The following is a 70544-nucleotide window of genomic DNA, read 5'->3' on the forward strand; positions in this document are numbered from 1 at the left end:
CAACAGTGGAAGACAGAAAGTGCCATTACTTTTGTTTTCTGTTGGACAGTGCTGGATAGCACACACCCCACACAGGCAACCTGTGTGGGTGCTTTTTCCTTCAGAGCACACCCAACACACAACTGGCACCGCTTCATTTGGCAGGCAGCCTCTCTCCAGGCTCACGGGGCCACCTTGGGCAGCAACAGATACTTTTCAGACTGGTTTAGTCCTTGCAGGCTCTGCTGGCATTGCCAGGAAAGCCCAAGCGTGCCAGCGGCAGCAGCAACACTCCAGCAAGAACCGCGCTTCACACAAAGACTGGCACCGAAGGGAACAGCTCTGCACACTCATTACAGCCTCTGTCAGCTATTCCCTCTGCCCTTATACGGGAACATCCCGTGGCCCCGCTGGGAACACCATGCTGTTGGTGGACATGAAAGGTAAGGCAATACCTGAGCTGTCAGCAGGCAAGGGCAGAATTTTTCTGTTCTGAAAAGCAAGCAGAGTCTTGGAGGCTGAACTCTTTACAGCACTCACATGGGAGAAAGTAGAGATTAAAAGTGTCAACTGCTGACAGTCTGCACCCACCTTTCTCAAGAGTTATGCTGGTGATTTTAATCTTATTAAATATTGTTAATCGTATTACTAACCTAACTCTTTTCACATGTTAGGAAGAAATTTAAAGAGAAAATTCCATATATGACCACGCTATAGTAAATGCTTTCTGGCCAAATCTCAGTTCAGGGCAAGTCCCTGGCTTGCAGATTCTGGTTCAGCTGCACACAGGTGTGGATGTGCATAGAAATAATCTGCTCAGCACCAAGCTACCTACAAGTCACCTTCCCTGCCAAATTCTTCTCAATCCATAACTTGTTTGCTCTCTTCTCTTGTGATTCTGCTAGGCTTTGCTGGCCTCTCAAAGTGACCCTATTAAAACCTGTGAAATTCCATGCCCCATTTGTAGCAAGGGGAAACACCAATTTCCCCATTACAATGCAAAACCACGTAGCAAAACAGCTCAGTGCATCAGCTTCCCCCTGAATCAGGGTGAATGCTTCCATCACTGGCTTAGCCCCCGACGTCACACAGACACATCGTTAATAAAGTCATTGATTTCTGCATCCATGCACAAGGTAGAACATTTCTGTGATCCCTGTTCAAAAAGTGAGCTCACAAATGAGCAGATCACATTCAGCCTCACACAGAATAGAGCACTTGTTTAAGTAAAATACTGACCCCGCTGTTTTACAACACTCAGGGCTGTAAGCCCCTTCCTCTTTGTAACTAGAGCAGCACTCCAGATACTCTCCCAGGACTACTCCTGTTCCAGACTGCTGCCCTGACATAAAGCAGCAGTCACAGAAAGTTTAGATTTAAGAAAATCAAGATCTCAAATTGCAACTCGTGGAACACAAAACACACCTGCTCAGAGGGGCCCAAACACTTGCCGAAACTCCTTCGAAAGGAACGTGTTCAAGGTGGAAAACGAGATCCCCAGAGCAGCGGAATCCCCCAGGCAGTGCGCCCCGAGGAGCGCGGCCAGGGCCGGGCAGCTCCCCCGGCGCGGTGCCGCCTCCCACCGAGCCCTGCCCAGGTCGCGGGGCTCGCCCGGCCCCGCCGCTGCCGCGGGGCTCCCGCCGCCGGACGGGCTCGCCAGCCCCGCCGCCCGCTCCTGCTGTCCCTCCGGGGCGCGGAGCCGCGGGACCCCCGCCCTCCTCCCCGCAGAGCCAGCCGCGGGGGCGGCTCGGAGCGGGGCTTTCCCGGCCCACCGGAGCCCCCTCGCCCCGCCCGGGAGGCGCCGCCGCTCCGGAGGGGCCGCGCCCATCCCCCCACGCGGAGACAAAGCGCGGCCCCCGGGCGGCACCTGCCGCCGGCCGCCCCGCCCCCCGGCCGCGCTCCTCCAATAGCAGCCGTCCTCTCCTCCCGAGGCCCCGCCCCCAAGGCGGCCCCGCCCCGCAGGATCCGGCAGCCCCCCTCCGGCACGCGGCCGGAGGCGAGACCCCATTGGCTGGCGCAAGGAGGGGGCGTGGCCAGCGGCCCCTCCGCGCCCCGGGCCGTGCCCGGGATCCCGTCCCGGGGGCCGGCAGCGGGCCGGGGCTCTGCCGCTCCGCACGGCGGGCCTCCGCCTCCACCGGCCGAGGCCCGGCCAGCGACACCGTTCTGGATGTTGCCGCCAAAACCAGCGGTTGCTGCCGGCCGGTCCGAGTGCACAGCGCTGCGCCAGAGGGGGTCCGCGGCGCCGCTGATGAGAGCTGGGCTTAAAGCTGTGCATTTTGGAAGAAATCGCAGCATTTCTCTCGCCTCTGCGTTTGTAGCAATGTAACCTCGCAGTTGGGCTCGACAAGCCTTTGTGCTCGGCGCTCCGCTGCCGAGAGGTGCGGTGAGCGTGAGGCTGCAGCGGGCACGGGGCACCGGGAGCGAAACCGGAGAGAAAAGCTGAGAGCAAAGCCGGTGTGTCCCCCTGCACACACAGCACCGGCAGGCGCAGGCACAGCCCGGTCCGCTTGCAGCGTGTGCGGGAACCAGCACACGAGCGAGATGGGAGAATGTGACAAAAGCGTGGTTTTATCTCCAGTTGCAAAACAGCGAAGGACACGGCATTCCAGCTGGAAGTCGGTGGAGACAAAAGCACCATAAAGCAGGAGCGCCTGAAGTGATATGTGTAATATAAACTGACTGCTGGTTTTGTGATTTTTGTTCCTGTGAAGCTGGAAGCTCCAGTTATGGGCAGAGCAGAGGCTGGTGCTCTGTGTGAGAGACAAAGGCATTTCTTGCCCCTGAGAACTGGCTGCATAAAATCCTCTCTCTGAATTAGGGGTGAGTTCTGTCAGTGACAGTTCTACGGAGGGACAGAATTAATGCTCCCATTTTTCTCGCTCACACTGTAACTTCTGTGTTTCCCAGATGTGCTGTGCTCTGCTGTGTTGTTGATCAGCGAATATACAGTTAGTCTAACAACTGACTTGCTATACATGCAGTGACCGACTGTAAGTACTGGTCATTCGCCTGCTGAGCTGACTGCCAGATGTTTGGCAATCCCAGACAAAAGATGGACTTATGCCTTAAGCACCCGGCCACAAAATCTGTGTGGAGGATAGAAAACATCTCTGAGGATGTGAAGAAGTGATTCAGGAGCTGTAGGTAAAAGCAAACTGAGGAAGACTGCACTGGCCTGGGTTGTGCAAAGTACAGAATTTGCCTTAAGCTGGGGTGCCCATCACTTCTCCTTTTTGGCTACAGATGAAGCTAAGATCTCCATTGAAGGCATAATGCTGCTCTGCAAGTCTGAATCGGGCTTTCCTCCCACGTTCATTTCTGGCATTTCAGAGGGACATAGTTGGTACAAATCCCACGTTCAGAAGTGTCATTAAACATCTACTGTGTTTTTTACAATACATCAGTCTCTCTTACTCCCAGCCCCCAAGTTTTATGAAGGAAAGAAAAATGTCTGGAAGTGTAGAGATGCTGAACAGTCCCCAGGATCTGGCAGCATGATCATGGTCTCCCAAAGGAAGGATTATTTCAGAGGCAACTGCTGGCTGCCTCTCTGGACCTCTGCTCCTTGGCCCTTCCTTATGCTGAAGAGTCCTTGGAGCCTGCTGGATGCAGAGCCCATGAGGACTCCCCTGGGGAGATGATCCCTTACTCGTTCTTCTCCCAACACAGAAAAAGCCATCCCATTACCACACCCCACTCACTGAATCGCTCTTTTGCTTAGGGCTCACTGAATTATCATCTCACTAATCAGAGACATTTTAACTGCACTCAAACTGCATCTGCCAAAATCCAGTTTTGGTGACTAAGAGCATTGAAAAAAAAAAAATAAAAATCCCCTAACTCCCTAACTTTTCTTTGCTTCAACCCATTCCTGACTCAAAACACTAATCCGCTTTTTGCCTTTCCTCCAGAGCCAGTCCCAGCCTGCAGCCCCTTCTGTCTGGTAAAAAACATCTGCAAGATTCACATAAAAAGCAGCAAAACCCCCTGTGAGAGCACATTTGAAAGGAGAAGCTTTCCCTTCAGCGCCATGGCAGGGCTGGTGCAGGGAACTGGATGTAGGGCCTGCCTTGGGAGCAGGGCAAGCAGAGTTCTGTGCACTTTAGGGATGTTACAGTGCCCCCCTCCCACCCCTCTTACAGCCCTTCTGAGTGACAAGGGTGTTGTAAAACCACTGTGGGATTAACCATTCTCCCTTCTGGGAAGAGTTTTTATCAGTCAGCACAAAAATTTTGCAGTTCTTAAAAAAACCCAAACAAACCAATCAAACCCTAGAGAAAAAGCTAATTCTCAAACGTTATACTGAAAATGGTGTCACACAAAAAAACAAACAATTTGAGGAACAAATGAAAACAACTTTTGATTTCCATTTGTTCAGAAGGTTTGTTTGGTTGTGTTGCTTTTAGTATATTTAAATTCCTAAAGGATCCTTTTCTGTAAAAACCCTTGTTAGTGTCTGGTTCTAAGCAGGTTAGCTAAGTTTCTTACGTAACTATTATGATAATCACAAGGCAAGCAGCTGCTTATGCTCCTTTTGATTTCCTTCTTACTCTTCCTCCCCTCCAAGCAGGGGATGAGACGAGTTAAGAAAGTCACAAGGGGTATGTGAATACTGTCTATAGCTTCTGGGAATAAAGTGTATTTAGAGCAGTGATTCAGGGACCAGCTGAAGGTTAACTACATCTGCCCTACTTCATATCTGACTCCATTCCTTTCAAGCTTTCAGTTGTCAGACTATTCAGAAACAGCATTAAGGTATTTGCTATGGACATTTGGGCAACTACAGATCTGCTGGCAGCAGTCTGTTGATGTTTAAGGATCTGATTTTGAGTACAAAAAAATAGGCAACACCCCAGAACCTGCAGGGGTAGAGCAAGAGACTCTGAGCACACACCTATTTGCATAGGTTTGCCTTTCTCCCTGCAGAACACAGCAAAACAAGCCTGGGACGTTTGTGGCAATCCCTTTATCTTGGAGCTCTGCTGCTGTGTTTAAGCCCAGACCTTCTCAGATTATCCAGCTGCCAAGCACCAGAAATCTCACTTCTCTATGCTTTATGAGTGAGGTCATGAATGTAACTTGCTAGTAAAAATCTGGCAATAAAATACAGTTCTAATATAGACATATTTGTCTATATAATATAGACAAATCCAGCATTGTCTGCTTTTTCCTAGCTCACAAACCTCATTCCTACAGCAAATCTCAAATCTTTTTCCGAGGTAAACAGGCCACCTCTACCACTCCTATGCTCCACAAAGAGGGAAGTATTTTTTTTAGAAGGTATGTTGTGAAAGGAACTGTCTTTTGCAAACAACAGATACAAAGAAATCAACAGGAGCACCTGCAACTTCCGACCAGGATCCTAGAATGCTGGAACATTCAAAACCCAAGTATTAATAAATAAATACATATCCTGATTGTTACACTACATCTAACTGCTTTTGTCCTGTCTTCGTAAGCAACATTTTCTAGTTCTCTCATGAATGGAAGGAAGGGCAACTTTTCTCTTGAGAATGCACCTACTGTTAGAAGTCTGCAGTGACCTCATTCAAAGTTATTTCCATAGCCACAAGCTGTTTGCTTTTGAGTTACTGGTGGTTTCTCAAGGAGCAGTAAGAACCCAAAATAGCTTAGCATGGGCCAAGCTCAGGCCACTGCCACCCATTTTTCTGTAGTTAATATCTATCAAAGGGCTTCCTGTTGCTCTTCCCAGGTTCTCCCTAACTCAGCTACTGTGTCGTGCCAGACAGAGGAGCCAATCTGAATTGAACAGCCTCCCTCTGCCCTACACACAGTGCCCGGGTCAGCCCTGGCCTCACCAGTCCTGTGTGTGGTTTTGCAAACACCATCCCCCTTGGATGAACACTGGGGCTCAGGGCTGGCTGAACCATCCTGCCTGGAGAGGTCTTTGCTCACAGAGTAAGAATTCAAGTCTCAAAAGGCCTTAGCAAGCAGAAATTACTCGTTGAAGAAAGGATCTGCTGAGAGACCTCATTCCAAAACGGAAACTCAGCTATCTATTACAGACCTTTTTAATAACCCAAAGGAATGCAACAGAACAACAGAATGCAGGTTGGTGTGCGTGGTTTTCTTGGGGATTTTTTGTTTTTTGGTTGTTTTTTTTTTGATCTGAAGAGCACAGGCACAAAGTATTCACTTAGTCTTGGCTGAATCATCAGGAAACATGCACTGAGATGTCACGTGCATGTCATGTGCTTGTATAAATCACTGCTGTAGATGTGCCTGAACTGAGGTGAGTGCCCAGGTAAACACCCCCTGTACAGCTGTGCTGGTTTTGTTCAAACTCGTGTATTTGCTGCCTGTGTTACCATGACAAAGGTTTAGCACAAAGTACTGAACAGATTATACACAGAGTCCATGTTTTAGCATCTTGCTGGATATTGCCTTCAGCCAGCTCAGGTACAGCTGCCACTGCTGCAGCCACACCTTCTGGCTTTGGGGTGCACATACAGTGCAGTGCCAAGCTACACATTTAGATCATTGCCACAATGGAGTGATGATTAATCCAGGATTGAGGGAATACATAAATCTTCTCTCCTAATTATTATATAGTCACAGTTAATTACAAGGGTTTTTCCCTAATTGAAATTATTCTGCTGTCACTTCACATAGGAGGATTTAGCAAGGAAGAGCAGAACTAAGTGAGCCATGGTAATTACTTGTAACACAGAGCTCTGCCAGCTGCACACAGGATCTGTTCCTGAGTCTTTGAAACTTCCTACAAATGACCAGTTATTTTCATCTTGATACATACACCTTCCAGCTCTTCTCAAATTTCAGGTGTTATTTCAATCATTTATCACAGATTTGTTTGCTACTGTTCATTGACTGTTCATACAGTCCTTGACTGACTTTTTCTTCCTGTAATTATACATAGAGTTAAAGCTACAGACTATCACAATGCTCTCTTTAAATGGGTAAAAAAGCACATCTCCTTTGAGCAATAAACAGCCCTCAGTTTTGTACTCTCATTTATTGTATGCAAGTTTATCCTCAGATCTCTGCTTTGATGCCACCAAGTACAATTCAGTGAGTGCTCCCTGACTTTCAAGTTTAGCTGCCTAACCTTCAGCATTTAAAAATCATGCTGATATATATATATATATAATCCACATGTCCAGTGAAGTCAAATAAAAAATTCAGCCAGTTGTAGTAAGGGGGGGCCAAGTTTATGTAGTTAAACTGAAAAAATACCCCAAATCCCAAGCCAGAACAAAATTTTCAGTGACTAGTGTGGCAAATTACAAATAGAACCATTGTACTAGTCCTTCCCCTTTAACTACATGGTTGTCTGATTTTCATCAAGCTCCTGTAAAAATATTTGTGAAATTATAAAATAAAATATTATAGATTTGAAAAATTCTATTGATCTGCATGCACACTTCTTGATACAGATAAGTGTATGGGAATTTTTATCCCAGTTCTGAAACCAGCAGGTCCAACTGCTTCCCTGACAAATATTTGTTACTCACTTCACACTCCAAATAATCAGTGTATAAATCAGCAGTGGCAGTTCCCAAAACCACCTTTTGCACTTTCATTTCTCTTACAGGTAGTGAATCATCAAAGACCATTCCTAACACTCTTTCTTTATTCTGTCTTTAGCACCCAGTGATACCAAATGAAGTTGGTGCCATATACGTCCCTGTCCCAAAGATCTTGCAGTCTGAGGAGCTCCTAATCAAAAACTTCAAACTCTCTTGGAGCAGGAGAAAGTCCCACCACAGCAGTGGGTACCAGACAGGCCAGTTGCTCACACAAAAACATGACACAAGAAGGGAGCACGCTGCTCCTCTGTCTGCAGAGGTCCCACAGAAGTGCTTGTGAAGCAGCAGCTCCACACTGGATTTGCCTATCTGCTGCCATCACAGGGAGAGAACGATTCCTTATCTGAGCCATATCTTGTGTGAGGCCACACACAGATACTGGTGTTTAACTGGTCAGGCAAGTGTTTAGCCTCAATCAGCCAATTTTTGTCCTTCCAGGAAAAACAGGCAGCTGGACCTTTCACTTCTTTCCAAATATTATTTTGCAGTAGGTTGTGTCTATTACTGCTAAGGTACTGGCTTAAAAGCACCTGCTGTAGAGTAGCATTGCAATTGCCAGGCAGGACAAGATTAGGAAAAAACCCCAACACAACAAACCTGGAGAAAGTCCCAATGAGATACTAGCAGGATAAGAAAGTGATTGCTCCACAGATGATTGCTAAAACCACAAAATACCTTGGGAATGACGAGTTAAGGAGGCTGTAGAGAAAGCATAATTGGCTTACATTGTCAGAATAAACACCATCATACTTAATACAGCTCTGTATCTGAACCCTTTGCTTCTTTCCCTTCCCGAAGGGACATGTAAATATCAGTTACAAAGAGCTGAAGCTTCAGAAATGTTTTGGATACTTCATGACAAACCATTTTTGGAAAAGGTTACCATGTGTAGCTTCAATGTATTTTAAATTCGTCATCCAGCTGTTTGTTAGGATAACTCCTAATGATTTGTGAATGAACCAATGGCAAAACTATGAAGAAATAAAGAGCAAAACACCGAGAATTATACATGAGGCATTTAAATCAATGACAGAGCAAAGGAGTAATTGGAAGAGGAAATCACAAATGCAGCTCCAGAGTGAGAATTGCTGTATATTTAATCAGTTGTATCATTCCCCTCTTGAGGTTCTGTCACTTGGTCCAGTAGTGCCCAGTGTGGGGTGGTGAGGATGTAATAGGACTTCATGGTGTCCTGGGGGAGAAGGAAGTGACAGGGGAACACTGATGGCTCTGAGGGGATGCAGTACTTGGGGGGATCACCTTGGCTCAGCTCTGGCACTGTGCAGCTGAAGAAGACTCCTCCTTGTGCCCACACCTGGAGGAGAGGGGAATGGTGGCGATGGAGGGACCAGTTCATGGGTCAGGCCCCAAAACCTGACCCATGTTTTATTGTCCCAGTAATAAATGTATCTAAACCCCAGAATCTCAAGGGGTCTGGGAGGTGGCTGGGGGCTGCAGAGAGTGCCTCAGGCCTGGGTACAGGGATCTGTGGGTCAGGGCTTGTACCTGATTACACCACAGGGCTTGTCTGGGCTACTGGGGCCACTGGGGATGCCAAACTGGGGACCACTGAGGTTAGTTAGTGCCTGATGGGAACAACTGGGACAACTTTGGGGTGATGTGGGGCACTGGGAGCAAGCAGGGTACAACTCAGGGTCTGAAGGGGCCATTTTGGGCCTCACAGATGCAGTTTGGGGCTGAGAGGGGCATTTTGGGTGCTGTCTTGATACACAAGACTAGACAGTAAGAGTGAAACAGTGAATGAAATGAACAGATCAAGCTGTGGCATTTCCTTTGCTTGTTAAAAAGCAGTGTGACAGAGACTTGACATGGAGCCTGCAGCAGTAATGGACTAAGGCTTTTCAAGTATTTCCAATATACAGGAGAAGGCATAATGAGAAGCACTACAGCAGCTTTATTTGGACTTGTACTCCAGGTACTTAGAGTGCAAGTTTACTTTTATTAATCTAATAAGTTGTGGCAATTAATTAGGGATCAGTTCCCTTTCAGTATGATATAGAGTACAGGCAGAGTAATGGCAAACATAGCACATGTCAGTGCAGTGCTGTAAATAGAACTTCTCTTGATCTGCGTTTCCAGTCTGCGCTCGGTATCACACAATTCCAAGATCACATCTCTCACAGCAGCAGCCTGGCCCTTGCCCTCCCCTGAAGGCCTTGGCATCACTCTTTCTGTAGGTCGGGACTGGATGGCGAGTTTGACACTCTGCAGCTCAGACAGCACCTGTGTGATACTTTCCTGCAGACTGTTAAACTGCTGTTGTAAACTCCCTAGACATGAACTGACTTGTTTAATGTAGTTTAGCTGCTCATTTAAAGGCATTAAAAGAGAATCTATTTTTATGGAGTCATTCCTGGTTTCTCTAGTTAACAAAGCCCCTTCTTTCCCTCCCTTCGATGCTGTTGTTTGCAGCACATTTTTTAGGTCTTCTATGACATCATTGAGATCTTTCTGCTGCAAGTAATGGCTGGAGGCCTGTTCTTTGATGGCTTCTTGTAAATTGACTGGGCCCTTCTGTGCTTCAAGCACCAAGACTTTCAATTCTTGCAGCCTTACTCGATTGACATAGGTGGAACCGAGAACACCTATAACAGCTCCCAGCACAGAGCCAATGATAGACCAGTTCTTTGTTTTTTCAGCTCTTGTGCGTTCCTTCTCGTGGCTTTCCCTGACAGCTGCAGAGAAGAGAGAGAATTTTTCTCTCTCAGATTCTTCTGCATTTAAATATGCAGCTCGGTACCTCTTCTCTTCCTGCAAGAAATAGAGTGATGAAAAGAGAAGGTATAATAATATGAAGCTATAAAGTCTGTACTAAAGGAAAAAATAACCCTAAGCAACCCCCAAGCCCCAGTGCAGCTGAAGGAATGGAAACTGGGAACATCTATTAGTAGTTTCAGAAATTTTCCCTTGACTGTGGGATTTTCTTTATTAATCCTACTTAAGTCAATGAGGCATCATTTTAATTCTGAGAAATGGAAAAGGTTTTCAGGAATCACAGCTGAAGATCCTGTACATGAGAATCTGCCACGTGATGACAGAAAATGGGTATGAGTGAGCAAGGTCTTTCACTCCCCATAATGTTCACTGCTTCAGCCCTGCTAACCTCTCCAGACACCAGCAGAAAGCAGCTGAGAGAATTTCCATGGATTAGCCAGAAAAGAGTTTCTCTCATCCCATGGAGAGTTAATTCATTGAATGGCAGCTTTTTCTTAACTACTCGTATACAGGTCACCACTACAACAATTAATTATCTAGGCTCATTATCTTCAGTTTGATTCTCCAAATTTACTACTCTACTTTAGCATTAACATATAAAATTTGCACAGGGGTTCAAACCATTGATAATAAATAATAAGTAAAACAAGGACCCTCAGAAATTAACTCTGATCACTTCAGAACTGAACTGCATCTACAAAAACAACCAATCACTAGTGAAGGAAACAAAGCACACAGATTTTCAGCATATTCACCAACACTTAAGTACCAACAAATTACCTGCAGCAACCTGTGTTCCAGAGTAGCCAGTTCTAAATACTGGGTGTCATCCCGAGAGACCCTGTCTAAGCGATCCCGAATTTCCTTCAGTTTAATCTGTTGGGCTTCTACATTTTCACGAGCCTCTCGTACTATCCCTCGAGCTATCATAAAGACATTTTCTGCCTGAGAAGAAAGAGCATTTGTTTTAGAGACTTACTACCATACAGACCTAAATTGCTAATTATATATATATTTTTTGTGTGGGGAGGAAAAAAACCACCAACCAAATAAAACACACTCCATTCCAATTCAGAGGACAAGCTCTATTTACTACATGCATAGCCTAGAACACATTCACAATACCTGCACAGACAGCCAAAGCAGAAAAAGACATAATTCTCCTTGAATAACCCTTTCTGCCTCATACAGTGTTTATGCTTCATACAGCTCTACTCATCATTTTAAAAATTCCACATTGTCTCCATCTTTACCTCTGTCACTTTTCCCTGAGCCTCTCGAACTTCATTGATTCCAACAAATTCTTCGTATCTGTCCCACCAATTCCTGCATGTTGCAGACACCTTTTGGAGGGAGTTTTTGCCCATAAGAGTCCCTGATTCCGTGATCCGATGAAGGAGACCCATGGCCATTTCCACTGCAGACTTGGCTTCGGGCCTCTTGGGCGCCGATGGGCAGTAAGTCCTCACCATGTGTAAATTCACTTTTGGACTCCACTTCATCAAGGAATGGTGATACTGCAGACCACAGGACACTGAGGACACGCTTGATTTGTATTTCATAGGCCCCATGTCTTGAATTTAATTACTAAATAAAAGTGCTACAAGGAAGAAGAGGAGAAGTTATTGAAGTACGGCTGATTCGTAGCTCTTCAACTACACGTGTGTCAAAACAAATCAGTTCAGGAATGGCTAAACCATTGCTACTTTTACACCACTGCTTACCTAGAGAACTTTGCACAATTTTCAACAAAGTGCAATTGTGCCACAGATTCCTGATTTTCTGTTAGGAAGTACTCCCACCATGCTTCATGCTTCTTGATTACTAATTCACCCACGGCGTGAACAGAGATCATGTGCAGATCCAGGAACAGCAGGAGGAACTTCAGAGAAATTCAGTGCTTCAGCAGAGCAGTGACTGCACCACGTGGTTTGTGCCTTCACAATTCTGCAAAAGAGCAGAAAAGGAAAAAAGGCAGAGAGGGGACAACATCTTGATAATAAAAGAAGTGTGGCTCAGCCATTCTCTTTATCTTACATTGCACAGATACAAGAAGTGTTGAAGGATGCAAAGACAAAAACACAAAGGACAGAGGGAAAACCCAAAAGTGCTGAGCAGAATACAAGTATTCCCATGAGACTGCCTACAAATAATAAACCAGGACGAGCCACAAGAACAGAAAAATCTCAGGCAGTGAACACACAGCATTCCAACACACAGGGCTGCATTTTAAAATGAGCTTAAAATTCTTGCTTACCTTGCAAAGGCAGGCTGCTAGTTATGGCTTATTGTCTACTGATTTTAAATATGATCTTAGAGTTCTACTGAGCCACATTACTCTAAAAACTAGAAACTGGAGAACTTTTCAGTTGGGTTTCATATGAAATTTGAGTATGACTCTATTAGGTTTTGACTAATATAATATGAAAACATGAATATTTATTGAGAACGCTTGATAGCTGCTGCATAGTTTTAAAAATTATTTTAAAACAGCTTTCCTTGTTAATTTTAGGTGGTTAATACAGGCATCTCCACAAAAAAGTACTGAAACAGCTGGAAAAATTCTGACTACAGGTTCATTGACCTGCTGACTATCTCTAACAACTAATAATAACACCAAGTGGCATTATGAAAATCTTACCAGTTGTTTTACATGCGTAACATGTAAGATCAAACCCACAGGAACATGGAAATGAAAGAAGCTCTCCCTCCTGCCAGCACCACTGGCACATCTGCCAGCAGCAGTGTGGAACACCTACTCTGCATTGCAGGCCACAAGAAACACCAGCTCAATTTTGTCTGTTCCAGACTGCAAAACTCCTCTCTCTTAACTGCATTACTACCTGAAGAGTTTAACCTAATATTCAGGGTACTGGAGAACAGAAAAAAAAAAAAAAAAGAAAGAGGGAGAAAGTTGAGATTTAAGAATTTCTATGCAGACAGTCAGACTGTGATGACCGCGATCTCAGCCTGAGCTCAGAGGACACAAGAAAGTTGCGATTACGTGCCTGCTTCCTCTCTTGCTTCCCTCGCAAGCAGCATTTCCTCAGCCTGCCGTCCCTGACAAACACACTCCCAAAAGCTGCGGCTCACACGGAGCGGTGGCAGGCGGCTCTCCAGCGCACGGCTCCCGAACGCAGCCCGGCTCCGCCGAGCCGGCACCGCGCACCCGCATCCCGCAGCCGGCTGCTTCCGCACCACCGACCCCGGCCCTGCCCGGGGGCCCTTCCACCGACCCGGCCGAGCCGCCGCTCCCTCCCGGCCGGCCCCGGCCCCGGCCCGGCCCCGCCGCGCCCCGTACCCGCCCTCCTCGCCGGCGAGGGGAGGAAAAAGACATATCGAAAACCACGGAGGAGCGGCGGCAGCGGAAGCGGCGGCGGAAGCGGCGGGAGCGGGCGGAGCGAGCGGAGCCATGTCGGGCCGGGAGGGTAAGGCCGGGCCCGGGGCCGCCGGTGCCGCCCGCCCGGCCCCACCCGGCCCTCACTGTCTCCTCTGTCTTTGCAGGCGGCAAGAAGAAGCCGCTGAAGCAGCCGAAGAAGCAGACGAAGGACCTGGATGAGGTAGGGCGGCGGGAGGGCCCCGGCGGCGGCGGGGGCTCTGCCCCGGCTGTGGGCGACCCGGCGGGCCTGGCTGCCCGAGGGGTTCCTGCTGAGATTTACAGGAGCAGGCAGTGACAGAACGAGGGGGAATGGGCTCAAAGACAAAGAGAGGCGGTTTAGATTAGATATTGGGAAGGTATTCTCGCCCGTGAGGGTGGTGAGTCCCTGGCACAGCCCAGAGAAGCTGTGGCTGCCCCATCCCTGGAAGTGTTCAAGGCCAGGTTGGACGAAACTTGGGGTAAGCTGGGCTTGTGGAAGGTGTGTCTGCCCATGGCAGGGCTTTGGAACGAGATGATCTTTAAGATCCCTTCCAACCCAGGCCGCTCCGTGCTTCCCTGATGCCGTGGCGACATCCCGGCCGCGTTGCCCGTGCGGGTGATGCAGCAGGGCTGGCTGCCGGGGGAGCTGCGAGCTGGGCTCGGTCAGTCCCTGCGGGCCCAGGAGCCTGGGATTGTTGTGTCCCTTGGATAAATTAAGTGCTAGTGAATTGCGTGTTGGAGATACTCTGAACCCTTACATTTAAGTATGGATGTCAGCTGCTATTTCTGAGAATAGTGCGTGATGGATGAGGTGCCGCTGTTTGGAAAAAGGCAAATAGAATACCTCTTTGAGAAAGGAAAAAGACCCATAGCTTTCTAAATAAGTTTTATTGTTAAATAAATGGTATAACTACCATAAAGTGCTTACAAGGATGCAAGTTATAAACATTTGTATGTCAAATGATGTAATATTTATTTTTGTCTCAGCTCTGCAATACTGTGAGCACTTGGGAGCAACACATTGCAAGAAAAACCCCACAGAAGTGGATAAATGTGAGGGATTGATTTACTAGGAAAGACACATTAGCCAACTGGAGACAGGAAAACCTGGAGAGAGAAACAGAATATTCTGTTCTGTGAGGGGTAGGTAGGGGAGGTAATACGGTTACATTGCAGCAAGGGAGGCTTTAACTGAAAGAAGAGGAGAGCTTTGTGGTTGTAAAGATGAGCCATAGACTGGATTGGTGAAGAATCTGTGGAATCTCAGTTGTCAAGGTCATAATTTCAGTTTCCCCAAAGTCCTGAGTGCCATGTTGAAAATCTGGGTCCATTTCAGCCTTGGTGTCTGTGAAGAATGTGTATCTAAGGCACAGAGTATGCCTGACTTCTCCTGGATTTGGAGGCTCATCCAGCCAGGAGGCTCAATAGCTGCCTTGCCTTTACAGTTTGCCAGCAGTCTCATTAGATTGCTTGGAATTAATACAAATTTATTAAACCCAGCAAAAATGACATAATATGTGGAGGATCTTAAAAAAATTATGCTTTTTTTACAGGTGAAAGCAGCTTTGTTTTATTTACATTCTTCATAGCCTAAATGTTTTGTTAGTGCCTGTTTGCTGAGCTTCATGTGTCACCGAGGGTATGTTCATGAATGGTATTTGTGCAAGCATCTTATCAGTCAGAGGAATCATAATCTCAAAATGAGATTATGCCATGGGAAATAATTCCAGAAAGACCAAACATACAGAGTTAAAGTTTAGTTTGTGGTACAGCAAAAACCTTGGTGATAGTTCTGCAAATTCTGCATATTTAGCATTATTCAGCCATCCTGCCTTGGTCCAGTCAGGTGTTTGTCGCTGCTGGAACATTGCATTTGTTTTTTATTGCTTCTTAGTTGTTTTTGATTTTTTTCTGTGGGAGAGATGTTAAAAAATGCTGCTGGTCTTTCCTTTAGACGGACCTGGCATTCAAACAAAAACAGAAGGAGGAGCAAAAGAAACTTGAGGAGATGAAAGCAAAAGCTGCTGGAAAAGGGCCTCTGGGTAAGTGAGGTGCCTCCTGGCAGGAGAAATGGGGTCTTGCTGGCTTGAAAAATTTAATGTTTTTGCTTGATAAACATAAAAAGGCAGGTGCCTCTGGGTTTTTTGACATAGATAAATAAATTGATGGCAGGTACAGATGATATGAAACAAATAGAGGCTGTTTCTTTTTCTATGCATTTTCATCCCCAGACGATGCAGGTTCTGGTTCAGCAGGCAAATTGCTGTGTCTGGCACACTGACTTATTCCACTGGTATGTGCAGGGACATTTCTGCTCTTTTTTTAGCAAACCAGTCTTTTCTTTTCAGATGTATTACATGTAGGTTTTGCCACAGTCCTCCAAGTTTAAAAAATCCAGTGCTTGTCCTCTGAGAGGATGAATTTCTTCATTATAAGAAAGTGACTGGAAGCCAGTCTGGCTTCAGTCCCTCTCCTGAGTGACTGTAAAACACATGAGACATGAAGTGAGTTCACAGGGCGTGTCCTGGAGGCCCATGGAGGCCAGTCTCTGTCTCAGTGACAGTCTCACGTGGTCTGCACTCACCTGCTCCTCCAGTGTTTGCCATGGTCCCATCAGAGGTGTCCAAGGGTGCACCCTGCCTGCCTCTGTCCTGTCCTCACCATCCTCAGCTCGTTCTGTGTAGGGTGCTGGAGCTCACAGATCTCTTCAGAGTTCTTTCTCCGCCCCTTTCTAGACTCGGTGTCAGTCGTCTGGCCCTTGTCTGATGCTTACCAAAGCAGGTAACAACTGCTGTGTTGCTGTGGCAGGGCCAGCCTGTTTCCAAGAGCCTTAGCAGGGCAATGCTCTTGGAATCAAGTTGCAATGCAGGGTCTGTTGCTGACCCTCGGCCCTTGCAGTCTGTCTTGGTGCAGCCTTGCTGTTCTCTTTCCTTCCCACTGGTCATACCTGGCACAACTGGAGAAAAACAGCATTTACAGCAAATGCCACACTTGTTGCTGTGTCAATACCTGGTGTTCTTTCACTTCAGTGTCTTCAGTAATCTGCAGGGAATTCCAGTACCTGCTTCCGTAGAGCTTTGATCCCAGCTGGGGACTTTGGTGTAGGGATACCAGTGCTTTTATTCCCTTAGCCTTGATTTTGATTTGACCAGGCTGCTCCTGCTGTAAAAGAAATAATCAACAGAGAAACAAAGTAACTGTTGGAACATTTCGTTTCATTGTAGAATCACAGGGCATATTTGGTTCCAGGAGAAACTTAGTTTCTAATGGTAAATAAATCACTGTTCACAGTAAGGTGTGAGAGATCAAAACCACACAGGAGGAGTCACACGTCAGAAACAATTCACCAGTGGGGACCTGGGCTGTGCAGGCTGTCTGGTGGGGGGATTCAGCTTTGTGAGGAGCTGCATTTGTAGCTAAGCTCTGTCACAGTCACCTAACCAGCTGTGTTGTTTCTTTTGGCAGCCAGTGGTGGAATAAAGAAGTCTGGCAAAAAGTAGTTTGTGATCAAACTGCAGGGTGAGAAGTGATCAAGTTACTCAATGGACCTGCAGACTTCAGAGAGTCTTGAAAACACTCTGTCATTTGGGAAACAATGTACATTTTGTTTAGTCACAATAAATCCTTTTTGTTAAGATGTGATATTTTCTCTTTACCTGTAGGTTTTGTTTAAAAATGCCTTTACTGTTTTACACTGGAAATGGAACTTTTACTGAAGAGCATGTGTGCCCTTGTGCAGCCTGAGTGCATCTGGTCATTTGCTAGTCATTTGTGAGAATAAATTTCAACTTCTTCTCTCTTCTGACAGTGGAGTCAGGGCCTGAGTGTTAAAATCTTCAGGGTTTAATCTGGAGGCTTAGGTTTAGCTGCAGTTGTCTGAGATGTGGCTATGGCAGTGTGTGCTCTCCTAAGAACTCTTAAGTTTTCTTTGAACAAAAGTTGGGTTATACTTCCATCACCAGCACCTTGGGGTCAGCCACTCCAAAACAGCTCCTTTCTGTGTTCCTGCTTTAGGGCACTGCTGTGCCCTATGGTCCCACTGCCTGCTGAACATACACTTGCCTTTGTCCTACAAATTGCCACTGCACCGTTTTCCTGGGCTACATATTGACATCACAGGAATGCCTTTGGGGTGGAGAGGGGAGGGGAGCAGTAGCTGAGTTCGTGAAATGAATGGCACTGACTGAACACTGGTTATGGAGACTTGAAGGAAGGAATGTGCTGTTCCTAAGGTGGGAATTACACGGGAAAGAACAAAAAGCCTTATTACTGAAGAGAAGTAGTGATACAGAGACTGTTCCTGCTGTCAGGCAAAGCTGATGGCTGCAGGGAGGGAAGGTTCTGAGAACAGCGAGATTTGGGCTGCAGTGGCAGGGGGAAGGTACATGGGAAATCTGGGTCGGCTGCAGGGAGGGAAGCTTCTGAGAACAGCGAGACTTGGGCTGCAGTGGGAAATCTGGGTCTGCACAGTCTGCTTCCTAAGGAAGAGACCGCAGGCAGGTACATGGGAAATCTGGGTCTGCACAGTCTGCTTCCTAAGGAAGAGACCGCAGGCGTTGGCTGTTCTGTGCACAAGCGCTACTCACAGGGTTTCCTTGTTAAAAAAAAACATTTTTAAAGGGCTAGAGGCGTTTCCTCCTTCCCTCTGAAACGCGAGGCTCCCTTTCAGCAGGGCGGGAAGGGCGGGTGCCCTGGACACCTGGGAACGGGAGGCGCAGGCCTTACCCTGCCATCAGCCCGTGCCGAGGGCCGCGGGCAGCGCCCCTGTCACGGGGCGGGACCGGGACCGGGACCGGGAGCGGGGTCGGGAGCGGGAGCGGGAGCGGGGTCGGGAGCGGGACCGGGACCGGGAGCGGGGTCGGGACCGGGACCGGGAGCGGGCGGGGCCGCGCTTGAGGGTCCCGCCCTTCCTCGGGCTCTGCCGCCCCCGCGCGGCGGCCGCGGGAATGGCGGGGCGCGGGCCGTGCCCGCCGCTGTGCGCATGCGCCCCGGCCGCTCCGGGGGGGCCGCGGCTCCAGCGCTGCCGGTGCCCGAGCCCCGAGGAGGCAGCGAGCGGTGCGGCGCCGGCCCCCGAGCTCACACAGCCGCGGACACGTAGTTTGTACCCCGTGTATCAGCCTCATCTCACGTGCCGGTGGATCATAGGAAGATCAGGTCCCTGCTGCCCTCCAAACGGGGATAAATGAGCCCTTGGTGATACCGAGGAAATTGTCTTCCCTAAAAGTACTTTTCCGGACATCAGATTGAGTCCTGCCAGCCAGATAGAGTGCGTGAAGGCTGAAATTCAAGATTGCATCAGTCTTGCATTTTGGATAAGGACACCTTTGGTAACAGGAAACTGTTCACACAAAAATGCAGGACAAAGCTGCCTTGGCTGCAGAGCAGGGACTGCTCCTGCACCTGTGCACTGCACTGAAGGCAACGCAAGCCACCACTGGTGCCTCTGGGGCAGAGCTCCAAGCCGGGAGACACAACCAGAGACAGAGCGTGCTCACAGCTGTGTGTGCTCAGTGAGAGCACGAGCTGCCTTCACTTCACCTTCATCCATCACACACACCGATGGAGGCAGATCCCTGCCCACCTGCACCCCCATTTCCACTGCTGTGCAACCTGGGGGGTGGTTTAAATGAGGAGGAAGAGGGACAGGGAGACAGCACGCTCCAAAATATGAGAAAAATAAAACTTTGGCAGTGTAGCAATATGGAATTGTTTGCCCCAGGAATTACTGAATGAAATGAATGAGGCTGCTGATCCCAGCCAAGCTAACTTGAGGTGGTCTGAGGGGAGGACAGTGAACAGAAATGTGTGCTCCACAGCATGAGACAATATGCAAAAAGCATTTCAGCAGAAAAGCAAGACAAGAGGGAAGCAGACCAAATGGCAAAGTGACAGATCACTGCAGTGAGAGCTGTTCTCAAGAGGCTTAACTTTAATGTAGGCACTGAATCCCCCTCCTGGCCAAGAGCCCTCCTGTTTAATATTAGGCTGTGGAAATGAAGCTAAACAAAGGAACACTTTGATTGTATCTTTTTACATAACACTACGTAATAAATGGCATTTCATTCCTTACTGCAGCTCCAGCTCAATGTTAAACTAATGCAAAGACAATATAACTCCTAAATCATAGGTATACATCAAGTTATCACAGTCTGAAGGGCACAGAAAAAACAAAGTTCAAAAGGCAGTTGGATATGGATGTCAATCAAAATAGCAGCAAAATAGACACAAATATTCTTTGTAGGGAAATCCATTGAAGGATACGACTGCCATAATCAATTCAAGTCAAGCTCCACTGTTTGAAAAGGCTTTGCCCACTCTTTGGAGTTAGTTCAGCTCCAAGGAAATTATACCCTACTCTGAATGGCTTCCAGATACTGATTCTGTGAGGTCTTAGAAGAGGAAACTTCTTTAGTGTAAATCAGCCAGCCTGGAAAACTGGGCGTGACCTTCTCCAAGACATTCTCCATCCTCGTTTTCTTCAAAATTGGGATAGTGGTATTACATTACTTCACAATAGTATTCTGAGCTTAAATTAATATATAACTGTAATGTACTGTTCCTGCTCTGCAAATTCCAGTGATGTAGGAGCTGAGGCTAAATTGGAATTTGAGGACAGAATATGTTCTGCACGTCCTTCAGTCACACTGAACATCTTGCTGTTCAGCAGGCTTGCAGAGCAGCCTGAGATCTGACTGAAGCACACAAGACAAATCAGTTTTGTCTCTTTGGCCAGTTCACTGCTGCATTTAAATGGTCATTATTTTGACTTTATCTCTGCCATTTAATGATCTATGCAATTGCCCATTCTAACCTGCTTTTCTAGGTCTTATCCTTGTATGAGGCTTTTAAAATACAAGTGGAGTGATTTAAATCACCTTCAGAAATAAAAATCTACATGGCAAGTAAATATTCTCATTTACTAAGATTCTGAAATAAAAGTTAGTTTGGTAGAGATTGGTCTGCTTTTATATTTAATGACTCCCGTATCAATTTTTGGAAAAAAAAGTATTAAATAAAGCCATATATGTAACTCCTTATGCAAGAAAAACACACTTGGAGAATTATGAGAGGATCTTCTAAAGCAGTAAGACAGTAATTTCAGGTGTCAAGGCTTCTGCTTCAGTGTTTGTTTATTTTCAGCCTACCCATCATTATTTATTGATTTCTGCAATGTCTCCACTCTAAAATGCTGCACAGAATTATGAGCTACAGATGGACTCAGGAATGCAGATGCCATGTGAACCACCACTGTTCACTACATAATATTCTGCACTTCCTAAAAGACAGGAGATTAAGTGAGGAACAAAGTCATTCTGTGTTTGGCAGCAGAGGACCTACCATTTCCATACTGTTTCTATGGATGTCACTGAACTTGTAGTACCTCCAAACCAGAAGCCAGCTGGGAGCAACCAACTAAAGGAGTTTATCTCTTGAAAGCAAGTAATTAATACAGCCTTAAGTTCAGGTGTAAGAGTTGAAAAGCTAAATTTTAGTAAAGAGGTAAGAGTAAAAAAAACCAACAGGGCAAAATAGAGCTGTAATGTACAACAGCTTAGGTGTCCAGATTTATTCTGATGTACTTACAGAAATGTATTTTTCCCATATGTGGGAAAATAATATTCTGTAGAGGACATAATTAATTGTATTTCAGTTCTTTAGATCATGGTTCTTGCTTATCTTTTTGCTCAGCTCAAGTCACTTGTCTATAATAAGAGAGCATATCATCTAAACTTTGGTAAAGTGGTTCCTGATTTGGAGTGCCACTGCTGCTGGTCTGCACTGGAGGTGCCATATCCTGAGTGCTGCAGCCACTGGCCTGCGTTCCTGGTGGCACATCCTGGGTGCTGCTGCCACAGGCGTCTGTTCCTGGCGGCATCTCTTGGGTGCTGCAGCCACAGGCGTGTGTTCCTGGTGGCACATCTTGGCTGCTGCATCCACAGGTGTGTATTCCTGGTGGCACATCTTGGCTGCTGAGGTCACAGACCTGCGTTCCTGGTGGCACATCCTGGGCACTGCAGCTGCAGGTCTGCATTCCTGGTGGCACATCCTGGGAGCTGCATCCACAGGTCTGCATTCCTGGTGGCACATCCTGGGAGCTGCATCCACAGGTCTGCATTCCTGGTGGCACACCCTGGGTGCCGTAGCCATAGGCCTGCATTGCAAAGGGCATCTCAGGAGTGCCGTAGCCATAGCTGTGCACTGCTGGCACCATTCCTGGTGCTCCATAGCCGTAAGCCTGCACTGGGAAGGGCACCTTGGGGGTGCCATAGCCATAGGCTGGCATGGGTGGTGGCACGCCCCGGGCACTGTAGCCGTAACCCCGCAGTGGGGGTGGCACAGCTCGGGCACCGAAGCCATAAGCCTGTGCTGGTGGCAGCATGTCCTCATCATCACTGCTGTCATCCTCTGCTGATGACATGCCCTGAGTGTCACCGCCACTGGGCTCTGCTGACCCTGGCTTAACTGGAACGTTGGTGTTGGAAGGCTGTGGTGACAGTGGCACATCTCCAGCGCTGCTGCCACTGCCCCCTGGCACCGATGGCCTCTGTTGGTTTTGTGCTCTCTCCGTTCCCAGTTTTTCAGAGGAGGTTTCAGAACTGTTCCAATTCCGACTTCGGTGATAATCATCTTTCTTTTGTCCCAAAAAGTAATCAGAAGGCGGTGCAAATTCTGGGTCTCGCTCATCTCTAAGTTCTTCCTGTTTCTTTTCCCACTGTCCAAACATCAGCTCTGTCAGAAACAGGAAAATGGTAGATTTAGCATAGATTTCAAGGTCTGAAGGTCAGTCAGACAGGAGGGAAAACAAATTGGCAAACAAAGAAGATGCAACTGTGTAAAGCCACCTGAAGTTCCTTTTCCACCTCTACTACATGGAAATACAAGAATCTAGTGCAGATTCCTCCAGTGAACCACAGTTAGTTCACTTTGCATTTTAGAGTAAGCTGTCCTCTGCTTTCTGAGTGTAGTATTTACTGCAGTGCTGCCTGGGTGTTGGTGAGATACCAGGCTTCAACAGAGGAAGGAAAAAACCAATGTCAGAGAAGATAAAGGTTTATGAGATAGGATCTGAAAGTTTGGGGGTTTAATGGAATCATGAAGTTTCCCCTCACAGTGATGTTCATTAATGGAGCATAAAGACTGAAAAGTATAAAGAATCTGCAAATACCAGTATTGCATAGAAGAGGAATAGTGCTGTTATAGCACTAAAGAAGGTGAGCATTTATGTGCTTTGTCTATTCCTTGTTTTCTTTTACTTAGAAGTCATGCATCAGATTAGAAGAATGTGCATAAGCTTAGATTAATAGTGCAAAATGAGTTAATAGGTTTGGGAAGGACCTACAAGATAGCCATCACTTTGTGATAAGGAAGATGCTTCCAAATGGGACACAGGCACTGAAGTGGTCTCTGCCTGAATCATGTTTTAGTATCTGCAGTGTGATATTTGTGTGATACATCTTATCAGGTAGCAGAAACCACAGGAATATATCAAGAAAAGATCACACTGTACATCTTATGAACTACAGAATTTGTCATTCTGTCAACCTGTCAAGATCATTCAGAAATGCAGTAACTCATATAAAAGAAAACTTTTGGGGACATTACAGCAGCTACTGGCACTAAGGCATCCTTGTCAGTCACTGCCCTGGACACTGAGAGTCATCACTCCCAAGGCAGAAAGGATCTCAGTGCTTCTCAGTCTTACCATACTTTGGTCACAAAATAGAAATGAAAGAGGCAGTGTACATGCTCTTTCCCAACAATGTTCCCAAATCCACATTTCCTTACCTTTGCCTTTATCCCACTCTCGGACATACGGCACTCCAGGCTTTGTATCTCTCCTCTCCTGGATGATGACCTCTACCTTCCTACTTGCTGCAGTAACTTTTGGAGGTTCTGGTTCCTCAGCAGCACCTTTCATCTCTGTGTTACAGGAAGAGATAGTAGAGATTGTCAGTTACAGAATAAAATCTGTATGACTCTCACAGGTTAAAAAAAAGAGCATTTATTTCCATATATCTCCAATAAGAAGAGTATCTCTGTCATTTACTGGAGAAAACAATTTGCATTCTTATTCTTCTGAACAACCATAACAGTGAGCAGTGGCACAATGCTGTTCTTCATTTCCAGAACACTTCACAGTTAATCACTTGCATGGAATTCTGACACAGTAAAATATCAGCTACATTTTCCAGTGGGAGACAGACAGTACAAGTTGACTATCAGTGTTGTAAGGGAGACAGCACAGAGAGAGGATTGGAATTCAAATTCATTATCCTAAATCCTAGAGTCAGCTGTATCTCCAATTCACACACTGCACTGAAACTGTCACAGTGTATATTGAATGATATCAAAATTGACTTGTCACTGCTTATTCTACCTCATCTTCATAGAAGAAAAAGCCAGTACAATGTCAGCAGCTCTAGCCTCAACCTGCATAATTAACCCATGTAATTCCTGCTGTCAGGTGTGAATCAGAAAAAGGCTATAATCTACATACCATATTTCTACTTGCATTATTAAGCTATTTCTGGCATGATTTTATATCTACACACAATTACATCAGTTCTCATTACCCTAACAGTTATGTTAATTGTATATATAGAATACACAATACCAATATATTGAATGTTTAAATGAATATAAATTAGAATCTGTCTGTCCACAGATCAAGGACAAGGTGAAATAGCAAGTATTTAACTTAAAAAGGCAAAAGATCATACCCCCATTCTCCAGTTTTTCTGCCTCTTCCTCTAATCCAGCTTCCCTTAACTTTTTAATCTTCCGTGCTCGAAGTTTGGACAGCCTTGCATCTAGAGCTGCCTTCCTCTTCTCCTTCAGCTGCTCACGTTTATTTCTCTGATCAAGTGTCTTAACAGCAAAGGAAAACATGAATTATTCTTACTTTGTTATTATAAACAAGTACATATCTTCCTTCACAAAACAACTAAAAGCAATCCTAATCAAGTACCGGGTTTCAACAGGAAAAAAGAAGCCAAATTTCTTTGGATTCTTCGGAGTCAGTTGCAGGTATCACCCAGCGTAGCACTTACACAACAAATCAAAGACAGTAACCTCTGAAACCACTCTGCCCTTGCATCCCAGCCTGCTCTTCACTCTCATACCTGCTCCCTCAGCATATCCAGGGTTGCCCGTTGTTTATGCCTGAGTTCTTGGTCCCGAGAAAAGGCAAAGTAACCAACACCGAGCTGCCTGGCCTCTGAAAAGGAGAAAAACAGTAAGGTTTAAGTTAAACTCAGTTTATAGTTGACAATAACTACAGTCTCCAGGCGCCCTGCTTTCAGGCATGGAATTATTCCCAACACTGGATTGGTTTTAGATGGCTAAAAAAGGCTTGCTTTACATAATACATAAAGTGAAGCTTCTTGAAGGAGAACACAGGAGGAGGTAGAGAAACATTTGAGAAAAATACAATTTGAAAAAAAAGTAAATCTAGGCTTATGTACTGGTAACTTTCAACAGTTATTACACACGTGGCTTAACACACACCAACACTTTGTCACACAGCATGGGAAGTAACTTTCCCTTGCTCCCTCTACAACTGATTTCTTTGGTGATACAAAGTATGGCACTGTACCATTTTCTCGAATGTCCTCATAATGTATGGGTCCCATGGGTTTTCTGAGGGCTTCTTCTTCTTCCTTTTCCCACTGCTGCCTCTGAAGTTCTCTTCTCATGTCTTCAGATAACAGAGTATTCCCATCAGGTTCTGGTCTAATTAAAACAAATTAAGGATTACAGAGCAGAATTTACCAGTTTGTCAGTAAAAAACAGTGCAAGCACGATTTGGTCTGATCCGCTACTGCAGTTTCCACGTAACACAGATCACTGTATTCACAACTTAGTGGTACAATGCTGATGATTATGGTACATGGTCAAGACAGAAATACAAAGCTGCCTCTAAAACAAGGTACTGGTAGAACATGTTATTAAAAGAAAAATAAAATCGTATCCTTTCTCAGAAGATATGCAAAATAATTACCAAATCACAAAATGGGACATGAAATAATCAGTTATTGGCATCTGTGGGGATTCTAGCAATCACACACAGGAACATTTCAAATTTAAAGTAAGAAAATGAAAGGTATTTGAAGTAACAAAAAGTTAAGCATTTACCCAAGAGATCTACTCAAAATATTAATATTCAAATATTAACACCCAAATATTTATAAGGAAGTAATTTTAACGAAAGAGATGTTAAACAGCTGTTTAACAGAAGAAAAAGACCAAACAAATTGAGGTCTAACAAATTTACTTTGAATATCATGAAGAATTCTGAATTGTTAAAAGACTATCATCAATTTCCACGTTAAACAGAACAGGAATCACTTTCCTGGCATTTTATGGAAGATATAATGAAACACAAGGACCCCAGTTTTTAAAAGATGCAACAAATACCTGACATGGCTTAAAACCTTTCTCTACAAATTATGCAAATCTAGAGAAAGCAGTAACATCCATTCTGGATTGAGAATGGGGTGACAAAGCACAGCCTCTCTTCCTTCTCATTAAAAAATATGTTAAATACTGAGAGGAACATGCAGCTCCATTAGAGAAACCACACCTTTTCCCTTGTAGTTCCTGATCCATTTTAAGTAGGCTTGGTAAATCCTTCTTCATACAGCGTCTAGATCGGCCCAAGAAATCAACATAATCAACCCTGTAGTGAAAGAAAAAGAAAAGTGATGCAAAACTTCTATTTGCAGATTAATAAAAATCTTACCCAGAAGACAGAAGCAGTGACCCTTTCCAAAGTATCTGTCACCTCCCAATCTGTGTGTGACAGTTGCTCCTGCTTTTCATTTAACACACTCCCAGATTGAGAGCACAGCTCTGAATGGGGCATATGACAATTCTACCAGACATTTATTCAATCTCCCTTTGAGACCCCTGTTCACCTGGGCAATAAAATGGTGTAAAAAATGTTCAAAAGTAACCATGTCACGTAGTTTTCACATTAAAACAGAACTCAGCCTACTGTTTGCTTCCCATGGTGAAGATAATGATGCAGCATTGACTTCTTGTGGATATGAAATTGCTACAATATATTTAAATTATTGGTCTAAAGGCCATTCAGAACAGACTGATAGTGTGCATTCAACTGGCATAACAAAGGCTGACTAAAACACAAGCAAAATGTTCCTCTGAAGCTATTGTGCTTCTTATTCAACTCTTTATAGTACTGTACACCTGATTGAAAAAGCTGTTAAGAGCTACACTTACTGTCCTGTAATGTGGAAAGCTCTTTAGCATCAAGCTGCCTCAATTATCCCATTCTAAAGAATATTACATCTGAAAAAGCATGACTGGCAATCTAGCTCCCAACCTCCAAACTTTTAACAATCTGTGCTTTTACTAAGTCCTTTACATAGTTTCTAAGGATATCTACACTTTAGTATTTGAAGAATGAGGGTCTGTTTTGTAGTCGTTACTGCTGGTTTAAACTGATTACCAGAAGTAAAATCTCTTGTTCCACAAACATTTTAAACAAATGGGCAATGAAAATGTTTAGTCAGGACTGGTTTAATAATTATTCCTAATGTCTTGGGCGAAAAAATAGTAGTTACTTAGAATGACACAGAAAATTGTCAAGAGACTATTTGCTGTGCTGCAGCAAAGTGGAAGAAATGCTGAAAATCGTGTCCTTATTCCAACCAGAGTTTCTCTCCTTTAAGAGAAGGCTGTACAATTAAATGACTGCTCATTTTTAAGTCACTCACAATTAAAGAAAGGAAGATGAATACCATAAAATCCTCAAGTTTTGCTAAAATAGATTTAAATTCAACACATCAAAGCATAAAATAGTACCAAATACTGTGATGATTACTTGCATAAACTATGCAAGAAAATAAGAGAGGAGATGATGTTATCCCCCCTATAGTACATTGCCTTCACTGCAATTTCTCAAAATCCCAGATGTAGATTCTATTGCAGTGTGACCTATGTGGGTGGGAATGAAAGTGACACGGAGGACTGTCTTTATAGGAGAAATGAAAGAATGTTAACACCTCCTTGTCAATGTGTAGTATTAAATAAAAAAAAGAAAAACAAAGGTTCCACTTCACACATTTTGAAAAAGTATTTTCTCATGCAATTCTCAAGAATAAGAGCAGCCAGGACAGATGAGCCCAATCAGCAGCACCAACCATTCCTCATCCGGGTCCTCTGGCGGTGGAATGTCTGCTTCAGGCTGAGTTTCCTCCTCATCTGTGTCTCTTTCTGAAGTCTTCCCGGCAGCTTCGCTCTGCTGCAGCTCCTGTACTTCGTGCTGTTTGTCTATGATCTTCTGAGTGAAATCCACCAGGTACAAATCCTCAGTTTCTTCATCTAAGGCACAAAATCGATTCTTAGCGAACAGCCGTGAAAAGAACAGAACTGAGCACAAAATCAATACCAAATAGCTACAATCAGCTTTTCAGCTGCCAGCAATGCCCTTGACTGCAGTATTGGGGAGTACTTAAAGCTCATTCAGTGCCAAACAAACCCAGAGCTATCAAGTGCTCCACAGTGATAACGTCTATTTCTGAATCGAAGTTTCAGGGCATTGTGTGCAGTACAGAAAAGGCTGCATTCTCTGCAGCAAAACGTTCTCTGCTCTTTAACTATTTCATAGGCAAAGGATTTGTCATGTAAAGGCTCAAATACTTTTTTGATGCTTAACATCTGGTATGTTGGCAGGAGCCAAGCATTCATGAGGGTACTTTTTAGGAAAGTAGAGGAAAGTGGTAGGGTCATGTGGATGCAGATGGACACTGGTAAAGAATACAGATTTGTATTCTATTTTAATAATTACTTTTTGAAAGGGACTGAATGTGTGTGAGAAGAAAGGAACAGACTAGCATTCTCTATCCCTGTTAGCTGCACGACTGGGATTCAGATATGGACCAGCCAGACTCCTCTCCTGATCCTCTTCTCCTCAGAAAGGCCCAACAATTACAATGCAGGACAGAGCATCAGCAATGCAATCCAAAGACTGCACAATGGAGAGCAATTTTTTTGTTTTTCTAAGATACTGCATTGAAAAACCAGAATATAGTTCACCCACTTAATGAATGAGTGAAACAAGCCCCTAGGGCTTTACCTGGTCAGGGTGCTCTTCAAAAGTAATTTTATTTTCTCCAGTAAATGTATATTTTTCCTTCTCAAAGGGGAATAAACCATATCAATCAGTTTGTATAATAATTCCAATTATTAATAATAATTTACATATATAAATGCTTATTTTGGAATAGTATTGTTCACCTGGGAAGTCTCCTTTTGTCATTTTCTCATACAGCTTTGCTTTCTCTTCAAGCTTCTTCCTGAAAAAGAAAAAAAAAAAATGAACCTTGCAATCCCACCAATTCCAAGTACATTTTAAAAAGACCTATTTAGCCTTAGATAAATGGAATAGGAAAATCCTGGGAGTGCTTGAGGTGTTTATTAGAAGCTGACTTATGCCTGGCTTTTTTTTTGAACCTTCACTAGTGTTTCTGAAGATATAATATTTTCCAGTTCCAGAATTTATACTGAAAATAATTTTAGTGAAGTTAAAAATTTAATCTCAAATGTAATTTGTCAAGTAAGCAGAAACATGATGTTAGAAGAATTCCACCTTTATCTAAGTACTGTGGTCTGTCAGATAAATACTGGAAACAAAACCATTATTTGCAGATACTGAAAGACAGTTTTACAGGAAAAAAAAGAGATAACACAGTTACACCTAATCTTAGAAACTGAAGAGAAAACCTCAGCTAATTTCTAAAATTTCTAAGAGCAAGGAACTGTTTACAGAAGCACAGCAAATTATTTATAAATGGCATTTTCCACATATATCTTTTTGTACAACTCACTCATTTAGAAAATGGGGTAATTCTTGAAAATGTGAGCCATTTTCTGTCAAGCCCAAGAAACACCTTGCTGTAGAATTCTAACACATCACTGCACTGGCTGGTAATTCTAAAGATGACCTGAAAATCAGCAACCTGACACATTTAGGCAGCTGTGATAATGTGAGGTCATGAGAACATGACACTGCTGGGATGCAGTTTGTACGCCACTGGTAAGAAGTACGGATGATGCTGGAATTACTGGCTGGTCTAATGAGAACTGCTGGTCCAAAAAACTTCTTTCTGTGCTTTCCTAAATACCAAAGAACAAATTCTGCAACGTATTCCTTTCTTACAGAGCCCAAGATCTACCTTGATTGATCCAGTATATCTTGTTCTTCTGCCTTCTGCTCAACATCTTTCGCAGCTCGATTGACAACTCCTGTGTTCTGTTTGGTCCAGATACTTGGTTTCTGCAGAGAACAATTTTGTAACAACAAATAAATACATGAAAATATTGAAAATGGTAACAATTTAAAAAATATTTCGGGTCTATAATGCAAATGATGCACATGAATCATGGAAGGCTTTGTAAATAGCATCTTACACATGTCTGACTTGAGACCGATCCTGTGCTGTACAGGCTGCAGGATGGTATCATAGTTAAGGGCAGGCTGAGAAGGTAAAAACCCCAAAGGTACTCAGAAATCAGACAAAATATATTCTGGCAAAGATGTTAAGGTTAAAAAACCCCAATCATACAATCTTGCTGATTAAATACTAACAAAGCTAAAAATTGTTTCTATTCTCTATTGCCTCCATTTTAGGTAACAAATCAGTTGGCCTGCTTGCAGCATAACACTGTAAATGCTGCATGTGCTTCAAATATGGCAGGAGCAGCACATTCTGCTTCTAGAGAGCTACAGAATGAACAAAACCCAAAGTGCAGTATAGAGCAAACAAGAGAGTAATTGTGTATTCATTATTGCACACCAAAAACAGATAGCAGAGCATTTATCAAGGGAGTTCAGTGACTCTAGAAAAATCTCTCATCCTCCATCCTGCAGCATCATACAAAATCCTCTAATAAAAAAAGAAACATATTTTGCTATAATTAAAGGGTGTGGATCCTTGGGGAATGAAGATCAAGTGGGGATTTAGATGGGCAGAAGCACAAGACTAAGCTTTCTGCTGTGCACAGGAATCTCACCCAGAAAAGAGCTTTAAAGAATGTTCTCATCATGTACATTTTATATTCGACTAGAAACACAGCTGAGTACTTACTACTATTTAGATTTGAATATTAACTTCCTTACTTTCAGGAGAAAGAATGACAAAAACAACAATGGAAGATTATTTTTACCTTATTAGAGGTTCTGGGCTTTGCAAAGACACCAGCATCTTTCAACAGCTTTTCTTTCTTGAATTCCTCTTGCTTTCGGAAGAGTTCGGCTTTGAGATCCACCAGCTACACCACACAAATAAGAGATCACAGGCACAGGCATCAGTTAGTGCAATAAATAACTGTATCTCTAGGAAAACAATGTCAGTCACAGTTACAGGAGCATCTGATTGCATTTTTATGTGGAACTTTGAAGCACTGATCTGATCACTAAGATCACCTTTTACAGGCAAAAAAAAAAAGCCCCACAGAATGCAAATTATGATTAGGGATTAAAACAATCCCCAAAGACATCCTTGATCTTTTGCTACATAATGAGGATAAGAGAGGCATAGCTCTGCCTAGATTTTACCAGCCTCCTAATGGCAAATAAATAGAGAAGGAGCAATGAAAAACACTGCTGAATATGAAGAGAGAACTTTTAATAAAATCCTGTCTCAGAAAATAATTGATAAAAGTTTGCTACAGTAAAATATGTATTTTCCCCACTGCTTTATGTACTGTTTAATAGTTTTATATTTTCTTTCTCCTTCTTTTTGAATAAATATATGAGTAGCATTGCTATCTGTGACCAAGCTCCATCTCAGCTTTTATTAAGAAACATCACTGGCAGGGGTGTTATCTTGGGATTACAAAACTAGTTTGGAAGAGGATATTATGCTACTTTTCCTGCAAGTCCTACAGATGACAAAATTCAGAGCTGCACATTAAACCAGGAAAGTGCAAAACTTTGGTATTAATATTTGTCCCAAGCACTGAAGCATTTGTTTTAGAAGTCCCTGGGACAACGAAGTGCAGTGTCTTAAAAATCACTCATTCTCCCTTCTGCTTAGAGGTGATCATCCAGAAATTCAATGTAAAACATTTCGCAGTTAACTATTAGCATACATTAACTATTCACATAACTCTTCATCTGAAGTGTTCGGCAGAATCTCTCGTGAGCGTCCTGGAGAGCAGCGAGGGGCAGCACCTCAGCGTCCCTAAGGGTGGGAAATTCACCTGCCACAGCACAGACCTCCCGCTCCTCAGGAAAAACGCTTTTCCCCGTTACGGGCTGATTTAATCACTGCACCGGGAGTGCGAACCCAGGCGGGCACGGCCGGTTCGGAGCGCAGGGCGTGTGCCCAGTCAGGAGGGTGAGGGGCCGAACGCCCAGCCCCGACACTGCCACAGACCCGACATGCGGCCCCAGCACAGCCCTCGAACCCACTGCACTGACTGCTCACGGCAGCGGGCCCCAGGCGAGGAGCAGAGCACCCGCGCTGCCCGGTGCGCTGCAAGCGGCGGCACCGACGGATCCCCGCTGCAGCCGCACGGCCTGCGCCCGCCAGGCCACGCCGCCCGCGGGAGCCCCGCGGCTGAGCACGCCTCACAGCCCTACAAGCCTCCTGGGCAGGCGGAGGGGTTCGCTTTGCCTCTCCCCGCTCAGTCACTCACCGAGGACGCGGCCACGTCCAGCGGCTTCTTCCTCCGGTCCATGGCGGGACCGGCCCCGCCACCGCCTCCTTCCCCGCAGGGCGGCCTTGCCGTAAAGCGCGGCGGAAGCGCGGCGCTATCGCGACAGTGCTGCTGAGGGCGGCCGGGCGGGCGCTGCCGCCATGTTGGGGAGGTCAGGGGAGGTCGGGCTCTGTGGCTTGGCCGGGGCTTCTCCGGCTTTGGGTAATCCCTGCGCTCAAACTGAGCGAGGTAATCAGCGTTTCTGGCTGGAGAGGGACAAATCCTTCAGGCGTCCCGCTGGAAATGCCCTTGTGCAGCCGCGCGGCTGTGACAGAGCCGGGGCTGCCCTGGGCCGGCAGGATTGCAGGCTGGCCCACAGCTCGCTGGGGCTCGTGAAGATGGCTCAAACTTGGCATCAGTGTGGGTTCATTGCCTAGTGCCAGTGCCAAGTCACACGCTGAGGCCAGGTATTCGTGGTTTTTATTGTTTGTGCAGAGTGTGGAGCTGGGTGGTGACCATGGAAAGTTAATTCACTGATCATCCAAAGTTCACACTCTTTATACAACATAATAAACAAAGGCATCAACACTCCTTGGTTACAGATGACTCAACTCCCCTGTTTGCTAGTTCTGCCTCTTGCTTCTCCTGCTCATTAATCTGCAGGCACAGTTCTTCCCTCCGTTTGAGTCTGGGGCCCGTTCTGAGTAGGTGGTCAATGAGTTGCCACGATCTGCTACTGCCAGAACCACCTTTCCCGAGGTACTGCCAGAACCAGCTTTCCCCAGGTACTGCCAGAACCAGCTTTCCCCAGGTACTGCCAGAACCAGCTTTCCCCAGGTACTGCCAGAATCACCTTTCCTCAGGTACTGCTCGGTCCTGGCTTCCCTCTTGGTTCTTCTCAGCCAGACAGCCCATTCATTTGGGAATTGTCTGCTTTTTCCCCCTTAAAACAGCAGATTAGTCAAACATATGATGCTCACAATGCAATTGCCTAATCATAACCATCCAGCCATAGCTACTGATTAACACCTAAAAAAAGGAGCAAAGTTTGACTCAACCCCCAATCAAAACCTTGAGAGCCTCATAACTTGAGGGGTTTGGTATCATCAAGAGAAAAAAAAAAAAACCAAAAAACAAACCACACCAAAAAACCCCCAAAGAACCAGGAAAAAACCCAACCCAAACTAAAACTCTCTTTCCTGCCTTAGTTGGTGAGTGAGTGCCACAGGGATGAGACCTGAACATCACAGCCAAGTACAAACCCACATGCACGTGATGGATCCAGCTCTGTAACCTCAGAGAGCAGCACAGGTGCTCTTGGGCAGTGAGATTCAGAGTTTTAATTATACTGGCTAACTCTTTGTACAATTTTTCATCCCCGTGAAGAAAAAGGACTGTCTGATAGGTTTATTGAAATAATGAAGATCATAGTTTTCTGTGGCTGCAAGAAGAAGCTGCCTCTCACTTGTCTTTAATAAAGTGGAAAAAATACAAGGTGCTCTGATGTTGCTGCTTGGCAGTGTGACAGCTGATAGAAGCACCAGATAAGTTCTTCTGAGTTTGGAAATGTATTGCTTTTGTGTTTGGCAAGCTGGGTCAGGCTTGTGTTTAATAGTTTATGGACACAGAATTGCAAAGCTGACAGGATAATGGGTTGCTAAGAAAGCTGCACCTGTATTCCAGGGAGTGTGAAGTGTGCAATTGAGAAAGAACAATTTCTGGCCCTCGTGAAGCAATTTCTGACAGTGAAGCTGTCTTGCTTTTGGCTGTTTAAAAGGGGAATTGGTGAGAGGCATCAGGTACAGGGAAGTGCAGTCATATTAGAGCCATAAAGTATTTTAATCTGCAGTGGAAGAGGAGAAATGCACATTACTGGAAAATAGGACAAAGGAATTAAAACATCTGTGCTGTTCTAATTAAATCACACTTCAACAAATCATTTCTTGTTGCCTGTTCAAACCTCATCTAGTGACAACACTGAGAAGGAAAAACAGCCCAAACCCAGGCTAGAGTTTGTTCTTAAAATGCTCCTTTCAGGTCGAGGGTGAGATTCATCACCTAGTCTGTAAGGAAAATCTGTGCTACTGAGTTGCACAACAGGATGTGGAAAAAGGAATTAATCCTGGAAATTCCAAGCTGGCTTGTGCTGCTGTGAGGATTGCAGAGCTGGCCCTGGTGTTCTTGCAAGAAGCTTTGGATTGTCCTGTGGGTAGCAGAGGTCTGGCCAGGCATGCCTGGGTTGGGAATGAGTGTCAGTGGTGCTGTACAGAACCGAGGGATGTGTGTGATGAGATAACCCTCAGCTCAGGTTCTCTCTCCTGGAGCATCAGCAGGCAGGGAAAACCACGGAGCAGGACAGGGGGGAGCCCTGTTCCTGCAGGAGCCATGGGATTGCTCTGCTGCCGGGCTCCAGGACAGAGGGGAGCCCTGCTCCTGCTGGAGCCATGGGATTGCTCTGCTGCTGTGCTCCAGGACAGGGGGGAGCCCTGCTCCTGCTGGATCCATGGGATTGCTCTGCTGCCGGGCTCCAGGACAGGGGGGAGCCCTGCTGGAGCCATGGGATTGCTCTGCTGCCGGGCTCCAGGACAGGGGGGAGCCCTGCTCCTGAGAGCCATGGGATTGCTCTGCTGCCGGGCTCCAGGACAGGGGGGAGCCCTGCAGGAGCCATGGGATTGCTCTGCTGCCGGGCTCCAGGACAGGGGGGAGCCCTGCTCCTGCTGGATCCATGGGATTGCTCTGCTGCCGGGCTCCAGGACAGGGGGGAGCCCTGCTGGAGCCATGGGATTGCTCTGCTGCCGGGCTGCAGGACAGGGGGGAGCCCTGCTGGAGCCATGGGATTGCTCTGCTGCCGGGCTCCAGGACAGGGGGGAGCCCTGCTCCTGCCCAGCTGGGGGTTGCTCTGCTGCTGGGGGATCCAGCACCGAGAGCACACGCAGACAGATGGCTCTGGGAGCACCGTGTGTCGCTTCAGTTGTCTTTGATTTACAGCCTAAGAGCTGACAAGCTTTCACACATATGGCTCCCCCAGAAAGGCTCCATGTCGACTCTAACCTGTGAAGGGCTATTCTGTGCATGTTTTTTAATCCAGCTCACAGGAATTAATAAAATTCCAGTGAGGGAGGAATAAGAACACTTCAAATTGTGAAGTAAAACCAGCTTAACATAAAGAAATGAGGTGGGGAAGGGAGGAATCTGTTTCAGTGTACAGTAGAAGCTCAGTGTGGCTTTTCTGTGCTTATTTTTATCAGGAATTTGTGAAAGCTGTATAAACTGCCATGTCTGATCTCAGACTGCTGATAGCCCTGAATTCCTGGGGAATAATTGATTCATCACTTCCAATTAATATGCTGCTCATTTTAGAATGAGGTTTAATTGTGTTTGTTTCCACAAAGCTGCATCAACACAAAAAGTTTGTTAATTATTTTTGAGGAAGATTGGGGATCACAGTGGACTGTTCTAAGGGGATTCTTCGTAAAACAGTGGTGTTTCACTGTGTCATGAAACTGGTGAGAGAGGCTGTACAAACTTGAAATGAATCAGTTTCAAAGCTTTGGTGTGGATTTCTCCTACACTCCCCTACCAAAACTTGTAGGAGCTCCAGAACAAATGATATTGATGTTTGGATGTTTTGTTCTTCTGACACCGATTCTTTTATCTCAGACACTAAGGTTTCATCCTACCCTAAGGCCTTGATATTCTATCTTATTTTTCTACATCTTGGCTTTAAGATGAAATAAAACTGTGAGTAAATAACAGCTGGACATTTTGTGAGATAAGCCCTAGTGCTAGGGCATTCAGTCCCCATACACTTTCAGAGCCACTCAACATAAAGCAACTCATCCATGTTTTTCTGAGGGATGCAGAAATTCCTTCTGGCTTTCTTTTATATATTTTTTTTCAGTCTCTTAATCTCAGAAGTTATTGTATGAAAGAATTTGTGTTATGTCAACAAAAATCTTTTTTTAAAATAGAGCAAATTTTTCTGTGCTTTCCATAGTTTGCAGGATCTTGGTTAGCAGGAGTATTTGTGGATCTGTGTGTCTTAGTGCATGTGAGGCCAAAAGTGACTGTGGATCAAGCAAAACTGTTTGCAAACTAATCCTTGCAGCACCAGAGGTCCAAAAGTACTTCTTTCCTTCCTAGAAAAGATTACATCTCTTCCCAAAATCAAGTCCCTGCAAATTTTTTTAACTTACTTCTCTATATTTTTCTAAGGGAACCTGAAGCATAGTCTAGACTTTTATATTTTTGTATTGTATTTTCAGAAATGTGCAATTGCTGCAGCAAAACAAACAAGAAAAAAAATAAACAAAAAAACCAAAAGCCCTTTGGTAGAAAGTCTAGATGGACACTGTGAAATTTTTTTCAGGAAAGCTAAAAGTTAGAATCATTTGGGTAGGTAATTGTTTGAGCTTTTTTGCATGATCCTAGGCAGAAAGTCAAAACCAGAAGAGGTACTTATTAAGTGTTTAACTGGCATGTATGTGGCTTTGGTTTTTTGCCTGTTGGGTCACAAGCTGCAATGCCAGATTGCTTTTGTGCTTTTGCTTTTGCTTGCAAACTAAAAATTGGTCCAAAAAAAAAGAAAAAAAAAAAAAAAGAAAAAAAAAAATCTGTTGATGACTTAATGCCGAATTGAATAGCGATCTAAAGGAGCCTTGTCCTGTTCTATGGGAACCTGTATTTTATGTTCAGTTTTATAATGCACTTTAAATCATGTCTTGTGTCTACAGTGTTGTCCTCTCTTCTGTCTTCATATATGTTATGAGAGAAGGAATGCTGTTATGTGCTAGTTGTGTAGAAATTGTAATTCCTCTCAAATACAGCTTGAAAGTAGGGATTTCCTAAGAGCATCCAACAGCTTCAATCAGAAATAGGCTTAATGTCATCTTGCAGCAGAATCTGTAGGAGTGACATAGTTACTGCAACCAGAATTAGCTTAGAAAACTGTTATTGATAGCCATGATTTTTTTAGTATGCATTTTAGAGATCTTTACTGCAAATGGGCATAGTCACCCTTCCTCCTTTGGGGAATGTGTGCATGTTCTTCAGTCTGATGAACATAAGAAAAAAAATTAAGCATGAGTTCAAAAGAATAGTTTTTTTTGCTGTTTTCCTGTACTAAGAGATACCAATAGATATATTTTCTACACTGAAGATGTAAAAAGGAAACTTCCAAAGGAAATTGGCTTATCAATTTCATTGGTGTGTGGCTATTTTCATCCCCTGAACAGGAATTCTAATTTATTGGACTACGTGTGTTTCTGGTTTCTGTCTGATTGGCATAAAAGACAAATATGCCCTTTAAGGAATTGCTCAGCTCCTTGTGATTTACCCATTCATCTGTCCACCCTTCTTTCACCATCTGCTTCTTCTGCTGTGGACATGCGAAGTTGCTCCATGCCTGCAGCAAAATGCAGCCTGGATGGTTCACAGTCAGGCTTTTGCAGGCAGCAGCTTTCCTGTCCTTGCAAGCATAGATGGACTTGCCTCTTTGTCAAGGTGTAGCCCTATAAAGAAGCTGGGTTTTGTATTCCAGCTGCACATCTGCAAACTCCTTTGAGACACTACAGACTTGTGTTTCTTTGTCTCTAGGTCTGGGATGCCAGGCTGGAGGAAGTGCCTTGTTTTTTGTCTGCGGAGAATGCAGGGCAGAGGTAAGGCAAGAGGGGAGCATGACAGCAAAGGGGAGATTGTAACTGAGGGGATGCCCATGGGAAGGGGTTGAGTTCAATGCTTCTTTTTCTGCTCATAGATATTGTTAAAGCTGCAGGATCCTTCCCAAAACGTAAGACTTTTTATATAAAAGAAACAAATCCACAGTGTATCTTTCCCAAAAGAAAGCACATTTTCAGCTTGAAATCTGTTTCCCTTCCTAAGTGCCTGTCTAGATGCTGCTAGTGAATGCATACCTGCTTTGCTTACAGCTCTGTCTTTAATCTGAACCTGGCCTAACAGAGCTTTTATGTCTATCAAAAGCATCTACCAGAGCATAACATTTGGGAACTCTAAACCTCATGTACCTGCTTTATGGTCTGTTTTTCTTTTAAAGAAAACACTGGGCTATTGATTGTGTCAGGTAAAGAGACACATGCTCGTTATAGCTGTAACTTTCCAAAGAGGCTACTTTCTAGCTGTGAGTTTAAGACCTGTTATTTATGTTGATTTAGTGTCACAATGATGATGTAAGTCATATTTATATCACTTCTTGTAAAATGCTTCTGTTTATATCCTGCTGTTTGAGCTGAATTATTTTAAACCAGCAGGCTCATGGCAGCAGATTCAGGTTTTCTGACATGTTGGCAGAAACTGGGTTCTGTAGCACATTACTAGGCTACTTTGGAGGAGGGGAATAATTTATATTACTCGTCTATGTACAATAATGTTGAATTGCAGTTGATGCTTTTTAACATATATTGAATGGTGCCATTACAATCTGAACTGGGTGGGATTTCTGTTCAGTACAAAGCAGCATGTTTTTTTCCCTTAGACCAACAGAAATCTCTAGCCTGAGGTCTTTCATTTGTCTTCCCATGCTAGAAATGCAAAAAAATGTAAAGGACTTGACTAATTTAATAATAAATGAATAAATAATAATTTAAAAAATATGTATATGTAAATCTTTGTTCTGTGGTTATGAATGATCTTTGAATTGCACTTTGAGATTTTAACATGAAGACATCACTTCTGCACACTTACTCTTTATGGAGGGTCTGGTTCTTCACACTGAGCAGAAAATGGGCTGGCATAACAGAACAAATTATTGCTGTACGTGTGATTCCCTGATGCATTGGAAAAAATCAGATCTGTGTACTTAGGCAGGACACATCTCTGGCACGGGGTCATTTTTACCTCGATGCACCAAAGAGATTTAAATCAGCATAATTGGGGATGGGGTTTCTCTACCATATGGGCATTGATTACCCAGCAGTCATCTTCCATCTGCCTGCATAGATGGCTAAGTGGCAACTATGATTAATTTATTAAGAGAACAAAACTATCTTGTATATATAATCCTTCTCAGATACTCTGGTAGTGAAAAGCTGCTGTTAGGTGTTTTAGAATTAAGGGATTTTTTTTTTCCTCCACTGTAGCTCAAAGCCTTGTTCCACTCTAGTTTGGATTTCTCTTTATTTTCTACAGTGAGATTTATCTGCAATAAAGTGTTCTTTCACTATCCATCATCCTGTAATTTATTCCAAAAACATGAAGTTTTCTTTCTGGACCAATTAGCTGAGGAGAGGCTTGTTTGAGGAGAGGTTCGAAAGGCTGTTTAAGGTAATTTTTCCCAGGAAAAGAGAGAGCAGCGTCTAAGGAAGAAAGGAATAGTGGTGGATGGCTCTCTCCCGCTCCCCTCTGCAGCAATGTCCCGGAGGTGTCACTCGAGCTGGCAGAGGGACCTCAGGGCGGTAGATGGCACTGCGAGACTGTCATTGCAGCTGTGAAATTCCCGTCTGAGCGGGACCGCGAGCGCTGGCAGAGGTGACCTCGCATGAATGCCTCCCCTGCACTTCCCTGTCATCTCGCCAGCAGTGGAGGGGTAAATTGCTTTCTTCTCCCCTCTCCTCCGGTGTCATGCATGTAAAGTTAGGTGAGAAATAAGACAAGGGGAGAACCCAGAACTGCAAAAAGAGCTGGCCCCAGATTTCCAGCTGCCAGTCTGTTTGGTGAGAGTCAGTGGGACTCGAGTTTGGGGTTCTTCTCTGGCCAGCTCTATGCAATAAAAGTTGGACAGGTGCTTTTATGTTAGGAGACTGAAATAGCAGCCACCTTTTCAATCTCCTAGCTGACAATGGCTTTGCAAGGGCTGAGATTGAAGATTAAATAGCTAAGGAGTTATCTAAAGGGGTTGTTAGCTTTCCAGAGACACCAAAACACACATCCTAAGGAAATCCATGTTCCTTTTTCTTGCGTGATTCCTGTCCTGTTGTTGAATGGGCCGTCAGCCCCTAATACAAAGGCTACTCCCCATACAGGCCTTCCCATACAAATGTTACTTAAAATAGAAGCCACCAAAGTGTTGCTATATGAATCACGAAAGCTTAGAGTGATTGTAGATGTTATTTTAGCAATAATTGAGAAAAGAAATATTGAGTCTCTGTGCATAGAGAGAGCTTGAAAGTGTGTGTGGCACTGCTGCTATTAGTCAAATATAGACAAGTGGAATGAGAACTAGAATAATGCTTCAAAATGAATAACTACATCAGGCAAAAGTCCAATGATTTCTTTATTAAGGCCTTGATGAGCGCCAAGCAACCCCTCAGCTATACCAAGTAGCCATACAAAATGTGAATTCCAGTATTTCATGAAACACTGAAGGAGGGAGCCCACTCTGCAAGGAAGTGAAGGGAGCTTTACATTTTTTAGCTCTTGCCCACAGTGCTCGTTTCCTTGCCAGCTGATTTGGGACACATCAGAACACTGAAGAGGCAATTATTGTATTTTTTTTATCCCTTTTGAATGTACATGCAAAATTACAGAGTGTTTCCATTAAGACCAATAGTCAATATCAATGATTTGCAACTGTCTTGCCTCCTTCTCTGATCTGAAATAGACTGCAGTCATTAACGTGATGCTGACAGCTGGAGATGGGTCACAATGAGAGGGATGAGGAGGCAAGACAGTCATGGTAATGACTTTTAACATATGTTGACAGAGATGTAGTGTTGCTTTCTGAACCCTGCTCTTTGCTTGAACTGCTTCTGTTCATCAACCAGAAAAAAAGAAAACCACTTAGTTTTTTCTAATGGCAATGTTGAAGTTAGTTTTCATGAGATTCAAACAGTCATGTGCTTTACTGAGTGATGGATGGATAGTATTTCTCTGCTTACTATCAAGTGCTGTGGGTTTTGGTGGAATAGATGCGTGCTTAATGCCAGCTAGGTTTAAGGAGGGAGCCTGAGACTGTGGCATGAGTGAAGGCTGGGTCCAAGCCTGTCTTCGTGTCCTGAGTCATCTGCCAGTGATGCACAACAGTAACTCACCTCATGAATTTGTTTTCTACAGCTTCTGGTTCATAAGATTCTGGATACTGTTGGATCAGCAGGGCCAAACTTTTGGGAGTCAAACCTGCCAGCTGCTACCTTGAGTCTGACTGTCCAGAGCAGCTGGGATTGGATTTGACTTCCCTTCCACTGTAGTTCTGAATGGACTTCTGACATGGCAGATACTGTAGTCATGTTAATAGAAGGCACAGAAGTAGTTCCATTGTGTATTTCTTTCATGGTTGTTAAAAGACACTGAGCTATTACTGGAAGAAATGACAAATCCCTGGTGATCAACTTTTTTTACTTGCACAGCTGGTAACCAAGAAAAATGCAGTTTGGGAGTGCAGGAACAGCTTAAAGATCCTTTCACATAAAGAACAATTTGTCAATCAGGAAAACAAATCAAAATGTAGAGCATGTCCTAATGGGAAACCTTCCCAGGCTGTCTGGTACATGGCATCCTGGGTGGTGCAGAGCCTATATCTGATAGGTCTTTCACTTAAGTGATCTGTAAAATTTCCCTGGGGCACCTCTGCAATGAGGAGCAGAGATGAAACCTTACATAGCCAGAGGCAAATCTTGCTGCTAAGTGGATGCCTGGAATGAAAACCTCTGTGTAGCAGTGGGATAGTTTGGAGATTCTTGCTGCGGGTACATGGTGGTAAGCACAGTTCTTGCTTGAGAGTGTTATGTGGCTTTATGAAGACAAACACTTGGACATGGTGCAAATGGTGACATTTTATTAGTGATGCTGTGTGTCTGTCTAGAGCAAAACACGGTGATGTGTGCAGGGGGAAAACCAATATGATAAAGGAAAGGAGGGTGTTCTGAAAGCAGTTTGAAAGAGAAAGAACATGTTTCCAGCAACTCCATCTTCAATCAAACGTTAGAAAATGGCTCTTCATTGCTGTGACCAAGTTCAAGCTTGTTTTTAAATTCTCCAGTCTTCCAAAGTAACATTCCAGATCACACAGCAGCTTCACAGTGATCCAGACAAAGCTGACTGAATTGAGGAGATTTTCACACAGGATGGGATCAAAAGTATTGTCACTTATGTTTCATGGTTGTAAACTAATATTAACAGTATTAAACAGTTGTATCAGCTGCTAATGCTTCAGACTCTGCTGTCTGCTGCCATGTGGAGGGTAGTACACAGAGTAACATGTAGCATGTGTGGCCATCTTGGTTATTGAATTTCTGACATGTTTCAGTAGCCTGGAAATCAATAGGCAGCAGCTGCAGAGCAGCTGGGGGCACTTCATGGCCCTAAGCCCTGCTGTCAGACCTCGGAGTCTTGCTTCAACCTTGATGGTTTTGGGCATGAAATGAGGAAGATGCAAAGCTTCTCTGTCTTGCTACACCGTGGTCCTCCCAGCACCGTACTGTGTGCTGGGTCACTGGCAGGTAAATGGGGATAGTCTCTGTGGTGGGGCATTGGCAGTAAGTGACAAGATTAGGTTTGGGAACAAGGTGGACAGCTAATGTTGTGTTGTTGGCAGAAAAAGTGACTGGTGTCTGTGACTTGCTCTAAACAGCATCTGTAAGTTAAGAGCCCTCAAGGGAAGCAAAACCAAAGCTTCAGCACTAGCATCAGCCCAGCAGTCAGCTCAGCAAAGACAGGCCTTGTACCCAGGAGATCTGCTGACAGTGGTGTTGCAGGAAGTGGAGAAGCAAGCAGAGAAACCCCTGGGTTGGCTGGTCACAGGCAGCCTCACTGCTTCAGCACTCAGAGCTTGTTGTACATGTACTTTGTAGGGTTCCTGTACAAGGAAGATGACTTTGGAAGGAGGTGAAGGGTGGGTCTGAGCCCCTTCGTGCTTATGCTGTGATTTCCAAGGGAGGAGGTGAAGAACCAGCTCCTGAGCTGACTCCAAGTATGCCTTTGGGACAGAAAAAAGGAGCACTTCAGCTCCCTTCCAGCATGAACAGAGCACACAGGTGACCATATCCTCATGGAGCCCATAAATGGGGTCTATACTTGTGTCAGTGAAATCCAAAGACATCTGTCTAAAAGGTATTCAGAGAGATGAATATCACGCAGAAGAGGCAAAATGACAGATTTCTTCCAGCCTTCAGAGCCTAGCTGGGCATGAATACTTCTGCAGAAATCCATAGTATGACGTGCCTGATGAGAGGTAGGCAACAAAACAAGTAAACTGTTTGCACTGCCTGAATTTAAGGCAAAAACAGAACCAAGCTGGATTAGTAAGTAAAGTTGCTATTAATCAACCTCTGGTGGTAGCAAAGTGAAGATAATCCATTTTAAAATTGCCTTTAACCTTCTACCATGACAGGATCATTATTAAATTCCATGATCTCACTGCTGTGTATGGGTATAAAAGCAAGTGTAGCAGCCAGTGAGACAAACCCACTGTGACGCTGTGTTGTGACAGAGATTGATGCTCTGTATCCCCACTACCCTTCCATGTGCCTGAGAGGTGAAAGTAGAGACTGGTTCTGCATTAATGCAGCCATGTGCTATTTACATATCATGGTGGAATGGAAATGAATTTCCTACAGTCCCTGCCTTCTCCATGTACAGCTCTAAGGATACATGGTGCACTGCTTCAATACTCAGCAAAGTAGCCCAGCCTTGGCAGAGAAAGAAAATTTATCTTTTACTTAATTAAGTCTAGAAGTGGGAGTGAGAAAGGAAAATATTATTCTAGACACTAAATAGATTTCCTTTGTGTAGGATTACATAGGTCAAAGTAATTTCTAGCTTGATCTTAACTAATGAATGCTGCCTGGCAGTAGCACCAGGCCAATATGGAGGGGAGAGAGCCCACAGTCCTCTCTGTTTCCCCAGAGGGTTTCATGATGCCTCCAGATCACTGCTGAAGTAATGCCACCTCTCTAGTGGTGCCACCCCACTAGTGGTACATACTCACTCAACTGCTGGGAATGGTGGGTGGACAGAACACCACTCCTAAGAGTCTCCCAAGTCCCAGATCCTTATGGATTCAGGCATGGCCAGAGAGGAGCTCTTAAGTCACTTGGTCTGGGGCTGAAAGTGGAGATTGACTCATTTCACTGACTTTCCTTGTTGTAGGGAGCCAACTTACTCTTGTTGTGAGATGATGAAATGAGTGACTGTCAGAGTGAGGGAACACATAACAGGAGAATTTGAGCTGGAGCTGTCTGGAGGCAAAAAGTTCAAGGACAAAATGGAAGCGAAAAAGCCTGGACATTCTCCCTTAACCCCTGCAGGAAAATGGGACTTTCACATGGGAGCCTCCTCTTGCCACACAAATGGCATCATTGTCTACCAACCACCATGTGCATGCAGTGTGCAGGAGAGGTGAGATCCATCCCATTTGCAAATTCTGGTTTGAAGGGCTGTGACAGGCCTGAACCATTGCTCAGTTCCCAGCTTCTGAGGTTGGAAAACTTGGTATTTTAATATTTTTTTTTCTTACAGCTGTAGTGGTATTTAAAGCACAGTGGAGCCAACTGTCCCCTCTTGTGTGCCACTGAAAATTGCTGGGAGGGAGAGGTAGAGTTTGAAGCTAGCCAGGACCATAGAGACCACGCTCTCTGCAACCCATTACGAGCAAACCTCTAATTCAAGACCTCCCATCATTCCTCCAGCCCTAGAGAGATACCCCAATACACATGCAGGGAAAACCTGGTTTTTGTACTGAGCCATGCTGCCTCTTTAGGCTGCGCACACTGCAGGGCAGACACCTTTCCTTTTGCCCAGCTTAGGAGCAGCTGGGACTTTAGTCTTGCTGTACTCTGTGTTCCTCAGTGAGGCAAGGACCACCAGCTGCTGAAACAGCCAATGAGCAGGGCACAGAAAAGTCCTCAGTTGATCAAACCAGGTCGTCCTGTCCTGGGGCATGTGGCCAAAGAGGAATCTCTGCCTCACAAATTTGGTTTGACAACCATTTCTGCAGGATGGGGGAGGACAGCAGTGCCTTCTAAAGTTGTGGAGTATCCATGTCACAGTGGTGCCTAAAATCCTGTGTCTGGATAACATTTTGTCTGTATAACATTTCAGTTATACCTCAGAGAGGTTAGACATTGCTCAGTGACATGGCTGTTCACTTTTGAAGTTTTCTATGGACTTTCTGCTGCTTGAAATATCCCTCCATGACTTCCCTCCAAAGAAGTACTGTGGATCTGTCTTACATTGATTCTGCTTATGAATTCCATGCTGGTACTTCTAGGTATGTTTCGTTTTCTCTAAACCAGTTTCCCATGTGAGCACTGAAGTTAGTGCTGAAGAAAAACTCGCCACACTGGCGTTGGCTCTTTCTACAATAATGGATATGTCAAATTTGATTCTTAAGACCTCTGAGCTGCTTTTTCATCTAGTAATATGCTTGCTATTTTCACATTTAATTATTTCTGTGGTAGTAGTGTCCATTAAAAAGCAGTTCTGCTCTAGCCATAACAGTCTAAAGACACTTCAGGGAAAGAGTCTTTTGTGAGAACAACCAGTGTAAATGGCAAAACCAGATGAGATTTTAGGTACAAAAAGTGTCAACTTAACCTTACTTTTAAGAGCCCCTTCTTCTATCATGTTTATTTCAGATTCTCATTACGTTTCCTGAGAACAATATTAGATGAATAACAATCACTTTCCTGGAAATAATTTTCTAATGCCCAGAATCTGGTTGTCATCATGCAATTATAAAATACAGCTAAGGAAATCAAGGCACAGAAATGCAGGTGATTTGCCTGCGTGGGTGGTTGAGTTAGTCATATAACTCAACAGCACTTTTCTCCATGTGCTGCATTTTAACTATTGAAGAAGCAGCATTTCCTTTCCCCAGGATTCGTCCTGGCTTCAGATGAATCCTTCTCAAAAAATCTTCTGAGTTCTGCTATCAGAATATTTGGGGCATATCACAAACTTTCTATAAATTAGCATGATGTGCCCTGATCCAATCCAGTTGTGGAGTTGTGATTTGTTGTGAGTCCCAAAAGTACAAAGAAATTGCAGGGAAGGGGTGGTGATGGAGGGGGTGTTGTGTTTTCCTCCAGGGAAGAAGCTGTGCAAATGTGCTGTATTTAGCACGAGGAAAGGAGCTCTTTAAGAAGTTTAGCTGGGTGGGGAGTCAATCCCTTCTTATGTTTCTAGTTTGAAGGTAAATGTGGGCAAAAATATATTTTTATGTCTGTGAATTTTTCTGTGCTGCTAGTGGGGTATAGCAGGTCTGAGCTATATCTGTGCTCCTGCTGCCAACAGTCCTCAGGAAATCTCTCTTAGAAGTGATTGCTCCAGCTGGCTGGAATAAGCCTTCAGGTGCCATCACTCCCATCACTGTCCTTTAAACTGATGGGTAACTCTGGTTAGAAATATGGAAGGGAATCAGCCTGTACAGTGCTGCTCTCTGCTGTGGTAGGAACCTCTCATGCAGTCCTAGGGCATTGCATGCTGCTGTTTGCCTCTGCAGTGTTGCAAGCTCTTATGCTCAAATGAAGAGGGCTGTCTGTTCTCATGAGTTTATGGTTATTCCAGCTTAACTCACTGCAAAAGCATGCTACAATAGTAACTTCAGAAGACCCTCTGCAGCCCAGCTCCCACATTGCCCTTCGAGAGCTTGGGGGGCAGCAGGAGAAGCTAATTTAGCTGTAGGCCTTTAACTCAAGTACCTCAGTTAGGGTTCTCATCCCCTAGACTGCTCTAAAGTCATGGATTTATGCTTTTGCCCCTTCCTGCAGAAACTGATTTTCTCCCTTTATATGCTCAGACTTTAGGAGGTGGTTTCAAGAAGATTCCCAAGTACCTTTGTTTTGAGCCACTTCCATTTCCACAAGGCACTGAAAGGGTTTCCAGACTCCTGCTGCCCAGCTTGGCATATGCAGTGCCACACTTGGCTGGCAGCTCCCTAAATGGCAAATGCTTCTGAGATGTGAGCAGAACACAGAGGGTGAAGCTGCTGCCCCTTGGCAGGGTGCTAGGCTGTCCTACAATAGCTGCTTTTCATGCAGGTAGGGACAGAAAGGCTGAACTGAAAAGCCAAAGTCCATATGGATGCATTCTCTTGCTATTATAGCTGCCCTGTTCCACCTGAGTGGTGTGAGACATCAGCCTCTGAAACTGGAATTAGCTCATGCTATCCCAAAGAGAGCTTAGTCCCTAATATTTTAGGTTATAGTTGATGTCACACATAATATAATAACTCTCACAAAGGGAGGAAGAGATGCAGAATGAGACCAACCAGATAGCTAATAAAAGGCCTCATGAAGAACAAAAAAAGCTGCTAGTGATTGCCGAGATACGTTGCCCCCAGGAAATTAAAAGCAGGAATGCCCTGGCATATTCAATAAGCATCTCCTTTGTGTCCATATAAAAGTGCTGAAACCTCTAGACTATGAAGTAATTGAAAAGATACTTGTAAGTTTTCCCCATACATTTCAGCTGCTTGAAAGTGGTAGCGAAACAAACAAAATAGATCAGCCTGGCTGCTGTGCAACTTTATTTACCAGAGAACCCAACTTCAGGATAAACACACGCGTCAATGCGCGCACCTGTGCGGGGCTGCCAGGCAGCTGCCGCTCGGTGAAGGGAAGAGGCGCCAGGCTACTACCGTAACGAGAATGTAGAATGAGAAAGAACAGTGTGCTCTCCGTATCTTCCACGGGCTTATATCTGTCCGACGTCAGACGGAGATTTGGGACCCGCAGGGCGCCGGTGTGGGTCGGAGCCCGGCGCCTGTTTGTAGGCGGGGCCCATCCTGTCTACGCAGACCCCCCCGCCCGGGGGAAAAATACACAATCCATACATATTGACACAATTTCTCTACCCCGCTCCCCCGAGTTTGCCGTCGCCCGCCCTCCGCGGCGGGGGGAGCGCACCTGCGCGGCGGGCGGCCCGGGGCTGTGCGCAGGCGGGGGCGGGCAGCGCTCCCCCGCCCGGCCCCGGGCCCCCCGGGCCCCTCCAGCCACGCCGCTGCCCCGGGGGCCGGCAGCGCTGCCGCGATGCCGGGCTGGAGGAAGAGCCTCGCCCTGTGCCTGCAGCGGATGCAAGAGGACGGTGAGCGCGGCGGGGGGAAAGGAGAGCTGGAGGTGCTCGGAATTACCCTCCGCCTCCCCTTTTCCGTTACTCTTTGGGGGGGTGGTGATGGGTGTCCCTCTGGGAGGGGGATGATCTGCTGGTATGGAGCTCCGCGGATGAAAGGGCTGGAGGGGGGATGCTCTTCGTGCCGGTAAACTTTGCCGCAGCCAATCTTCCCTTCCATCCCCGGGCTTGCTTGGTTTCTGCTTTTGTTTATTTTTCTTGTTCGAGCGGTGGGGGCAAACCTGAGTGCGAGGTGGCTGCGCGGTCCTTTTTGGCTATTTAGAGGGCTTTGTAGAACCTGAGCCCCAACTTTCTAAAGCGCCTGGTGATGCTGTTTTCAGCTGGTAATTTTCCCCAACGCCAGCTCCACCTGGGGAGTAAAGGGTTTGTAAATTGCACAGTGGACGTATCACGGTAATCTGATTCCTTTTGTGCCGCTTACTGTTGCTTATAATGACTGTGATTTTTTTTGTTTACATGCTCGAGAGTGTGATGTTAAATAAATGCCGGACCTGCGGCTCATAAAAGTAGTGAGAAGACATCCACAAGGTGGCACAGCGTAAGGGAGGTTTAAATGCTGCACTCCGGCTCCTGCCTTTGTAGATGAGCAGGGATGAGAGTGGTGGGGAAAGTTTATGTCTCTAAAATCAAGTGCGTTTCTCCTGTGCTCTCATGGGACTCAGGTGCAGGAGCTGATCCGGGATAGGTGGAAACAAGCAGGAATGTGTATTTTATAAAACTGCTGCTTTTGTGCAAAGTAGCTAATGGCAGGCTTTTCCTTTGGACCCCTTCCCAGACTACCTCTCTAGACTGTTCTAATCTGTAAATAGACTTAACAAATATATGAAGTGGCACTGTTGCAGCATTTCGTGTGAGTAATGCAAGAATCGTGGAATTCTCTGAACCTGCTGGTTAATAAGCACAGAGAGAAATTGTGCTGTTAGATCCCCTGCAAGGTGTTAGGGCAGAGTCATTAAGCTGCTGTGCCTTTCTGATGCTGATTCCTGGCTCCCACTGCTCTGGGAGAGCACCATCTATTTCTGCAGCTCTAGGACCATGGCTTCCCCTTGGAGCCTCCATCCACCTGAGACAGAGCTGTTAAAAATCTTGTCCTGTAGAAGACTGAATCAATCCCCTGCTCAACACACCGAGACCTGTTGGCATGAATTCAGCCCTGTTATGGTGCAGTGCTTTGTAACGCTGCCTTGCTGCAGCTGGCACGGATGCTTTTGCACCATTGGATCAGGGTGGCTTTGGGAGCCTTAGTAAACATTCACAGCAGAGACCTCTTTGATCTACAGCTGTGCTGGGTTACTTTCTCTGTGACTTCATACGTGTATGTACTGGTTCTGTGTAATGCCTTTCCTTCTCATCCCCCTTCCCTCTGATTTCAGTCCCAGCACTGCAGTGAGTCTGTGGCTGGTGTGCGTCCCTTTGAGTACATTGCATTTATTTCCGTGGGTGGTTCACAGAGTAGTCAGTCTTAGGAAGGTGCCATTTAATCACAGAATGGCTTATCTGGATGGATAAATCTTGCATGCTTGAGCTGATACGCTGTGTAGAGGAAGATTAGCTGAGCTTGGAAGGAACTTCTTTTCCTTTTCTACAAGGCAACCGGTTTGATGGTTGTGTTATAGCATATAACTCTGCAGGGGCAGCAGAGGAAGTATTTGGTAATGTTTTTGTAGCACTGCAGTGGTAACAGGTACATTAGAGAAGATTTTACATCATGACGTGTCCCTGTCTGTGACGGGAGGATTGGAACTAGATGATCTTTAAGGTTCCTTCCAACCCAAACCATTGTATAACAACACTGCAAGAAATGTCTGCACTGTTCAGATTTTGATTTTACAAACGAACTTCCAACCAGTATATGAAGAAATATTGACTTCTGTTTTTCTTTATTCAGAGCAAGTTATGTCTGTCTTGTTGGCATCTCTATGCCTGTGTGGTTGTGATAGGTTTGGGGGTTTTTTGATGCCCAACCTGGGGAGCTTTTCCCCTGGGCATGTCTACTCTGCCCATCGATTTGTTCACTTCCTCTGTGGACCATAGTACTTAAGCTTCCAAAGGAAATGGCTGGTGTTCAGCAGGAGCACAATTGTAATTAGAAGAGTGGTATATTTTGGTTAGTGAATATTTAAGTGGTGAGCACTGCTTGCAATTTGCAGCCATTCAGAGATGACGATTTGGAAGCTTCATTAATCACAGCTGGTAGAAAAGGTCAGCCATGGTAAGTCATATAGGGAAATGCAAGGTATACACAAACTGTGATGAAGTATGATTGCCATTTCAAATACCATGCACAGTGAGTCTCTTCATGCATGTTTTGCCTTAAAATTTCTGTCTCCTGGAAGATGGAAGTGACTTCTGGCCAGTATGCAGAATGCTTCATTATATAATGTGTTGGTATTCCCCACCACAAAGCGACTGATACGTGGGATGTTCTACTGCTTATTGTGTTTCGTAAAAGGAAAACAAGAATTGGTGTCAGTGATTTAGAAATATTTGGTGGAAAATGTGTTTCCTATGGCCTGCATTGATAACAGACCTATTACTCCAAAATTATGGGGTTCATCAGCTCAGCTCCTCCCTGCCTTACTGTGGGGTTGTCTCAGGCCTGAAAGAAGAGGTTAAAGCATATGGTCTGGCTTTCTGTCCCTCACTCTGTGTGCAGACCTTTGTGGCCAGACTTTCTACTGATTTTTCTCCATGATAACGCATCCTCTTTTGAGGCAGTGATGAGAACTAGTTGGCCAAGCCAGATCCTTTTCCACCCCTCCTATTGCTGTCCTCTGTCAGTGGGGACTGAAGGATTTGAATTGCATTCTTGCTGCTCCAAGGTTTTCAGTAGCAGAAGAAGCAAGGACTAATTTTTGCTTTGGTAGCAAGAATGTATGTGGGCAGGTGGGAAAGTCTCTGTTTTTGGCACATCTGAGTGGATGTGGAAGCTGTGTGTCTAGAAAGGATAAACTGTATCTGCAGACTGAGAAGTGGAGATACTTTTATCCAAACTGGTGAAAAGCAGTGTTAGCTAGATGGATAAGACTTGTGTAAGATGGGCCGCGGTTGTGGGCAGGCACCCTTTGCTCAACCGGAGATGTTTTTCAGCTTTCAGGGGGAGGGAATACAGAGTTTCAGTGTAAATTTAGGCTGTTGCTACAATTCCTCTTCCTCTCCCAGATGGTTTATCTTGAGTAAAAGCAGAAAATTTGACTCTTACCTTTAAAACTCCAATATGATGACTTAATAAAAAAAAAATCAAAACCAAACCTTATGAAAGACTGAAGTAATGGGATTATAATATGTGAAGTGGGTTATCTAACCCTTCTTGAATCATGAGGCAGGTGACAAGGAGGGGAAGGTGAAAGAGACAAGTCAGAAATGCTTCAAAAAGTGACAATATAGCAGGGTTATGTTGCTGCTATTTGCCTCCTTCCCTTGTATACAGCTCTGTGCTTGTTACCTTGGAAACAGCTGTAGGAGCATATAGGGGCATTTTGCTGCTGTGCAGCCGTGGGCAGAGGTGTCCTGTGGTGCATAGAAAGGAAAATCTTTCATGGTGCAGGTTGATTTGCAGGATGAGGGTAACAAAGTAAAAACCCACTGCAAGATCTCCCTTTCTTGGCTGCCCTGTCTTGCTGCAGGTACAGTTTGGCAGGAGTGGGACCTTGGGGAAAATTTAACAGGGAGGTGGATTTTCATAGTTTTGGCAGAGCTATTTAAATTTTTATAATAGGAAAGTAAAAATATCTCAACAGTCTGTTTTGAGGAGGCTTATAACAGCTGGGCTATGGACATCAGGTTTTTATTCAGTTCCTCAGAACAATGTACTGGGATGTTTTGCTCAATAGCTCTGAAACCATGTCCATGACTAGAAATGGGATTCTTCTTTACATATTCACATGCATCAGGGTGAAACATCCCACTAAGATGAAAATTTGCTGGGTTTGTATGATTAGCAGAAAATTAGATCTTTCAGTGAGTTCCATGTTGTTTGTGATATGCGTGTGATGTGTAGAATAACTGCTAAAAATAATGTGAATTGTCTTTTTTTCACTTACCCATAAACATTTTGATCTTGCAAATGGTATGGTGTGCATAACTTTAAATCAGTTGAACTATTCTGCTGTTTAAAATATAGTGTTTTTTTCTTGTTCTTATCACATCAGGAATAATTCAGTCATTGGAAAGGTTTTTTTTGTTGTTAATACATTGCTTTATGGAGTCCTTTTGTCCAAACCTACAATGACATGATCTATTATACTGGCACTTAATTATCAATAAAGAAATTTGGCTGTGTAGCTGTCACTTTAGTGTGCAGTTGAAATGTTACAGCTGAAGGGCTGTTACATCTGTCCACTGTATATGGTGTATTAATTTATTTCTGCATGTGACACTTTTGCTTTACAGTGTGTCCAAGCTTTATCAGAGATGAGGACTTGCTCACACAGAGCTCAGGAATTTATGGGCTGCTGTTTGTTGGTAATACTCATTATACAGGCCACTGCTTTTAAACTAAATGTAAAAATAGAGGTTCTGACCCTCCAATGAAGTGTGGTGAGGAATTAGGATTGCATGAAGGCTGTGATGGTAATGCTTAAGGGATAATGCTCACTTATCAACCTGATGGAACAGCTGAGCAAATCCTGCTAGACTTTGATGGGGTCTTTTTTCACTCATTAATATGCTGATGGGGATTTGGCACCCAGTGAGTGAGTAATAACTCACTCAATGCACCCGAGCACTGTGCTCACTGCTCCCCCCTTGCAGATGTCACACTGCTCTGACTTTGGGCTGCTGCTTTTGATCCCATACTTCAGCAGTCTGAAAATGTAACTCTGATTGAGAAGTCCTGCACAACCTGGAGATGAAGCCACAAAGGTTTTATGGAATGACTCCAAAGCCTCATTGAGATTTGATTAAAGACAGAGATTGATCGTATTTTTCTTTTTGATCTGCCAGATTTTACAACCTGAATGTGCTCCCATATCTGCAGGCTTTGGCTTTATGAAACTGAATGGACATTGTGGCTTCTGCTCTCTTGTTTGTTATTACTCTGTGGGGATTCTTGTGAAGAAGTTTTATTAGCAATATTGAGTGATGATGCTCCGTGCTGACAAAAGCATCGGCTGCAGTGGTTTGGCATGCTTTTCCATTAGAGCTGCCAAGGTTGGAAAGTGTGGGGGAAACCTTTCAGGATGCTCAAGACCTTGATGGAAACCATGAATTGTGGTAGCCAGGAAAATTTCAGAGTGAGGAGAATTGCCAGATCTGTCTGGAATCAGGCCATGCTTGATGTTCTCCAAATCTGTTGGTGTTTCTATGGACTCATGCCAGGTGTAGTGGGAAAACACATGGGATATTCCCGAGAAATGGATGTGGTCTTTGAAACAGTTCCAGAGCTGTGATTGCAGTGACTGACCCAAAGATCCTCTGATGCTTGGGGTTGCACTGATAGGGAAGACTGCTCAGGTTAAACAAAGGTGTGTGACCAGTCTGAGGTGAATGATTTGCTGTGCCTTTTTTTCATTTGTTTGTCTCTTCTAAGTAGACACAAGCGGCAGAGCTGCCTAGTGGTAGGCAAAGGAAGGCTGTCCACCAGGACATGAGCTCTGTGCCAAGTTCTCCTTCTATGGTTAAGACTGTGTAGGGCTTCCTACAAGTGTCCCATTTTACTGACTGTTTTGTTAATTATTAGACTTCATTATAACAGAATAAAAGAATTTATTTTGAAAATGAAGTGAATTTAGAGGTGTAAATGTAGTAGAATCATTATAGGGGTAGTGCTGTATTGAAATTGCCTCTTTGTAGACAAGCCCCAAGACAGTGAACCAGGCATTTCTGGAGCTCTGCATCACATAAGTGGAGCTATTTCTTTTAGAAGCCAGATCTAACCCTTGACATTCAGAGCAGTGATCTATGTGCAGAAGGCTTAGATTTTCTGGAGAAAATTTCTCTTTTCTAGAGGAAGGGGAAAAGTTTTTTTTCCCATGATGGCCTCTTTTAAGGCCATATGTCCTGTTCCAGTGAATGTTGGTGATGATCCCATGTGTATGGGAACTGCTCCTGCATTCATGTCTTGTGCCAAAGGCAGTCATACCATCTAAATATCTGTTTGTATTCCTGAAATGAGTATAGAACATGTGCACTGACACTGGTGTAACTGGGAGTGGAACATGGGCAACATTTGATTGAGAAAATAAATCCCATGCTGACGGTGTCTATTGGAAATGGGAACATCTCTTCTGCAGTGCTTGCTCTGGGTGAACCACACAGTGGACTGGAACATTCCCTCTTGGAAGGGTCTGCATTTTGTCCAGTTATTCTTGGTCTTGCTGTGTGCTCTATCCATTGAGAGAAAATGTAATGAAACTTCTCATTTAAAATCCGAACAGAATTTTTATTCAGTCTGCTTGTTTTGTCAAAAGAATGAATTACCTTTTTATTTTCTCCAATTTTCCTCCTCCTCTTTGTTTTTGGAAAATAAAGGAATTCAAATAAGTTTGTAAAAGTTGTTTTAGCAATTATGGTGATTTCCCTGTTCCTGACTCTCCCGCTTGTTAATATTAGATGAACTTAGCATCTAGTAATTACTGGCTTTCACTTTTCAGCCAAAACTATTTTCTGGCTTCAGCAAAATTTGCTGATTTCTGTGAGAGTATTGAGAGAGCTGCTTTCCACTGGGAAATTACTTCAAACATTTTCCTCTGACAGCTTCAGGTATGTGGCGTCAAGACCACTCTGCGTTTAAGGAGAAGGGTTATCATGGTATTTGAGCACAAGGAAATGCAGTGCATGAGGATGGGGTTAGATCCATGTCTTATCTGCATTTAGTGGAGGTGTCAGTGACCCTGCCAGCTAAGCTGCTGTGTCTTGATGAGTAGAAACCTCTTGCTGAGGGCACAAAATAAATTCAATGCTACATTCTTCAAGTTGTCTATGAAGTAACACAACATTTTGCTTAATGACTTCATTTCCACTGTGAACAAAGCACTACAGAGCTTTTGTTTTAGCAATTATATGAACATTGGCTGCTGCTTTGTTGCCAGTCAGAGGCTTTTCAAGGTATTTATTTGGATTATAGGTGTTGTTGCCTTTTCTTGTACATGTGATACTGTTAGTCATTCTGGTGACACTTCATTCATCTGTACATAGAAATAAAGGTCCCAGCTCACATTTGAGTATTGCCTCATACAGCCCAAGAGGGGAGCTGCTACTTACATCAAGCCTGAGAGATGTCACTTGGGTTCCATGGGACGGAGCTGAGATTAGCCCCTGCTTTTTTTTTTTTTTAATCTGTCTTTAACTGATAAAATTCAAATTTCTTCTCTGTTCTCAGGGCAAAGTTGAGCTGAATGTACAGAATCTGTGCACAGAGGACTCCAGTCTTACCTCTGGCCCCAGTTTGATGAGAGCTATAACCACAGGAGCAGGGTGTAGACTGTAGGGTTGGGGGTGGAGGGCTTGTCCTCATTTGCATCCCCTTGCAGCAGAGGCCTTGAAGATTTAGCAACAAATGAGATGCAAAGAAACAAGGAGAAAAATAAGATAATAAGGCAAACTGTCAGGCAGTGTGACAGTTTTGCAGAAATTAGTGATGCTAAGTTGCTCTCTTCTTACTTGGTACCAATGTGCTTTTCTGGTTCAGTTTTTCTGTGTGTGTGTTCAGGAAATGATGATGATTCCAGGAGTGGGGCCTTCCTCATTAAAACTATCTTGCCCAGATGCATAGCTTCTGATTAATGGAAGTCAGGGGAAATTCCCTGGGGCTGTCAGAGTGGGATGGATTTAGAGAAGAGCTGGGAGGATATGTTAGTATTCATAGCAGCTTGTCTCAGGGCTATGTGTTAATCCTGAGCAGAGGACACTGTTGGGAATGAATATTTTGTTTCTAGATTAAATGTTCTTTTGTTTTCTTTCATCTTGAAATAGGAGGCAGGCAATCTCAGTACTGTACATGCAGTCACGTCTGTAAAAATACCCTCACAAACTTTCCCTTTGAGGTTAGAGGGCAGGTAGATCTGTGTGAGGTGGGGTGGTGCTGTCTCAGTCTTCTTTCTCTTGGGAGCATCATCCTTTCAGCCTTTTTCCACCTGGTTCTCCCTTTCAAGTTGTGGAGGTTCCTTCTCAGCTGGAAGGTGGCTGCAGGTAAAATGCTTGGGCTCTGTCCCCGCAGAGAGCTGAGCCTGGTGTGCTGCCTCCAAGTAGTTTCCAGCAAAAGCAAAGTTCAGGCATGCTGCAAATCCCATGGCAGGCATTTGGATGAGATATTGATGCTGTGAGCATGCTCCAACTCACTGGCCTTGCTTTGCTACTCGAGTCTTTCACGGACCTCGTGTCCTTTGCATCCTCCCCAAACACCTGTGCAGTAGCAGCTGGCTGCATGAAATAGCTGCCATGCTCCCCACCAGGTCAGGCTGCAGCCCAGTGGTAACTGCAGCAATTCCAGTGTGGCTGGCACTTACTGATCAGGTGGTTGGTATTGGGGATTGAGCCACAGGCCTTTTGGTCCTGTGCCTGTGTTCCTAACTGAGCACAGGGCTTGCAGCAAAATAATTTTATCATTTAGTTTCTCAGAGTGATGGGGTATTTTCTGTCATTTGAGATTAATAGGACTGAGGGGTTCTGTGCCACTCTGAAAACCTTTGCATGCCCCAGTCTTTGTGTATGCAGAACATGAATAATGACTACACTTTAAAAGGTTTTGATGCTCAGATCAAAACAAATATGGAAGTGCACTTATTAAGTGTAACTTCATGGCTGTCTTCCTCTCCTTAGTATCTCCATATTAATAATCATACCAATTGTGCCAAATATTTGAACAAAAATAAGGTAGAAAATGTCTTTCTGGCACAGGGTTGCAAATCTTTTGCAGCTTAGAGCTGGACAGAACAAGAAGTTCTGTTTATGTGGATAAAAATTTCCCTGTGCAGTAATGAACTGTGCTGTGAGTTTACCAGCTATCTAATCTAGTTTCCATCCGTTCCACTAAGTGATAATCCTCTAGCAAATTTGGTGCTGTTAGCAGCATTTCTGTCAGCCTGGCTCTGGCTGCACATCTAGGCAACCTGCCTTTGAGGAATTTCAGAATTTGCTCTAGTCAGTCATGCTGCTTCCTCAGCCTCTGGAGACTGCATTTCACATGTAACAGAAAGCTGAACTGTCTTGCTTTTTTAATTGTATTTATTCTGCTTTTCCTCCACCCACCACCTGCCAAGGCTGTTTGGCCATGTCTAGAGAAGGCTCCTGGGTTGTTTTCTGGGAATATCCATTGTAATTGTCTTTTTGGTGCATCCTGTCCTGCTTTAATAGAATTCTTTCACTGTTATTGTTCTTATACAGGGACTTGTTAGTAAGTGGGTGGGGGATCAGAAAGAAAAATATGTGCAGGCCAGGCTGGGATTCTGGTTTCTCCAGGGCTTGCTAGCTGTAGGGTGTGCTTGCCTGGGGATGAGCTGTACAATCCCGTGTGCTTTGGCTCCCAGAGCCAGGCTTGCTCTCTGGTGAGCCCTGTGCTGCTGTGGCAGCTGGGCCTGCCCTGCTCCTTGGGGCTGCCCCTTGCCAAGGGTCACGTACTGCCTGGAGAGGGTCAGTGACAGGCAGTGCTGCAGTGAATGCCATCCAGTTTCTGTCTCTGAATAATTAAGAGGGAGAGTGTGGCTTTTGGCCAGGGAGCGCTGTCCTCTGTCACCCATCTGCTTCCCTGACTGTTGCTTGGAGCAGCTGCTTGTCTCCAGGGCCTTCTGGGCAGGGCAGGGGGGACAGATTCCTGCCTACCCTTCATTGTCTTGCCACTGACATACTTAGTGAGCTTTAAGTCCTTGGGGTGCTGTTTTTCTGTGCTTCTCTTTTGTGCAAATTCACACCATGGTTTTTAATTGCAAGCTGCAATGGTAGTTCTTGGTTTCAGTGCTGTGGTGGAGAGAGCACAGAGGTGGGAGTGAGGGACAGGGACTGGAGGAGTGCAGAGTGAGGGGGCTTGTTTCACTGTTCTCTCCCTCTGCAGCTGTGAGCTTCTTACAGAAATCCAGCTCCAGCACAGCTGGCTGTAGGCTGGAGGTGCTGCTCAGCAGTGTGCAGGAAGAGCAGCGCTGAGTTGCTCTGCAGGCAGATCCCTCGTGCTCAGGTGTGATGGACATGCTGGCAAAGCCCCCGTAGAGAAGGGGGAGACCTGTTCAGCACCGTGTAAAGCAGAACCACTGACAAAGCAGCCCTTGCACTGGAGGAGCAGGTGATGATGGCAGCCCCTGCAGTTGCAAAACAGCTGAGGAATTCCCTGTGTATATGTCCACGTGCAAGTTTTTTTATGTGACACTAACTCTGGAGTGAATTTGCTCTAGAGGCTTTTCATAGCCCCAAAGTGTAGTAGGATAATGTAATCTTTTTATTAGCTGTGGCCCTGTACATTGGGCTAGTCCAGCATTTGACCTGTTGAACCTCAAGTAAGTGACAGCCAGGAAGACACCCCTAAAGTTGTGACAGCTTTTCAAACTCATGTCTGGGCACTGTACTCCACTGCAAACTCTTCCCCATCTACAGGTTTTCTCATTCAGTTTCCTGCTGAAGCCCAGCAGATTTCCTGTGATGAGTCACTGCTCTGAGCCAATGTGACAGCTGGTGTGTGACTCCTATCTACCTGTCACCTTCTCAACCTGCCACTAACCAGCTGGGTGGGTTAGCCACTGCCATTCCACTCATTTTGACACAGTGAGTTAGTCAGGCTCACAAGTCAGAGTTGAAATAGACCTCATCAGACAACACACAAACTTTGATTTGTGCTGTGAGCATTGCTGATGGTGTTTTGGGGAACATTATGTCAGTAAAGGAGCAGAGGTCTCTGAAGAGATTTTTAAAAATGTATTTCCTCTTTTTTTATTAATAAAAATTTGGATGAAAAACAACAATTTGAGGATGGATAGGGGGAGTAGGAAAACTAATTTATGCAGCTCAGTAAGCAAGAATATGGAGCTACACTGTGCCATGACTGGATGGAGGTACTGCGAAGTGCAACTCTCCTCTAGTGTACAATATTCACACTTCACTGCAAGAGGAGACAGACACAAATCTACCCATCCTCCACAAAAAAATCTTTGTGGAAAGGTGTCCTCTTCCCAGGAGGTATTTGTTTCCAGCCAAGAGAACGAGTCCATCTTCCTGGCTGACTGTGGTGACCCAGCACTGGAAGGGACCTCCAGGGTCTGCTTTCCCTGCAAGTGAGACATTAAAGCACCAATCATCCAGGATAATGCTGTTTCAGGAGCTCATTGATTTTTAGCAGAGGGAAGTGAGTTAAAATGATGAGTCACTGACCTATTTGAAAATGAACAACCTCCTCAGTGCCATTAGGAGCTGGTAGTAGATCATCCTGGACAAGAGCTGGTAAAAAGGGATTAAAGGGTCTCCTTGTGCCTGCTGTTGCTCTACACTGTGTGTGGCTGCTGTTTCACTCAATTTTTTTATGGGTGAAGAAGCAGCACACCTTATATATAAAAAGCCAACAATTCTTAGGAGTGTAGTTAAAGTTTAAGTCTAATCCTTATTAGTCCTGCTGTAATTGTTACAGACAAGGAAAGGGTGTTATGCTGTTGCTGAGGAGATGTGGCAGTGCTGGATAGTTGGAGCTGGTGTAAAGCACCTCTCCCATTAAAGGTCCCCTTGTATGGGGATATCTGAATTGAACAGCAGGGAATTTACCTGAGAACTTCTTGGCAGACTTGTGCCTGCCCAGGCTGAGGAGCTGCTTGCTTGTTCTGGGCTTTAGGCTGCTACAGAAGATGTGGAGACCTGAGGTCTGGCCTCCTTTGTAAAATACTCTGGGATTCACCTTTGAGAGGTGACGAACAAAATGTAAAATTTTAATTTAAAAATTGAATAGTACTGTAATGGTGGTTTTTTTTTTTCTTGTATTGTAGACCAACATTGAGCCCATGGTTACTTGCTCTCTCACTATTTGAATGTCAGTCCCCACTTGATGCTTTCTTTCCTATCTCTGGTACCTGCACAGGGCTTTGGTTTAATGAAATGGAAGTCTGGTGCTGAAATATTTTCTCTGTTTTGTGCCAAGTCTTGACTTTGGGAGTTCAGTCAATGTTGTGTGCAGATATGATCAATAAAGCTGCTAGTGATGTACTTTGCTATTAAGTCTTAGTTCATTGATTTATGGAGTACCAGGAACTAGGGGAATAACATGGTTAATTAAGTTAATTGGATTGTAAGGTCCACAGGGATTGTGCCTTTCTGTGTATTCTCTGAAGCATCTTGGACACCTCTGATCACTATAAAATAATGACTTTTTCTTTTCAAATGCTGGCAGTTTGAACTATTTAGTTGCTTTAAAACTACATGCATTTCAAGACAATGAATTTCTACATGGACCATGGAGTTATGGCTTTGCAGCCTTTGGCTTTAGAGGTCCACGTGAAAATGGAGCAGTAGACTTTTAATAGAATGTAGCTAAATAGTCCCAAGGAATCTGGAGCTTTGTATTTGTTTGCCAAGATGTCTTGTGAAATTCTTACCCATGCTCTTAGCAAAAAGTCTGCAACTTCTGGCGTGTTTGTGTTTTATATCTTGGCCTTACAGCTAATTCTAATTATAGTCTTCTTCCATCCAGTAAGATATATGAAGAAATAATATATCAGGCTCTAGATAGATTTATTCTGTAGCATCCATTTTTCAGGAAAGTAAACAGATCTCCCCCTGTCTTAAATGAAAATTTATTCTGGGTATATGAAGTCAAGTCTTGCACAGAGGTATTCTTCCGCAGATTTTATTTCATTGAATTTATAGCTTCTCTTATTCTCCAAGGGAATTGGAGACTTAAACCTTCCATTATAGGTCTGTAATTTATGTTTTCAAAATTCAGTGATTGTTATCTCCCAGTGTTTTTATGAAGCTCTGCTGTGGAGGTGCTCAGATAAGGTTGTATATTAAGTATTGGCAAATTTGCTAGGAGCAGAACTATGGTTATAAATTACCAGAACCTTCTCAGTCAGCGTGAGCTGGTTCTTGTGTTACTGTCTTTAACTTCCTTTGAAAAATTAGGGAAGATGAGCTGTAGAAAGACAGACTGGGTGAAGCTATGTGTACTGGAAAAATGTACTTGTCTTACTTGGAGAGTGATGAATTGTCACTATCCACAAACAGATTGAGTGAGATTCCCCTGGCATCTTTTGAGGGTCTAGTAAAATCAACCCTTATTTTAATAACCTCCTGAAGAGAAAGAGAATATGCTCATTAAATTTTTAAGATGGCAGCAAGTTGAAAGATGCTACAAAAACACTGGTGAGGGGAGCATGGGCTTGATCTCTTGAGACATCCTCAGGAAAATTCTGATTTCCATGACTTTATAGGAAAAGCAAGGTATGGAGGATACATGAAGACTGCATTTCCTTGTATAAATTAGAACTTACTATAAAAATATAATATATAATATACATATAATTATAATATATACTATATTATAATATGATATAGTATATATAAAATAGTATAATATATAATATTATTATATTATATAATATAATATAAATATAATATAAAAATAATTATAACTTATTATAAAAAAGGGGGATGGAGGGAGAGAGCACTTCTGTGCTGCTTGACAATGCAGCCATCAAGAGAAGGAAGTTATTGAAATTGGATTTACTTAGTAATTTGTTTTGAAACTGTACTTATCCTTTAAAGGTTTAAATTTAGACCTGAGCTATCTGTGTCTTCTTTGGGATGTTCTGTGATTATTTTTCATATTTACGGTTCCACAGGCACCAAGTGCTCATCTGAATCTGGAGTTTAAACACTTGGCTTTGGTGTGTGTGTGGGTTTTTTTTTTTTTTTTGGTTGATGTTGGATTTTGTGGCTCTTGTGGTGTTGATGTTGGTGGCTCTTGTGGTGGTCATTTTTTTGTGTGTTTTGGTTTGTCTTTTTCTTCCCCCCAGAAGTTTAACATATTTTAAATTAGGACATATTCCCAAATCCAGTTGTGAGAGCAATTTACCATTTTTCCTCTTTGCTTGATGGTCATTTTTTTTACTGTTATTTTTCAAAGTGAAACAAAGTATCATATAAAATTCTACTATTTCCATAATGCTACCTGTGATGATATCAATATAATTGAGCCACTTCCCCTCTTGTCCCATCTATCTCTCTTGTCAGTAAAACATTTAATCCTAACTCTTGCTTGCCCAACTTGTGTGTACTATTCTGCTGCATATTGGTATGAAGCTGTTTGTGTAAAATTAATTTTCATGTGAGAAATTTCAGTTTTTTGTTACTAAAAAGAAATCCAAGATTTAGTGTACTTTTATAATGAAGCTGTTTGTGTAAAACTAATTTTCATGTGAGAAATTTCAGTTATTTTTTGTTACTAAAAAGAAATCCAAGATTTAGTGTACTTTTATTTTTCCTTAGGGGGGGGAAAAAAAAAAAATCTTTCTTTACAAAAATACCTTGCTTGTAAGAGTGCTAACATGGTTTTTCCAGGAGTGATTTCTGTATGTGGTTGGTACAAAATCAGAAGTACCTAAGAAATACCTGCTCTGATAGTAACTGAACTATGTGAGGACAGCTTTTCTGAGGCATCCAAGTGTTGCATGGTTTGAAGGAGGAATTGATGTTATGTGTTTGTATGGTTGTATGTTTGTATTTGTATGGTTGGGTTTTTCTTTATATGTGGATGTGTGTTTTAAAATCTTGCCTGCTGACATCTGTGTTTGCAGAAGCAGCTGTCACTTGAATGAAAGACTGTCTCCTTGTCTGCTGTGCCTGATGTAGGTGTAATCTTACTGTTACCAGTGCCAAAATTATTGGCAGCAGTGTGATTAGATGGAGGCCAATGAAGGTACAAGTGGGGTAGGGTACCTTGCTCTCTCTTGTGCTGTCATCCCTGTGGACAGAGGGTGCTGGTGTGGGTCTGCCAGGTGTTTTTGCAAATGCCTTTCCAGCTTCTCCCCCATCTTGCTTTGACTTCCCATTCTCCAGGATTATTCCAACTGCTACAAGAAGATCATAAAATAAGTTGGGAGTGTCTGCTTTATCAGCTCTTCCCAATGTTAGTAAAACCCCTTTTCTCTTTAATTTTCAGTGGCTGGTTGTTACAGGCTCTCAAGTTGGTTTAGAGAGCTTGTGGTATGTGTGGAGCTGTAGCAGGGCAGGGGAAGCAATGCTCCTGGATGAGAGGGTGAAAGCTTGCCTAGGGCTCCACTCCTAGGGCATAGAGTTTCCACATCTCTAAGCCCCGTGGAATACAAATCTCTATGGTATGGAACAAGGAACTTTTAGCAAAGTCCTCTGGTGTAAGTCTTTTAGATCTTAAAGAATTGCATTATTCAGGCTGTAGTCTTGCATTTACATGTGGAGCTGAACAGATCTGTTCCTTCTTCCCAGCCTGCTGAGTCCTCTGGGAGGCTGCTGCTTTTCCCTCTCTCAATAACTGATAGTGGGGTGTATACACAATTATATATAATGGTCACATTAAAGCACGTCTGTGAGCAGCAGAAGTGTTACCTGCCAGCTTTTCCCAGTGGTGCAGTGCTGGTGTGAGCACTGCATTGCCTGTGTGAGTACTGCCAGATTTCAGCTGAAATCCTGAAATTCTCTCTCTCTGCCAACAATGATGGCTGCCATCTCAATCTTTATCCCAGGGGACACAACAAGCATTAATGTATCTCTGTTTTAACCACTTACACCCTGGAATGCCATTGCTACTACAGATATCTCTGCATCCAACTGCTGTTCAGATGGTAGCTTAGTTGTGGGCTGAGATGTCCTGAGTTTCTCTAGCCTGCAGAAGGAGTTGTCACCAAAAAACTCACAATGGAATTTGACAGTGCTTACATGCAAATATTTGTGTGAGAGGGATAAATATCAGAGCTGGAAAAGGAGGAGAGACCACAGAAAATGAGATGAGCAGAAGTACTGGTGCTGATCTTCTTGGCCAGGACCAGAAGCTGCACTAGGCAAAATGCCATTGTCAGTGAGCAACGAGGGAAATCCCAAGACATCTGGAGGAGGAATGCTGAAGTGCTTCTGGAGGTGAAAGACTGACAGATGCTCTTAAGGGCAAAGCACTTGTAAGTGCTCTCTCCTGAGCAGAGAGAAACTCAGAAGCTGAACCTCTGGTGGAGGGATGTGAGGTCAGTGAGACACCTTTGTTCTGTGAATCCCTAATTACCCTTACCTCCATCCTGAACGCCTGCAGCAGGGAGCCTCTGGAAGCTGTCATTTTACATTATCTATATGTGTAGGTTGTTTCTGGCAAAGCACCAGAAATCCATTGGAAAAAAACCAAAAAAACCCAAACCCCCGAACCAAAAAACCAAGAAAAAAGGGAATAATAAAGCACCTTCAAACTGCTCCAAGTGCTGCCTCTGCAGTGGATACATTTTCCAGTAGCAAAAGTCACTGCATTGCAAAAAGCAAACCAAACAGGGGAGCACCTGAGTACTGAAATGAACTCTGAAATGCAAAATAAATCCTTGCAAGCAGCTCAGCAACAGCTCAGTTAGTTCTCGGGTTGGTGCTGTTTGGGTTTTGCTGTTCTTTTTTTTTTTTTTTTTGGTTTTGGGGAAGGAATGAAACAAAATTTAAGCATTAAAAACCTTAAAGTAGACTTTCCCCACTATGAGAGTTCTTTTGCAGCAAATTACTTAAGTCTGCTAGGAAGATTTTGGTGTAAAAAGAGGGAATAACAGTTTGAGGCTGCTTGAATTGGCTGGGAGACTGGGCAGTGCAATGTGTCTCTCTTGATGAGGGTTCTCAGGGCTTTTCCCTTTTGTGCCCTGGTACCTCCTTGGTCTCATGTTCCAGTGGATGTTTCAGTCCTCCCTGTCCACATCTCATCTAACATCATAGGAGCATTTGTCATCTCTGGGGTCAGTACCAGAGCACAGCAGCCCACACTGCAGGGATCAGGCCTTTGCTTGTCCAGAGCCACTGTGACTCAAGAGAGGCACCAGCCACATTCTCACTGATCTGCCTGTGCACTTACTCTAGGTATTTGGCAGGTCACAGTGGACTTGAAAGCTCACCTATCATCTTCTGCTCTTGGCATGGTGATGCTGAAGTATCTAATGTTACTCACTTCATGTTATTATCAAGGTTGATATGGACCTCTAATGGGGAGTTTTTTCGTTTTTATGGCTTCTTGTCTTGTAAGACCTTATGACATCTTTATTGGTGTCCCAAACCTCTGATGGACATGGCGACCTGCAAGAAGAGGCTGTATAGATTTCTCTAGAGCTTCAAAACTGTGACTTGTGGAAATGAGGCAATAGAAGACCAAGTCTGGATGGAATGCAAGAAGATAAATGCAAATTGCTGGCTTTATCTTATGATCAAAAGATGTGGGACTACCTTTTAGGAATAGCGTTACAGCTTGATAGTTTAACTTTGTAAAATTGATGATTTAGTTATTCTGGCCTCCAAAATGCACCACCCTACCCTGCCTCCTTACCCATATAAGAATTGTAAAATTCTTAAACTGTTGAGAAATACAGTTACCACTCAGGTCAGAGGCAAGCAGAAAGAATCTGTAGGAGCCCCTTTGCAGTCTTTGAGGCAGGAGAGAATGGAACTAGAGATTTGGATAAAAGTGAAATTTGAGTTGTTTTTCAGTAGAGGCTGTGATTAGTGATTCACATATGCAAGTCAGTCCATTAAATCTTAACCTTGCTTATCAAGTCCTCAGAGATCTCACTTCCAAAGTAGAAGGCCTGTGCTGGTGGCTAAGGGCAGAGAGAAAGGAATGATGGAAACATTTGGTGTCCCAAGTTGGAGCAGTGTCTTGGCTGACTGGCAGATTGCCTCTTTCATATTTGTTGGCCTACTCAAAAGACCAGCTAGTTGGTGTAAATCCCTGCTGTGCTGACTCTTAATGATCTGCATTTAGGGTAGTCCCTTCTGTCCCTATTTCCTCCAGCATGCTGTAGGCATCAGTTTAATAGAAAAAAAAATTGATTAGTGTGGTCCCTAGTGAATCTTTCAGGGGTTTGGCAGCAACTGCAAATAATGTGTGTGCAGCTGTTTAGTGAAGGGGTGAAATGGCTGTTATTCCTCTTAAAAATTGATCAGTGCTATTCCTGGGTATTGATCTGAGCCTCCTGGACAGAAGAGGAGCCAGCCCTGTCCAAGGGCACATGGATGGCACTTCTTGAGGAGGCTGGGGAAGCAGCTCACTTTCTGGGACAAGAAAACTTATTCTTCATCCCATCTTGTATTTTAATCTTTTTTTCTCTACAACTTTCCCTACAGTCATGCTTGTGGGTTTGGGTTATGGGAGTCCCCAGTGTTTAGCACCTGGTGGAAGCTGTAAATGACACTATGGCTGAACAGATCTAGACATGTCAGTGTTCTCTATTTGCTTAGGGAAAGGACACAGTGCATCCCCCAGGCATAATTCCCACTGTAATGGATGCAGGCAGGATGACACTGCACCAAGGAGCTTTTCTTTAGCTCATTCCTATATCCTGTTTAGTTGGTTTGTGATAAATGGATTGATGAAAGTCTGTATTGACTGACTGGGAAAAGCAGTGTCTCTACATGTGGCTCCAGTCCTTGTTATCCTTTCCTGTTGCTCTTCATTCACAAAAGGCCCTGTGCTTTGCTACTTCCCCTCAGCTATGAAATGAGAAAGGCAGGCAAGCTGTGGTGGGGTGATGAGGACCTTGCCTTAGGAAGAAATGTGCCCACAAACCAGAACCAGTCCTTCTGCACTGGTATATGGCATCCAATGCTGTCATACAGGAGGAGGTCAGAAGGGATGCCCAGTAAACAGCCTCTCATGTATTTCCCTTCCTTGTCACCTCTGCCCTGTCCTGAAAGCTGAGCTTGGCTTTTCCTTTGGAGTAAAACCTGATTAGGGGAACAAGATATCAGGGAGGGTTTTCAAGTCCAGGTTGCTTGGTATATAGCCAGGTATCCACAGGCTAGTGGTCTCATATTGTACATTCCCTTTGCTGGGCACACTGTGGCTGAAGAGCCTCTTCTCTCCTCTCAAGAAGTGCTGGCTTTTGGGAGCCTTCAGCTGGATGCTTATCCCAGGCATGGCCAAGCTGAGTCAGGGACTGACCCTAAAACACTGTGTGCACTAACAGTGTGACCCCTCCATCTTATGTTGGAAATCTGTGACCAAGCACTGAAAAGTAGCAGAGTTTGGGCTGGTGGGTTTTTGTTGCTGTTGTTGGTTTGTTTTTTATGGTTTTTTTTTTTGGTTGTTTTTGTTTTCAGCTTGTAGCCTATAGTTTTAATCCACCTTGAAATGAAGAGTGAATGCATTTCTGTTGTCTTTATGCCCCAGGGAAGGCTGTGTGTGAAAGGAGAAGGTTAGATAGCTCAGGAGCTTGTTGTATGGGATTAGCTGGGAGGCAGATGGGGACCTTTTTTATTCTCTTGGTAGTATACTGAGTCTCTGTAGGGTTAGTAGGTTTGTCTGTATTAGTGTATTTACAGGGAAATATATTTGAAAATGGACCCATCCATGAGGAGAAACAAGCTCTGTCATACAGCTGACTGCTCCTGCATGTTCAGTAGCAGGAGGACCACAATTTTTGCTGCTGTGCTGGCTCTAACAAAGCTCATGGTGCCTCTCCTCATGGATGCCCTACCAATGGCCAGGATGCTCTGGTGCTGGACATGTCGTCTGGTAAGCAATGCTCCTAAATCCTGGGAAGCGCAGTTCCGAGCAGGCTGGGCTCGGTGGGTGTGCCCAGCTCTGCATGGGGGCTGGGGGGCAGTGCCCAGGGTTTTGGCATGTGAGTGCCAGTGCCTGCACCCAGCCCTAGGGTGGCTTGCCCTGCTTTGTGCATGTGTTGATGCCTGCTGTTTATTAAGGGCTTGTCCTTCAGCCCTGTGCCACTGACTCCCTTCTGAAGGGATTAATGTAGGATGTCTTTGGGCTTGTGATTGAGGTTTGTTGCTCTGAGCCAACAGCAGAAAAACCTCATTGAAACTGGAGGAAGCAAGACTGGGACAGAATTTGCTAGCAGAACATTCACTTTGCAGCCAAGATTAGCTGTTGAGGAAAGTGCAAACCAAATGTCCCAGGAGAAATGACCCATTAAGGGACCTTGCTGAAGGGGCAGCAGCCTTGAAGGAAGAGTCAGTGCTGGTGCTTCCCATCCTCAGTATGGCATGGAAGCAGTTTTTCATTGCTGTTTAGTACCTCCTGCAGAAGGCTGCAGCAAACTAATCCTTGCTATTATCCTGGGAGTTTCATGACTATTAATAATTAATTTCCCTCTTTTCAGGTTTTTTGGGTGTATGGTGGAGTTTTTTTTACACAAATCTCAGTCCCTTGCCACCTTCACATCCTGTCGAAGATTATTTAATAAACATACAAATATCTGCACAGAACAGGGCTGCTGGCTTTTGGGTGATGACTGTATTAGCTGTGCTGCTGACAGCTCCTTGCATTTTGTACTGGAGGAACGCTTAAACAATGAAATAAGCCCCTGGGGAAAGAGGTAGGAAGGCTGCTGTTTGATATTTAAGGCTTGACTGCACAAGGAGGGCATGAAAAAATCAAGCCCTTTGGGAAGGTGCCAGGCACGAGGCCCACACAGAAAAGGATGCTGGAGATGCCTGGATCATGTGCTGGCTGCCCCTATCGCTCTGTTGGGTGCCTTTGCAGTGACTGTGAGCATGACCCCTGGGTGACACTGCAGGAATGAAATTGCTGTTAATTGCAGCAGCCTGGTCCTGTGATTGTGGCTTGCCAGGATTTCCTGAGAGATTTGTTTCACTAGATCATGCTTCTGGGGTGTTAAACACAACAACCCATGGTAGGTGGTATCTGAAATAGCTAATCTAGTTATGTCAAGATACATATTGTGTTCATCTGTTGAACCTCTTATTTGGACCAGTGGGTGATGGTCACTCCATACCAGGCAACATATTTCAGAATTATGAGTATTCAGAGGATGGAAGAAGAATTAATGACATGCTAAAGCTTTTCTGATATGAAAGAATGAAAAGATAAGGAACCTAGTCCAAAAAAGAGATAAATAAGAAAAGATATCGGTAAATGTGTACCACAATGCTCAGTCTGGGGAAGAACAAATTGGAGCGTTCAATTATTCTATTTTTGGTCCCGTGTTTAAGTTCTTGATGCCCATGAGCTGAGATGTGACACTACACAGAGCTGCCACCAGCCTGTTCAGTGCAGTGATCATCCCCTGCTGTTGGGGGTGGGCTGTTTGCAGTAACAGAGATGCTAAGAAATGGCATTGCTATGTATGGCAAAGAGCATTTCTGTGCATGGTGTCATCTTTGTCTTTCCCCTTTTAATGATTTCTGTAAAGAGGAAGGAAGGCTAGAGCTTTTTGCTCCAAATAGGGAAGAATGCCTGGACAGCTTCCTCCATCAGCAGCATGAAAGGCCTTCATCCTTCACAGCCTGGTAAATCTTCCATGAACATCAGTGAAATGGCTTCAGGTGACAGACATGTGACAGCAGGCCAAGCCTGGCCTCTGTGGCTGAGAGGTTCACACAATGTTCAGTCCATTGAACTGATCCATGCCTGGGCCCGTGTCTCATACATCCCTTAGATCACCCACAGGCAGAAAACACCTTCTGTGCTCTTTGTTTTCCCTGCTTAGGTGGGTTTGTTTTTTATGCATGGAGTTAAATGAATCTCCTCCTAGGAGAGGAAAAGACATCAGGACAAGTAAGGTGTGTGCTGCAAACCAAACACTATTGGGAGTACCTTCCTAGGAGTGGCAGGATTGTCATTACTGAGCATTTGGGTTGACAAAAGTCTCAGCTACTGAGCTGTGCTGTGTGTGGCTAAAAAGTTCATCATTGCTGCTGTCTTTGTGCACACCTGATCTTACATAGTGTGGCCAGAGACAGAAATAACATTTTGGTGGTAAATTAATTTCAGAATTTCCAGGTACTAGTTTTACTGTAAACTATAAAATAAAAAATCTCATAGAAAAGTAAATATGAAAGCGTGACTTCTAATATAAACATGTGTGTGAATACTAGAATTCAGGTATTCCTTATGTTTAAACTGAATTGAGTCTACCCAGAATGCTGAGTTTAATTTCTAACATTGCTTGCTTCCCAGTATTTCTGCTATGTCCTATTACCAACACATTTGTCAAAGCAATGGGATGCATCTTATAGGTGGGATGTGGGGAGCTGGAGAGATTTGTCCATGTTTTAAAGCTGTAACAGGACCAGATTTCTGATGATTTAGTAGACCATATGGTCTTCCTTGCAGGGATGAGAGATCCCCT

General features: G+C 44.3%; 2 protein-coding genes and 1 long non-coding RNA gene across 4 annotated transcripts; 1 reads left to right on the top strand and 2 right to left on the bottom strand.

Moving 5' to 3' along the window:
- Positions 1–9439: 9439 nt before the first annotated feature.
- CCDC51 (coiled-coil domain containing 51) lies at positions 9440–13584 on the bottom strand. 2 transcript variants are annotated; one of them, XM_041426025.1, is made up of 5 exons: positions 12925–13584; positions 12008–12230; positions 11537–11883; positions 11064–11228; positions 9440–10319 (listed from the first exon to the last, which is right to left on the bottom strand). In XM_041426025.1, the coding sequence occupies exons 3-5, from the start codon at positions 11852–11854 to the stop codon at positions 9543–9545; spliced, it is 1260 nt and encodes a 419-aa protein (XP_041281959.1). In that variant the 5' UTR covers positions 11855–11883; positions 12008–12230; positions 12925–13584; the 3' UTR covers positions 9440–9542. The 2 variants fall into 2 exon arrangements, with proteins under 2 accessions (XP_041281959.1, XP_041281958.1); XM_041426024.1 differs by having other exon boundaries at positions 12541–13584.
- A 77-nt stretch (positions 13585–13661) lies between these two features.
- Positions 13662–17283, top strand: LOC121347252. The gene is made up of 4 exons (XR_005954212.1): positions 13662–13711; positions 13788–13843; positions 15596–15683; positions 17107–17283. It is a non-coding gene; the product is annotated as an uncharacterized LOC121347252 (long non-coding RNA).
- A 3857-nt stretch (positions 17284–21140) lies between these two features.
- CCDC174 (coiled-coil domain containing 174) lies at positions 21141–32393 on the bottom strand. The gene is made up of 11 exons (XM_041426077.1): positions 32308–32393; positions 30832–30936; positions 29841–29941; positions 28903–28961; positions 27807–27987; positions 26225–26320; positions 25238–25374; positions 24765–24859; positions 24363–24510; positions 23428–23562; positions 21141–22371 (listed from the first exon to the last, which is right to left on the bottom strand). Exons 1-11 carry the CDS (start codon positions 32347–32349, stop codon positions 21332–21334), a joined length of 2139 nt encoding a protein of 712 aa, XP_041282011.1. The 5' UTR covers positions 32350–32393; the 3' UTR covers positions 21141–21331.
- Between the last annotated feature and the right edge of the window lie 38151 nt (positions 32394–70544).

The sequence above is a fragment of the Onychostruthus taczanowskii genome, unplaced genomic scaffold, assembly GCF_017590055.1.
Source record: "Onychostruthus taczanowskii isolate IOZ18803 unplaced genomic scaffold, ASM1759005v1 scaffold9, whole genome shotgun sequence".
Lineage (NCBI taxonomy): Eukaryota > Metazoa > Chordata > Aves > Passeriformes > Passeridae > Onychostruthus > Onychostruthus taczanowskii.

What these genes read in the sequence shown, in the direction of transcription:
- CCDC174 (XM_041426077.1), bottom strand. Translation starts at nt 32,349, where the DNA reads ATGGACCGGAGGAAGAAGCCGCTGGACGTGGCCGCGTCCTCG. An exon ending in GACAAAAGGAGACTTCCCAG is followed by an intron (nt 27,988 to 28,902) that starts GTGAACAATACT and finishes TTTGTGCCTTAG; the next exon opens with ATGAAGAAACTGAGGATTTG. An exon ending in TGAGGACATTCGAGAAAATG is followed by an intron (nt 24,860 to 25,237) that starts GTACAGTGCCAT and finishes TCTCCTTTTCAG; the next exon opens with AGGCCAGGCAGCTCGGTGTT.
- CCDC51 (XM_041426025.1), bottom strand. Translation starts at nt 11,854, where the DNA reads ATGGGGCCTATGAAATACAAATCAAGCGTGTCCTCAGTGTCCTGTGGT. An exon ending in CTCAGGGAAAAGTGACAGAG is followed by an intron (nt 11,229 to 11,536) that starts GTAAAGATGGAG and finishes CTTTCTTCTCAG; the next exon opens with GCAGAAAATGTCTTTATGAT. An exon ending in TGGAACACAGGTTGCTGCAG is followed by an intron (nt 10,320 to 11,063) that starts GTAATTTGTTGG and finishes TATTTCTTGCAG; the next exon opens with GAAGAGAAGAGGTACCGAGC.